The sequence below is a fragment of the Hyperolius riggenbachi genome, chromosome 1 (assembly GCF_040937935.1).
Source record: "Hyperolius riggenbachi isolate aHypRig1 chromosome 1, aHypRig1.pri, whole genome shotgun sequence".
In the NCBI taxonomy this organism is placed as follows: Eukaryota; Metazoa; Chordata; class Amphibia; order Anura; family Hyperoliidae; genus Hyperolius; species Hyperolius riggenbachi.
Window position 1 is genome coordinate 104,145,429 of NC_090646.1, and position 72,089 is coordinate 104,217,517.

Genomic DNA, 72,089 nt, shown 5'->3' on the forward strand with positions numbered 1-72,089 from the left:
TTTACGTTGGAGCGATATGTCAGGTTCGCTTACTATCCTGTCAATCCGTGTGTACTGTCCCTGTGGAATACCCAATTTGGTGTTAGTAGGGTGAAAGCTATCAAAATGTAACACCGAATTGCGGTCCGTAGGTTTAGTATGCCGATCCTTAATCAGTTTATTATCCATCTTAGTAACAAGTACATCCAAAAAAAGGGACACTACCGGGGTCAATATGAACCGTAAGGCAGATGTATGGACACTGCTCATGCACCTGCGATATGAATTCAAGTAGGCTCTCATATGGCCCCCTCCATATGCAAAATACGTCGTCGATAAATCTCCACCAGCACAAAGAGTGTCGGCGGAATATGGGAATGAGATACACAATCAAGTCTACATCCTATTAATGTTTCTCCTGAGTTTCCTCCAAGGAGATATTTTCAAACCTTATCAATAAATATCTTTAAAGCTCCCTCCAAATTTCCTGCTGCCTTTTTTAAATGCAGTTGATATTGGGGGTCCTCCTACCGGTATGGCTGCTGGCTGATATCAGGATTTATGTATGACTGCTGGTCCGATACTGGGATCTATCTATCACTGCTGGCCGATATTGGGGGCCATCTTTAACTGCTGGATGAAATTGGGGGCCAAATAGACAGCAGTCACAGGTGGTCCCCAGTCTGGATATTGTGATTGGGAGCCACCTATTTTCTGGCTGATATTGAGGGCCATCTATGAGAGTTTCCTATAGCTGCTGGCAGATACTGGGGAGTTACCTATGACTGCTGGCTAATATTGGGGGCCACCTATTACTGATGGCTAATACTGGGGACCACCTATGACTGCTGGCTAATACTGGGGGGTCACCTAGGACTGTTGGCTAATACTGGGGGTCACCTACGACTGTTGGCTAATACTGGGAGTCACCTATGACTGCTGGCTAATACTGGGGTCACCTATGACTGTTGGCTAATACTGGGGTCACCTATGTCTGCTGGATAATACTGGGGACCACCTATGACTGCTGGCTAATACTCGGGGTCACCTATGACTGCTGACTAATACGGGGGATCACCTGTGACTGCTGGCTAATGCTGGGGGTCACCTATGACTGCTGGCTAATACTGTGGTCACCTATGACTGCTGGATAATACTAGGGATCACCTATGACTGCTGGATAATACTGGGGGTTACCTATGACTGCTGGCTAATACTGGGGTCACCTATGACTGCTGGATAATACTGGGGGACACCTATGACTGCTGGCTAATACTGGGGTCACCTATGCTTGCTGGCTAATGCTGGGGGTCACCTATGACTGCTGGCTAATGCTGGGGGTCACCTATGACTGCTGGAGAATACTGGGGGTTACCTATGACTGCTGGCTAATACTGGGGTCACCTATGACTGCTGGATAATACTGAGGGACACCTATGACTGCTGAATAATACTGGGGGTCACCTATGACTGCTGGCTAATATTGGGGGTCACCTATGACTGCTGGCTAATACTGGGAGTCACTTATGACTGCTGGTCAATACTGGGGGTCACCTATGACTGCTGGCTAATGCTGGGGGTCACATATGACTGCTGGCTAATACTGGGAGTCACCTATGACTGCTGGCTAATACTGGGGTCACCTATGACTGCTGGATAATACTAGGGATCACCTATGACTGCTAGATAATACTGGAGGACACCTATGACTGCTGGCTAATACTGGGGTCACCTATAACTGCTGGCTAATGCTGGGGTTCACCTATGACTGCTGGCTAATACTGGGGGCCACCTACGACTGCTGGATAATACTAGGGATCACCTATGACTGCTGGATAATACTGGGGGTTACATATGACTGCTGGCTAATACTGGGGTCACCTATGACTGCTGGATAATACTGGGGGACACCTATGACTGCTGGCTAATACTGGGGCCACCTATGACTGCTGGCTAATACTGGAGGTCAGCTATGACTGCTGGCTAATACTGGAAGTCACCTATGACTGCTGGCTTATACTGGGAGTCACCTATGACTGCTGGCTAATACTGGGAGTCACCTATGACTGCTAGCTAATACTGGGGTCACCTATGACTGCTGACTAATAGTCAGAAGTCTGTACATGTTTTTAATCTCTTTTTAATCTGTCATGGGGACTGAAAGCACAGACAACCAGTGCCCTCCATTATTATTCCTTCCTATATGTGAGGATGTCTCCTGGTACCTCTGAGATGTCTGTTTTGCTTTCAACTGTAATTTGAACAGTGTTTCTGATTTGGAAATGAAACAAAAAAATGTTTCCCACACATGTCCTTCCTTTAAAAACAAGCACAAATGCATCCCACACATGAGGCCCTGAACTGTGGTTTTATTTTTAACATAGGAAAAGTCATTCTAGGGTAATTGAAGACTGGAGTCCAATCTTCATCCTTTCCCCAATATCACATGATTCAAGATGGTGATTGACAGCTAATGAGAGCAGCCTACCGAGGCAGGAAGGGGCAGACACAATGTATGCCAAGGCCCAGGGGTGCAACTACACCTCCCAAGCCCCCAGCAAAGATCTCATGGCCAGGACCCCCATCTTCCAGCAATCCAGAACCCCCTTCCGCGAGGGTAAGGAGGCCCGCTTCTGTCAGTAAATGCAGAGCAGGTGCAGCAATACCTGCTACAGCTGGCGGGACAGGTTTTCTTCACTACCCTCTCCTGTGTAGCTCCGTACTATGCAGCCAATCACTATGCTGCACCTGTCATGTGACAGGCATTGTGAGCCGCATGGTCATTGCCTGCCAGGGGTGCAGCTACACAGCAAAAAAGGGAAGAGGACCTGTCCTGCCAATGGAATCAGGTAATGTATCACTCTGTTGCTGCTGCTCTTTATTTGCTGACAGCAACAGGCCCCCTTAGTCCCAAGATGGCGGGAGTCCCAGGGTCTACTGTTACACCCTATATCCCTCTCTCTTCCTTTGTCCTTAACCTGCCTGGCGTTCTATTAAGATCGCCAGGCAGGCTGCGGGAGGGGTTTTTTTTAATAAAAAAAAAACTATTTCATGCAGCCAACTGAAAGTTGGCTGCATGAAAGCCCACTAGAGGGCGCTCCGGAGGCGTTCTTCCGATCGCCTCCGGCGCCCAGAATAAACAAGGAAGGCCGCAATGAGCAGCCTTCCTTGTTTTGCTTACATCGTCGCCATAGCGACGAGCGGAGTGACGTCAGCCGACGTCCTGACGTCAGCCGCCTCCGATCCAGCCCTTAGCGCTGGCCGGAACTTTTTGTTCCGGCTACGCTGGGCTCAGGCGGCTGGGGGGACCCTCTTTCGCCGCTACTCGCGGCGATCAGGCAGCACACGCGGCTGGCAAAGTGCCGGCTGCGTGTGCTGCTTTTTATTTGAGCCAGATCGGCCCAGCAGGGCCCGAGCGGCAGGCTACGGCGGTACTGGACGAGCTGAGCTCGTCCAGACCGCCCAGCAGGTTAAAAGGACAACTGAAATGAGAAGAAAATGGAGGCTGCCATATTTATTTCCTTTTAAGCAACACCAGTTGCCTGCCAACCCTGCTGGTCTCTTTGGCCGATGTAATGTCTCATTCACATCAGAAACAAGCATGCAGCTAATCTTGCCGGATCTTACATTAATGTTTGAAACACCTGATCTGCTGCATGCTTGTTCAGGGTCTATGGCTAAATGTATTAGAGGCAGAGGATCAGCAGGATAGCCAGGCATATCTCTCTCCCGTCAATTGTCCTTTAAGGTGGTGGAAACGTATCAAAGATCCATGCAGACACCGTGGGAGGCATTTTAGGTGACTCTTTTATTTAACACAAAACGTTCAATGCTTAGCAAAACATTTGACAAATGCCACATAGCACAGATTACCACTGGAATCTATGTCATCCATGCTGTGTGAATGAGTCCATACTGAATGTATTTTAGGAGATCTCCCCATACTCATAATAAAACGCAGTATGTATAGATCCTTTGCATAATAACAGCTGGAGTCACGCTTAATATGAAGCTAGCTACAACAACTAAAAGTGAGCTGAAAAATCAGATGAACTAAACATTAAAAAAAGGAGAAAGCAGTACCTATAGCTTTTTAACGACACGTTCAGCTGTTGGACTATTCACAGAAATGAACAAGATTTGTCTTGTTACCCTCCTGTGAGATCACTCTGGGTCATTAAATATTGCTTTGAGCTATACATTACAGGCACATTCTTGCCGTGGACAAGCTTCACTCTTTATCTCCTTGAAAACATTAGACTTTTTTGACACAGCTATCAGTGTACATCTATCTCTCCAGCTAAGCACAGCTGCTCAAGCTTAGCACTGCTTCACCATCACCATACAAATAGGAGCAAGACAATTCCACCCAAGTTAATGACCATGACGTTTGGGACAATTCTCATCACCCTCGCGGTTTTCTGGGCAGGAACCTTGGCACAGAAACCTGGCTCTGAAGTAAAACTTCCTTTCCAGTCCAAAAACAGGGATGCTTGTGTTATGACCACCAGTGGCCAAACTGAGATGAGACTAAGAATTGAATGTAAAAATCAAGGGAAAAGCTACTTGTGTGAGTTTGCCAGTAAACCCTCCTTCTGCCGGGCATACAACCAAGGTCCTAGAGCATTCTGGGAACAGCTCAGCCAGGACCTTAAGAAGACTGCCAATCCGTGTGACCCTCAGGTTTTCAGGCACAGTAAGTGTCCGAGGGCACCTGCTGCTTCTCAGTTTAGGCAAGTCAGCCCAAGTGCCAACCAGCAGGCGGACACATCCAAACCTGAGAAGAAGCCTCAAACAACGAAGAAGCCCACCACTAAAAAACCTGCCGCCACCAAGAAGCCAGAACCTTCAAAACCCAAAGAAGAACCCAACCCCAAAGCCCAGAAGATTGCAAACGAGCATTGTAGCTGGTTCTTCCAGACGTTCTGCTCCTACGTTATAGAGATTTTCCTATAACTGACAGGTAAATTTAGAGTAACACATTTTATAATTTTATTTCATTGAACAAATGTACAAAAAAATGACAGTACTGGCTCTGATTCTGTAAACTTAGTTAACATGATTTTCCACCATTGCTTAATATGTTGGGGGTTGCAATTTAATGTTATTAAAATAACCCTTATATTTCAGTCTGCAGCCAGGTGTGAGCTTACAAAACTGACAGTAAGCCCAAGTTTCTTTACTTTTTTAGTCTGAAATCTGTACTCTGTTGCATTCATTTTTAGTGCAGACATTCCAGAGGCTAGGAGCATACATATTTGAATAACATGTTTTTGCCACACAGAGAAAAATGCAAGCAACATCGTATGCAATGTAAATCTATGGGCTGCACAAAAGTTGCATTACTGTTTGATTGGTAATATGATTTAATGTGTAAATCATGTGAATTTTAAATTTGTACAACAACTTCCTCTTCCCCTGCCTATTCTATGAGATTTGCATGCAATGCTTTCCTATGCCTTACAAAAGTGATCTGACAATACAACTGCAGGAAAAATGCACATGACATAAAACTCATGGTTTTCTGCACAGACAAGTGTGCTACAGCCAGATAGATTTCTCTTCCTGCATGAGCAATTAAGTTGCACAGAGTAGAAGTAATTTCTACTTGTATTCCACATTTATCTAAACTGAGAGGCTTGTAGCAGCTTTTATTACCATATTTATTTAGTTTTTATATAGCACCAACATCTTCCGCAGTGCTGTACACAGTATAGTGTCTTGTCACTAACTGTCCCTCAGCAGGGCTCACAATCTAATCCTACCAGAGTCCTATGTCTATGTATGTATAGTGTACTGTATGTATCGTAGACTAGGGCCAATTTAGAGGGAAGCCAATTAACTTATCTGTATGTCTTTGGGATGTGGGAGGAAACCCCACGCAGACATGAGAACATAACAGCTGCTAGGCGAGAGTGCTAACCACTACGCCACTTTGCTGCCCAGCAGCTACAAATGTTCCAGTCTGTTAGTACGGTGTAGAGGACCTGAGTGTGTTTTATACAAAATAAGCAATATCGAATAATAACATATGTCATTCATTAATCTTAACAATATGTAGAGCTGAACTGAAGGGATTGCTCATGAGTCTACAAAAGTGAAATTTAATCTGGGTACATTACAGAATGAGTTGTTTGATTCAAAAAGTGTAAAAAAAAAAAAAAAAAACGTTTAAAGGGCAGGACAAAAATACCATCACCACAATGCAGGGGGGAAACTTAATTAAGTTAGAAACGAATGAAATCTGTGCCCTGCTTGACCAACAATCCACAACAGTCTAGGTAATCTTATACAGGCATGCAATATCACTGCGCCATCTATAGGCCAAGTGTATAAGCACCACCACATAAACTAATATATGGTTTTAACCATTTCCCTACTAAGTGGTTTTCCCCTTCCGTCACAGAGCAAATTTCACCTTTCAGCGCTCCTCCCATTCATTTGCCAATAACTTTATAACTAATTATCAAATCAAAATGATTTATATCTTGTTTTTTGCCACCAATTAGGCTTTCTTTGCATGGTACATTTTGCTAAGAATTATTTTATTCTAAATGCATTTTAACAATATGAATAAAAATTGAAAAAAAAAACATTATTTCTCAATGTTCAACCATTATTCTACTGTGGATAAAACCCATACATTTTATTTGCCCATTTGTCCAGGTTATTGCAACTTTTAAAATATTACCCTAGTACAATGTATGGCAACAATATTTTATTTGGAAATAAATGTGTATTTTTGGGGGGGTACATCACTAATTAAAATCCCATAATTGTAAAAATAACAGTAATATACCACGACATACAAATTAAAAAAAATTCAGTCCCTAAGGTAACTATATATATATATATATATATATATATATATATATATATATATATATATATATATATACATATGCAATTTTTTATTTGGTCAACTATGGGAGAGTGAAAGGGGGTTAGGGGTTGATTTTAATAAAAAAAAGTGTCTTTTTATAAAAAAAAAAAAAAATATATATATATATATATATATATATATGTGTGTGTGTGTGTGTGTGTAATTTTACTATTTGGCCACAAGACGTCCTCATGCAATTTCTTCCTGCCGTGTACTAATAGTATGTGAACAGGAAGTAATGAGTGCAAGCGTAACTTAGTTCGTTACACTGACCGCAGGCATCTCATTAATGTTGAAGATCATTGACACCGGTACTTAGATTGACATTCACTGATCTCCATGCTAACGGGCAATAGACGTATATCTACGCCCCTGTGCGGGAACTAAAGTACTGCGGGGCGTAGATATACTGCCACAAATGGCATAAGTGGTTAAGGGTGTAATCTGCGGGAAGTCTGGTAGAAAATAGCTCATGGCAAGTGGACCTATACAAGAAGATGATCAAATCTGCCATTCCTGGTTTTGTTCTAAGTATTGTTGGTTGTCTTTCTTCAGTGATGAATATCTGTCTTACTCCTGGCCAAAATGTTTACTTATAAATGCTCAATTGCCTGTTGGGTTCCATAAAACAATTACAACTGAGCAAAAGCTAGCCAATAATGTAATAACGATTGATTGTGATGCTTTTGATCAAATACAATCATTGTACTGAATGGGAGAGTGGGAAAAAATAGACTTTCTGTTTTGTGGAGTTGTTTGAGAATGTGAGTTTGCAAAAAGGTTCTTCATTCATCTCACCTTGCAGCTTTTCTTTTCACCTATTAAGTTGCACAGGTTAGCCAAGGGTATAGGTCTGCTGTGGAGCACTCTGCTTAGCAGCAAGTCCAAGCTCCTCCCACTCAGGAAGTTACTTGCCCAGGCACCAATCAGAGCTGCATATTTATCAGGTGACCTTTATTCAATTCTGTACCAGCAGCAGGAAAAAAGTGCACTGCTATATATCACTTCCTGCCTTCTATACACAGTATGAAGTTTATACTTGTAAAGTAATACTGAGAATGTATAAATACTGTATGTGATTCATTGCTTCTTGATGAACAGGCTCCATAGGGTTTTTGCCTAATCTGATTATAAAAGGTCAGATCAAGCAACAATTATTTGAGGCATGTACAAAACTTAAAGGTAACCTTAAGTGAAAGGAATACGGAGGCTGCCACCTTCATTTCCTAATAAACAATTCCAGTTGCCTGACTTCCTTGGTGATTCTCTGCCAGCACCTGCGCACTACTGACGGACCTTGCCGACCTGGAAGTAACTCTAAGGTAACTGCATCGGGACTATTTGCCAATGAAGAGTTTGTGACATCCCTATTGAAGTCACTGGCCCAGACTGAGCATGTAAATCCGATACTTTGACTCTGGTCTGACTCCGCTGGCTGCATGCCTGTTGGAGATGTGGGGCTCGAAAACAACTAATGCCAAAAGCTCAACATGACAGCCAGGCAACTGGCATGGTATATAAGGGAATGAAGACGTCAGTCTCCATATTACTTTCACTTCAGGTTCCCATTAAATTCAGATGTGTTTAATAGTTACAGTAAACATAGATATAAATAAAAAAGGCATAAGACATGAAAACAAAAAAAATACATGATTGAACAATGAATTCCTTGTGTACACTACTCCCTTATACTGTATCACACGCCAGATGTACACATAGTTGGAATTCATAGTTATGTAACTAAAATGACAAATGTTTGGCTTTAAGCCACAATTTAATAATTTTCATTGTAAGTATAACGCAACTTAGTTTTCCAGTGAGGTAACTTTTTAAATCTCTTTTCCATTCAGTTATTAAAGGTGGATTTTCAGGAAATATAAAAAAAAATTTTGAAGGAAAAAATGCCTACTAGGAGAAACCATTAAACTTCCCTCTCCAGTAGGATTTCTGATTGTCCCCAGTCTTCCTCTTTACTCTGTAGGGATCTTCTTTCAAGTGTCTCCTCCCAACTCACTGAAGTCATGGTAACAGTGGGAGCATACTAGCCCTGTCAATCAAAGCAACTTGCCTTACCTACCCTTAGTACTTGTCCTTGGAAGGGCTATTCTCCATCTTGGAAGATATGCCTGGAAGCTGTTCAGCACTGTTATAGCATCAGGGGAGAAGATAGAAGAGGACTGGGAAAGAAGAGGACTGGGGATCAATGGAAGTTACCCTGTGGAGGTCAGCTCATGGTTTTTTCCCCACATATGTTTTTCATTTTGTATTTTCCGATTGGAGTTCTACTAGACATGAACCTGTGAGGGCTACTAATATGAAAATTAGCCACTGTCCTAAGCCAGATACCTTGATTAATTAGTTCTTTGTGCCTGCCCTGCTTCAGACAAAACCTGTCTAAAGACTAAAAAAGGAAACATCCCAGCATTTAGAAATGTGGCAGTACTAGTAACAACGTTTTGAAAAGCAGGAGTGTGGCAACAGCCATGGGGCCCAGGAGCAGGAGGGAGCCATGCAGTCTTTGACGTGCTGATTGTTCAGCCTGAGGGAAGACTGCTTTGCCTGAAATAGCAGGGTTGTAGCTGAGAAACGACCCCTTCTGTCTCCTATATCCATTTTTAAGATGTTTAAATGAAGAGCTATATTTTACTTGAAAGAGCTACATGGCAGTGCCGACCCAATATTTTTGCATCTTTCATGTTTTCAATGCAGCATTAAATGTTTGTGTTTCCCCAATCTGCGACCTCCAGGTACTTATATTTATATCAAGTGGTGGAGTCCAGGAAAGGAAGTGTGGGATGTGTGCAGTGTGGGGACTGGGGAAATGACTGGGTACTCACAGAAGCAAAGCCTGTAGGTTAGGACTGAGGAGCATCATACATCGATTTGACCAAGAACCTTCACTAATATCTACAGGGTTTCATTTCTCAGGTATTGCTAAATCTGACCTACCAAAATCTTGCTCTAGGCCCCATGATTTGTAGTTACACAGTTTAAAACGATATAATTTAGCAATACAGTACCTGCAACTGAACATTTCTGATAATCTGCTGACTACTCCTACACATTATCTCACAAGAACTATCAGCTTCAGATCATTCCACAACATTTCTAATACCTTTGGGGGCTGTTCTGTATCCCACTGTCTATATGCCTCCATCTTCTCTGCCCCTATACCATACCTTGAAGTACCTGCAGGGATTTCGCACATCCCAGGCCACTGCAATGGATGCCAGGAGATGTAGTTCATCAATGTGATTACATTTCCCAGTCTGCGGTTCTGCAGCAAAGGGACAGAGACGATGGAGGCCTGCATACAGAGAAAGGGCTACAAGCAGCCCCCCGAAGGGTAGAAAATGCTTGCTGCCCTGCCAAACGCTCACACCATTTACGAACCTGCCTTAAGGGGAGGTTCGTTTAGAAGTATAAAAAAAAAATTGTGAAAAGTTCCCTTTAACTTCATGGAAGAACACCCTAACAGTTTGCTGTGGGATTTGTTGGTATAATTCTTATTCCATTGACTACTGATGGCAGGTAGGGATGGCAATGCTAAGGATTGTCCTGGTCAGACAAGAAAGGCCTGAACCTCTTTTGTAAAATATAATGCTTTTCATTCAAGCCAACACATTCTCATTTCATCTCATCATCTCATAGAGCCAAAACATACTCCTACAATATCTTTCTGTTTTGTTGACATGGTATTCAGCAAATTGTAGATTTAAGCAATGTTCTTTTTTTACATAGTGGCTTTCTCACTACAACCCTGCCATGCATATCATTGTTCATTGTTCTTGATGGTGGCCTCATGAACACTAACACCTGCTAGTCTAATGCTGGGCATACAGGGTTCGTTTATGCGCACGAATCGAGACGCTGGCTCGATTCCATCACGACCCCGCTCGTCCCCGCGGGCGCCTGCATTGAATCCCGCTCGTCCCCGTGGGCGCTTCTTATCTTCGGCTCGTTTTCTCCCATTGTTCCGCCCGCAGGTATCGAGCGTGGAATCGATCCAGGCGCTGATCGGACACGTCAGATTTTATCAATCGAGCCATCAGCGGCTTGACTGATAAACAAAAACGAACCGTGTATAAGACAGGTCTTTAGCTTCTTAGACTTTGTCCTTGGGTTCATTAGCTTCTTATTCTTTAACCTTGAGTTCTTTAGCTTCTTAGACTTTAACCTTGGGTTCTTTAGCTTCTTAGACTTTAACCTTGGGTTCTTTAGCTTCTTAGACTTTAACCTTTGGTTCTTTAGCTTCTTAGACTTTAACCTTGGGTTCTTTAGCTTCTTAGACTTTAACCTTGGGTTCTTTAGCTTCTTAGACTTTAACCTTGGGTTCTTTAGCTTCTTAGACTTTAACCTTGGGTTCTTTAGCTTCTTAGACTTTAACCTTTGGTTCTTTAGCTTCTTAGACTTTAACCTTTGGTTCTTTAGCTTCTTAGACTTTAGCCTTGGGTTGTTTGAGAACTCACAGTTCTTAAAACTTAACTGTGCACTAGTATTGTCCCCAAAAGTTACTGGGCTCCTCTTGCAATCTGCCAAGAGGTTGGTTCACCCATTTTGGTTTATTTAAAAGTTTCTAAGGAAGTTTCCATAGCGTGGTGCGGCTCTCTCAAGAGTGCAGTATATGCATCTTCGCCCCGAACTGAGCAGAATTTCTGTGCTGTGATTGATTCAAAACTGGCTGCTTCCTGAAACAATAAAACAGATCATTTCTGACTACAAACTGTAAAGTGTGTTCAAGTGAATGGAGCCAACTAATTCAGATAAAACATCAGTGCTCTACTGGTACAGTGTATCTTGTTTTGCTGCATACAATGGGCCCTATTTAATTCATAAACTCTCCAGTAGTGCTGAAGGACAGCTCCACCACACAGATGCCTTGCTCCACAACCCTCAGCACACAGGAGCATCGCTCGAGTTTATACCTAGTATTGACTTGAGTTATGCTCTTAACGCTCCAACATTGCTCAAGTGAAACTGCCAATTGAATTTGTTGTGAAATTCCCAGCGTTTTGATAAGAAGCTCACACGTTTTGAGCTTCTTTTCACCTCAAATTGCATATGGCGCAATGTGTCATTCGAGAGGTGATTAACTATATCTGACCATCGACAACAATTGGCTTTCCATTGTGAGAGCCACCTCTCCTGCCAGGAAAGCAGTGAGACTTCAGGGAAACACCACTGGGACAGAAAGAGCAGTTGCTTCCTGCACCAAGGTGAACAGTCAGGCAGGGTACACACTTATTAAAAATCATGTGTGAATTGCGAATTTGCAAAAATATATTCACTGCACATACAATGAAAGTCAATGGGGGAATCGCACTCCTGTTTAAAAATTTGTACAATTGTGTTTGTCTTTTCGTATGTGCGAGCAAACTTTGCACATTGCATGCAAATTCTCATGGACTTTCATTAGCTACTCTGAAAAAAAAAAACGCAAGGGAAAAATTCCATCTAAAAAGTTCGGTTTTCCACACTGATAAGTGTGAACCCTGCCTCAGGCAAGTATATTTTTTAAAAGGAATAAAGCAATGGCACCCTCTTTCACTTCAAATTAGTTTTGTTTAGTGTTTACCTGGACTGTGGATGGTGTTTTTTTTTTTAATGAAAGCTATTTGAATCTTTTCCATGGAAACAGAATTATATACCTATCTTTATGTAGGTCATTCTAGTCATGAAATATTCTGTCATTCTGCCATTATGAGTCTCTCTCAGTTGATAGCTGTAATAGGCTCTCTGCATTGCTTCAGGTTTGTTTTAACCACTTCAGAACAACAGGCTTTACCCCCCCCCCACACCCAAGACCAGGCCATTTTTTGTAAAATAGGCCACTGCAGCTTTAGGCTGGTTTCACAGTGGGACGTTACAGGCGCACGTTAGAGCAGCCTGTAACGCACCCCACCGCACAACAATGAAAAATCAATGGGCTGTTCACAGTGCCCACGTTGCGTTACTTAGTAACGCTGCGCCATAAGACAACGTACTGCATGCAGTACTTTATAAGCGGCAGAGCTGCGTTAGACTGCTTGCACATGCTCAGTAACGTTAGGGAGGAGTGGAGAGCGGCCAGGCACATGGCTAATTAATATTCACTGCACTCAGTGACGTGCAGTGTTTACTTCCTGGAGCGGCCGCTCTGTGCGGCGATTGCCCGGGCGGGACCACGTGATGCCGCATGCGTCCAAGAGTACGCATCACGGCATCACGGACGCCAGAGTGAGCTGCACAACGTGGCTCACTCTGACGTCGACAGCAGAGAGCACCAGGCGTTGTGTTAGGGGCACGTTATGCGACCATAACGTCCCCTAAAGCGCAACGTCCTGGTGTGAAACTAGCCTTAAGGTCAAGCTGCAGGGCCACACAACACAGCGCACAAGTTATTCCCCCTCCCTTTTCTCCCCACCAACTGAGCTCTCTGTTGGTGAGGTCTGATGATCGCTCCCCCAGTGTTTATTTTTTTTCCATAAATATTTATTTGTTTTATTTTGTAATATTTTTACTTATTTATTTTATTTATTTCATCCCATCCCCGCCCTCCCCCCTCCCGCCAGCCAATAACTGTGATCGGCTGTCATAGGCTTCAGCCTATGACAGCGAATCACCGCTAAGCCTCTGGAGGGGACAGCCATGTCACACGGCTGTCCCCAGTACAGCGCTGCTATAGATTGCAGCGATGTACACGGTAGATCGCCGCTGGGAGACTGAAGGCGGAGTGGAGCTCTGCCTACCAAGCAGGAGATGCGTGCGATCTCTTGCAAAAAGAAGCCCCAGGACTTTACGGCGATCTGTGTTAGGCGGTCCTGGGGCTGCCGCCGCAGCCACGCCCTTCGGCGTGACGCAGTCGGCAAGCAGTTAAAGCCCAAGAACATTTAAGAAAAAACAAGGTTAGGCTTTTTGTAAATGTGCTTACATTTTTTTGATTGGGGGGAAGAAAAAACGTTTATTTGGGAAGACATTTAAAGTGGTTTGAAACTCAAAATTTAATCTTTGCTCTAAAATAATAAACTAAGTATAAAAGCACTCTTAGGGCCCTTTTCCACCAGCGCGTTTGCGCTGGCTGAATCGCAAAGTCGCAAACCGCTAGCGATTTTACAATCGCTACGGTTTGCTTTTTAACATAGGAATTGCGGTAGGTCATTTCCACTACCGCGATTCCTTTTTTACCCGAACGCGAACGCACGGCGGAGCGATATTTGCCGCGATTTTGCTATGCAGTGCATAGCATAGCAAAATCGCGGCCGCAAAACGTCGGGGAATTGCCGGTTTTGCGATTCAGCAATCGCTAGCGTTCAACGTGAACGCTAGCGACTGCAGGTGGAAAAGGGCCCTTAGGGCTTGTTCACCTAGGGTGTTTTGCATTTTAATCTCCGGCGATTTAAAAAATTGCCCTAAAAGCGCTTGTGCAATGATTCCCTATGAGAGTGTTCACATCTGAGTGGTTAGTTTCAAATCCGCTCAGCAAAGCGATGCCTGTACTATTTTTAGCGTGATTTTTGCTGCAATGGAAGGTATAGGAAAAAATGAAAATGCTCACAAAATCGCTTTGTGCGGCGATTGTGTTCTCACTATTAAGAATAAATAAATACATTGTATTTATTCTTTTCCAGGTCAAAGAGTTCACTTCCTGACTTGCTTCAGGAACTGAAAAAAGAAATTGCTCTGCAAAAACTCTTTAAAAAGCGCTTTACACAAAATCGTAGTGCGCAGGTATATGCCAGGAGGGGGAAAAAAAATCACTCTCAAAATCGCAAAACTCGGCTGTCAGCGACTTTGATTTTAGATGTGAACAAAACCTTAAGCTAAGATTGCTGTTGCCTGTAGAAGATTATCAGATTGGGTTTTGTTACTATTTGCAGAACAAATTAAGCAGAGAAGCCTCTCTGCCTCCCTGCTGGATACAACAATCTGATCATTTTGTACTGGCAACAGCCATCATATTAATTAGCATCTGAATAAATTGGAACTTTTAGTTATTAACCCTTCCAATAATGTTAGCAGTATTTATAATTGATAACAATTTTATCTGATTTTTTTTTTTACTTTAGATCTTCTGTAAATATTAAGAAAAAACACAAAATACTGCACATTCACGTTAGAATTTAGAAGGAGCACCTTTGGCAGCTATTATAGCTTTATGTCTGTGTGGATAAGTAGCAAACCTTCGCCACCGCAATAGACTTCAATGGGGATGCGAACTTTGAAAACTAGAAACACCTATGCTGGCCAGAAAAGTGATGGCAAAGATGTTTCAAGGGGTCTAACATCTGAGTTTTTGCATGGAGGAGTGGGATACACGCCAAAAGTCCCGGGGGAAAAATCTGGATTTGACGCAAAGCAGCGTTTTAAGGGCAGAAATCACATTGAATGCTAAATTGGGGGCCTAAAGTGCTTTAAAACATCTTGCATGGGTAAACATCAATCAGGGAGTGTAATCAGAGTACTGCTTCACATTGACAGACCAAACTCACTGTGTAATGCACCACAAACAGCTGTTTGTGTAGTGACGGCCGTGCTGGACTGGTGCGCACCATGGCGAGAGTGCAGGTGATGGCGGCTTTCAAGCTCATATGGTTGCTGGGCTGAGGTATCTCAATGACAGAACAACAGTGACTGTCCAGCTGATTGAATTCTGTCCACAGTGAAGCAACAAGCTTATTATCTTGGGTGTGCCCCCCCCCCCCCCCCCCCGAGACATTCATATAGCCATCAGTCATTGCTTTATTGTGATACGCAAGCCCCTTCACCGTGGCAAGGTAACGATCAGGAAGGGGAATTGACACATGTGCATGCCTTTTGTTTTGTTATTATAGCGGCCACTGCTAGCAGGAATCCACTTGGAGTCCTGGACCCTGTTGGGCAGTCAAGTGGCCTGCAGGCAGAGATGCTGTGTGGGGACCGACTTAGTCTTGGGGCAGGCAGTCGCATGGCGTGCAGGCAGAGATGCTGTGTGTGGGGACTGACTTAGTCTTCGGGCAGGCCTGAGCGTGCTTTGCAGACCAGGCATCCGTGGTTAGATGGACCCTTGACCCAACGCTGTGTGCCAGAGATGTCACCACTTGCCTTTCAACATCACGGTACAGTTTAGGTATCGCCTTTTTTGAGAAGTAATTGCGGCCTGGTATCTTCCACTGCGGTGTGTGGCTTTGCTTTTGTGTGCTGTTTTTCCTCAGGTGGCCATCCCATTGCAGTTTGTGCTTTGTAATCATGTGCCTTCGTAAGGTAGTTGTCCCTACGCTTGTCTTGGTCTTTCCATGGCTCAATTTTCAGTGGCAGAGAGTACAGATGGCATTGCTCTCATGTGAGGCAGACACACAAAAGAATTTCCACACCGCTGAGCCCTGTGATGATGGCACTTTGGTGATGGCTGCCGACGGAGTGTTAAGTGGGGTGCCATAATCAGAGCAGAAGGAGGAAGATATGTCACACTTCCGTGCGGAAGCTGAGGAAGATGAAGTGTTTTGTGTTAAATAGTCAACTACGTCCTGACAATATTGGGGGTTGATGGCACGTGCCTTCTTCTGAACACTGTACTTTGGTTGAGGGCCGCACAAAATCACGACAGCGCGACCTCGAACAGACCTGCGAGGTGGTCTGCCTCTGGCTCTGCCTCTTGTTTTGTCCATATTGGGGGGATGAAGTGAAAGGTATGCACTGACTTGACTAATACAATGTACGGTTACACAGGTGCAGTGAACAGGTTGCAGTGACTGCTGGTACAACAATGTGCGGTTACTCAGGTGCAGTGAACAGGTTGCAGTGACTGCTGGTACAACAATGTGCAGTTACACAGGTGCAGTTAACAGGTATGCGCGAACTGGTATATAAAACAGCGTGTGGTCACACAGGTGCAGTGAAAAGGTATGCAGTGACTGGTATTACAAATGTGCAGCTGTCACATGCACACAGGTACAGTGAACAGGTTCAGTGACACTGCGTGGGTCATGTAGGTAGGTAGGTGCACTGAACAACAGGTGGGTATGCAGTGATTGGTATTACAAATGTGCACCTGTCACGCACACACACAGGTACCATGAACAGGTGCAGTGACACTGCGTGCGGTCACGTAGGTAGGTGCACTGAACAACAGGTTTGTATGCAGTGATTGGTATTACAAATGTGCACCTGTCACACACACACAGGTACCGTGAACAGGTGCAGTGACACTGCATCCGGTCACGTATGTAGGTAGGTGCACTGAACAACAACAGGCGGGTATGCAGTGATTGGTATTACAAATGTGCACCTGTGTCACACACACACACAGGTACCGTGAACAGGTGCAGTGACACTGCGTGCGGTCATGTAGGTAGGTAGGTGTACTGAACAACAGGTGGGTATGCAGTGATTGGTATTACAAATGTGCACCTGTGTCACACACACACACACACAGGTACCGTGAACAGGTGTAGTGACACTGTGTGCGCTCACGTAGGAAGGTAGGTGCACTAAACAACAGGTGGGTATGCAGTGATTGGTATTACAAATGTGCACCTGTGTCACACACACACACACAGGTACCGTGAACAGGTGCAGTGACACTGCGTGCGGTCATGTAGGTAGGTAGGTGTACTGAACAACAGGTGGGTATGCAGTGATTGATATTACAAATGTGCACCTGTGTCACACACACACACACACACACACACACACACACAGGTACAGGTACAGTGACACTGTGTGCGCTCACGTAGGAAGGTAGGTGCACTAAACAGGTGGGTATGCAGTAATTGGTATTACAAATGTGCAGCTGCCTGTCACACACACAAGTCGTCACTTAATGTGCTGGGCCTGGCAGTGGCACAGTAGGAATTACCAAGGCTGTATATGCAACACAAGTGTCTGTGACACACACACAAAAAAAAAAATAGATCACAAGAACAACATTAGCTCTCAAAAGAGTTGTTGAGCATGAGGAGTTCTTTTTAGCAATTAGATCAGCAAGAAGGAACAACCTAAAAAGCCTAACACAAGAGCCTAACTAAGCTTTCCCTATGTCGGAAGCAAGGTTCTCTCCCTTCTCTAATTACTGCAGCCACACTGAGTGAAATGGCTGACACTGCCTGCGTTTTATAAGGGGGGGGGGGGGCTCCAGGAGGGAGTGTAGCCTGATTGGCTACCCTATGCTTGCTGACTGTGATGTAGAAAGTCAAAGTTGACCCTAATGATGTAGTATAGGGGTTGGGTCGAACTCGCATAAAGTTTGCATTCGAACGCGAACGCGAACCACCGAAGTTTGCGCGAATAAGTTCGCGTGCGAACCGTTCGAGCTATCTCTACTGTTAGTGAGAGCAGGGTCAGACTTGCTGCAGACAGGTAGGGGAAGTATTAGGCAAGCAGACAAAGATAGCAGGAAAGCTGGCACTGCTGCAAGTGTTCAATTTATTGTAGCAAAGATAAAGTGCAAACGTGCAGCATCTTGCAAAAAGTATAGCATGAAGAAACACATACCCTGGTGAGAAGAGGCGTGGAGGATGGTGGGTGCTGGGCACAGGATGCCTGACGGCCGTTTCGCGCTAAACAGCGCTTCTACGGAGGCTGCAACACTGTTGGGCAATGGCTGCTGGTTAAATACTATTCAGAGCCAGCGTCTAGCGTCACTTCCGGTGGCAGCGCCGCCCCTACTTCCGCGTCACGTGTTTGTACGCATTGACGCGTTGCGTCAACGTACGTCACATGCGTACGAAAATCCGCGTGGCGCCTACAACGTACGCATGCCAATTAGATACATGCGTACTGCATAATTATGCATGCGACGCACGCGTAAATAAGGTCGCATAGGGTGAGTGGGAACACTCCCCCCAGCGGCCAAACTTGAACAGGGCCCGACCCGGCCAGACTCACACCTTGGGTGGGGAGGGGAAAAAGTAGGAAAAATAGGGAGGGTGGAGTGGGGGGTAAGGGATACAAAAGATCAGGGGATCCTGAATGGAAAAGGTGTCATAGAACCCTAAGTGTCAGTGTGGCCAAATCGTGCTCCATCCGGGTGGAAAGTCCTAAGTACAAAGCACACAGTGCTATAATAGCTAAATATAGTGCTGCTGTAGGAAATAGGAGGGGAAGGAAGGTAGGGGGGCAAAAATGAAGGGAAGTAAAATAGCCCATATCCCGTGGTGAGATGTCACCAACTGGGATAGACTAAACATGGAAGATGAAAGAGGGAAGGTAGGCGGGTGGTTAATGTATGCTCCCACCATCTTCCAAAATAATGACAGTACAATAGATGACAAATTGCATACAAAGCATAAAGCATCAAGGCAAACAGAACACATAATAGCATGTCAATTGCAGGGGGGTGCAGGGAACAAGGGGACAGGAGGAGGGAAGAACAACGGACACACACAGAAAGGGAAGGGAGATTCAAGGATCGAGGAAGCAAGATAAATCTGTATGGTCGTTAAGACCTAAGGGTCCCATAGCTCCTGACTGTAGGATTAGCATAGCTTCCTCCCTTTTCAAATGCTTCTCCCTATCTCCGCCTCTAGACGGGGGTAGGACATGAATGATTCCTGCGAATTTCAATTTGTTGGGGTCATTCCCATGACTTTCTCGCATGTGTTGGATCATTCTTGGAGAACCCTTTCCAGATTTCAAGGAATTGTAGTGTTCCCTGAACCGTTCATTAATTGATCTCGTCGTCTCTCCTATATAGAACCTCCCACAGGGGCACCATATTGTGTAAACCACAAATCGCGTTTGACATGTAAAAAACGACCGCACATTTCGTCGAAGTGGGCCAATATGGAATTGGCAACCCACTCTTATCTGACTACACGATTTGCAATGCCCACACCTATGGTTACCCCAAGGGCCGCCTTCTCGTAGCCAGTCACTCCCACTTGCAGTTTTAAACTCGCTCCTGCTCACCAACGAGCCTATTGTGGGTGACCTCCTGAAAGAGAACAATGGTCCCTCCGTCACCAGGGGTTTCAAGATAGGATCCCTGGTCAGAATGTCCCAATTCCTTCTAATTACCCTCTTCACATGGTCTGCCATATTGGTGTAGCCAAAGGAAAAGGGAATCTTCCGTTGCATGCTAGAGTTCGTTTTTTCCTTCTCAAGAGGTCTGACCTCTTGATGTGATTACTTTTGTTAAAAGCCTCTTGTATATCCTGTTCCCTATACCCTTTGGCCAAAAGCCTCACTCCCAGTTCCTCAGACTGCTTGCGGAAATCCGCATCGTTGACGTTGTTGCGGCGCAACCTGAGGAACTGGGAGTAGGGAAAAGTGCGAGTAACGTGGGTGGGGTGAAAGCTCGACTTGTGTAGTAGGGCATTACTGGCTGTGGGTTTACGGTATCCCTGAGATATCAAGCTATTCTTATGGACTATCAACTCCAGGTCAAGGAATGCGATCCTCTCTGAATGAATATCAGCCGTAAAGGTCATATTTACAACATTACAGTTAATGTAAGATAAAAAGTTAAAAAAGGAGTCACGAGTCCCGGACCAAAATACCAAGATGTCGTCCACATACCTGGACCACATCCTGAGGCTCGCCCTGTATGGATTGTCCTCTGAATGTATAAAAAGTTCTTCCCACCATGCTAGGAATATATTGGCATATGTACAGGAGACAGCTGTCCCCATTGCGGTGCCTGCCACCTGCCAATACCATCTCCTATCAAATAAAAAAGCATTGTGGGTTAATACGAACAGAAGGCAATCACAGATAAAGTCTTTACAAACCGTAGTTTTATCAGTTTTGTCTAAAAAGTGCCTGACGGCTATGATGCCCAAGGTATGAGGTATACGGCTGTAAAGACTTTCAACGTCAATGGTGGCCAAGAAATCGCCAGTATGCCATTTTAGACCCTCAAGGCCCCTAAGCACATCCATGGTGTCCCAGAGGTGAGAAGGTATTTCCTCCAATAGCGGCCTCAGGACCATGTTTCTTCATGCTATACTTTTTGCAAGATGCTGCACGTTTGCACTTTATCTTTGCTACAATAAATTGAACACTTGCAGCAGTGCCAGCTTTCCTGCTATCTTTGTCTGCTTGCTATTTGATGTTGTTGCTTGAGCACGCTGAAGAGGTTTAAAGAAGAGGTGTATGTGTAGTCCTCCTGTGCAAACTGCCTGTTGTCGCAGCTGATGTGTGCATGCCATTTCACTGTAGTGCCAACCATCTGCTTTTCTATGAATCTAGGGGAAGTATTAGCTAGGTCTGTGTTCTTGTTCCTTACTTGCTGTGAAAGCATGCCAAACAGCCCTTTCGAGGGCTAGCGCATCAGTCTCCTGTGTTTTTTGTGTGTGTGAGGGACGGATCTAGGGGGGAGGGGGGCAGGCGGGTATCTTGCCCCAGGCGCAGTTTGTTGAATTCTTAAAAAGGCGGCAAAATTTGGATGGGGAATGGCAGTTTAGGTGCCAAAACCTGATCTTTAGGCACCAAAACCTGACCTTTAGGTGCCAAAACTGGATGGGGAATGGCAGTTTAGGCGCCAAGACCTTACCTTTAGGCGACAAAACCTGACCTTGCCCCAGGCGCAACTTGGTCTAGATCCGTCCCTGCACTGTGTGACACTCTACAGCCCACTGACACCCAGTGTGCACACTACTGCTGTTGCCTCATTAAGTTGCAGGCACAGAACAACACCAATGCATTATTATTTCACTGTATTCTGATAGTATTCTGATAGTACTATTGTATCTCTCTGTGTGAGACACTCCACAGCCCACAGAAACCCATAGCTGTGCATAATATGATTTCTGCCCATTATGGTTCAAACCCAACTTTGCGTCAGCTCCGTAATTTTTGGTGAGACTTTTGGCATGGATCCCCCTCCAGCATGCCCCTATCCGGGTGTTAGACCCATTAAAACAACTTTTTCATTACTTTTGTGGCCAGAAACAGTCTTTGTAAGTTTTTAAATTTGCTTGCCCATTGAAGTTTATGGCGGTTCACCAGATTTGCCTGTTCGCGAACATTTTGCGGAAGTTCACATTCGCCATTCGCAAACAGAAAATTCTATGTTAATGATATTTCTATTGGTGGCATCTGATGCAATTGTTTTTTTTTTTTTTAGCTTTATTCTTTTGTTTTAAAAAAAAATAAATTTCATGATTTCCTTTTTATTTTGCTCCTTTCCCCCCGAGATCCTATCAGTGATCACTTACCAAACACACAATTGGAGAAACTCACTCCCAAACAGTTCTCTGCTGCTTTATAAAGCCTGCAGGCTGCTTATAAGCCAATGAGAAATGCACACATATAATACACCTAGCTTGCAGTGATTAATCAGCAGAAGCTGAGCAAGTCAGCCAGTCAGTTGGAGAGGGCTTCAGTTGCATATAGACAATGGCTATATGACCAGCAGGGGGCACCAGCGTGCAGGATATTCCCTCTCATCTGCCCCCCTCCTAACTAAACTGCATGGGATACTACAATAAAATTAAAAACAATGGTGCATGAGCCAGCCTGGGGCCCCGGGAACTCTCACTGCCCGGGGCCCCCTATCAGTGATCACCTCTCATAGGCATTAGCCTATGAGAGGGGATCACATTGTGAGCCGCTCCTGGGAACAGCTTTGTCACAAAGTTGTCCCCATACAGCAAAATTATGAAGGGGGGGGGGGGGTTATGCATCTCTAAAAACATGCTGCAATTGAATGGGTAATCGCTCAGGCATGCACCACCTCTATTAGGCTGAAAATGCATGCCCTGCATCCAAGACAAATGCTACATTTATTATACTATGGAGGAACTTTGGCTTCCACTATGGTTTGCATGCAAAGTATAATATACTGGACACTTGCGCCACGGTGAGGTAGCCCTTCGCTTCACAGTGAGGTAGCCCCCTCTTCTTCCCTTTTCATAATTTTGCTAGTATGTAACTACCAGGTTAGCTGCTCCCAGCCCATATTCCTGAGTTTCCCGTTTGCATGGTAAGTAACAGGGGCGCCTTTAGCGCATGGCACTACAAGCAGGTGCTTGGAGCGGCATGAAGGGGGAGGGGCGCACTGCTGCGGGAGGGAGACTGCGGCTGATTGCCGTTATTACCATCAGCGCCGGCTGCGCTTCTGTCCGATCGTGGTTTATTTACGCCACGTGCTCTGCCGCCTTTATATACGCCCCCCCGCCCAGGCCCAGCCAATAGACTGAAGGAAACTCACTAGAGTTCCGCCCACTCCATCTCCTACTAAGTGCCTGGTCCGCCTCTCTCCCCAGCAGCAGCACAGGTTTTTTACTGCGTGCGGTGCGGCGCCGCCTCTAACTCCGCCCCCCTGAAGGCAGCGTGACTCTCCCGGCCGGCGCCGGATGTCTGAGGGGAAACCACCATCACTGACTGTCTGCGTGCCCCCCTGCTGAGCCCACCTTAGCCAGCCCTGCGTGTGTTCCCCTCTCTCCCCGGCGGTGGCCCCCCAAACATTTGGCTGCAGCCTCCTGCATTAACTCAGAGACCAGTGCAGGCAGCCTAGGAGGTAAGCCCAGCCATACTAAAGTTGTAATCATGATGCTTGCTGGCTGCATATATAAAAAAAAAAAGTGGACCTGAACTCTAATATAGGACAGAAGGAAAACATGTGTCGTGATTTAGCCTGTTTTATTCCCCCTCATTTGTTACTAATCGCAAGTTGTAATTTGATCCTCCCCATGTCACCTGACTGCCATGCCACGGCAGATAAGCTCATTAGATAGCATAGGATCGTAACAATATGCTTCCACGAAAGCAGGAAGTAGAAAAAGTGCAGTTATTTAAGAGTTGTATCAGCTGTAACAAATAAATGTTTTTGTTTAAAGTGTACCAGAGACGAGCAGCGTGTTTGGTACAATACTTACCTGAGGCTTCCTTAAACACCTTTAGGGCTGCTCGTCCCTTACCATCTCCCTGGGTGACTCCAGTCACGCGTAATTGTCCCTGAAAGCCTGATCGATTCGGGCTCTGTCACACATGTGCGGCCCGCCCAGGCGTGTTCCTGTCCCTGGGAGCATTCTGCGCTTGTGCCGTACAAGTACAGGTACGGGAGCGCGCCTGGCCGAGCCTCTCTATTGCTATTCCAGCGTAACTCGGCCAGGCTTTCCGGGACAATGGCAGGTGACAGGAGGCACCCAGGGAGATGGCAAGAGACGAGCAGCCCTAACAGGGCTTGGGGGGGAGGGGGGGAGCCACAGGTTTTCTCGCCTAGAGTGACAAAATGGCTAGAGGCGCCCCTGGTAAGTAATAGTAGTTATGCATATGATTTGCATCTGAATTGAATGTGAAGTGTGCAGATAGCTTATTAGAGGTGCTGCACATGTGAGCTGTTGGTCATTTCAGATGCAGCCTTTGTGGTATGCGCTGGCCCTCTCCTCGCTGTTCCCATACAGCGTTGCGCATAGATTGCAGCGCTGTATAAACAAAATAAACTTTTTTTAGCTTCAAACAGCCTGCTAGCTGCGATCGCGGGCTAGCAGGCTAATCTCACTAGCGGGATCCCGCTAATCTCCTCCCCCAGTACTTGATGCCAATCAGTGTTAGGCAGGGGAGCCACTCTGCATCCGCCAATTGGTGTTAGGCGGTCGCAAAGTGCTTAAAAGTGGACCTGAACTCTTGCACAGGACAGAAGGAAAACAGAGATAAATGCACCCTGTATGTATTTAGAGTGTTTAGCCTGTCCAATCCCCCTAATCTGTGATAGATCACATCTGTAATTTGATCTCTCAGCTGTGTTAGCTGGCTGCCTTGACAGAGCAGCTAATTTATAAACAGGATGCTTACTCTATGTCTGCTTCCATGAAAGCAGGATGTAGACACATTGCAGATTTATTGCAGGATTTGTAACAAAGAACTGTTTTTTTTATTATGCTGTTGCTTTTCTTTTAGAGCAGAGAGGAAGTTCTTCTGTATTCAGGTCCGCTTTAAAGTTAGTAAAATCCACCATCATAATCCATGTTTTTTTTCCTTTCCCTCCTTTCTTCCTCTTTGTACTTTTGTTCCATGTACTATACATACATTATAAACTGGTTTATTTAAAAAGAGCAGAGGAAATTTAAAATTGAAATGTGGTCTTGGTGAATGAATCGTGAATTTAAATGTACTAAAGTGTCCTATAGCTCTAAAAAGAAGAACATTGCTTTTTTTGTTTTTAAATCATCTTTTGCAAAAAGAAAGACTATGATGATGAATTTGCAGAGTGGTACAGAGGCGCCAGTAGGATAAAAGTCACTAAAAAGTTTAAGCCGTTCGGGCTGCGGTGGTGGACCAGCCAAACCAAAACAGACACAGGTACTGTCGGATTAAAGTAGTAAACAATTTATTCATATACTCCCAAGACAAGTGTTTCAGTGGTTGCCTTTGAGGTAACCCTGGTTTGTAAGTATAATACTTACGTTTCACATTACTTGCCCCCTTTCCAATACATACTACACTATATTGGCAGGGAAGGACTGGCCAGGGGGGAAGGGGGGAGATTTCCCCCCAGGCTGCCTCTCATTTAATGATTTAGGGCTGGCTGATCCACCAATCGCTTCATAATTATTATCCAATCGGATGAAAATCTGTGCCACCACATGCATGCCCATATAACAATTTGACTTAATTTGGGTGGAAAGTAGTTGAATGTATCGATGTGCCGATGTGGTCATGAAGTGTGATAATAACAAACTATGAACACGATGGAAACCCCGGCCGTTGTCCCTCAAAGTGTATTATGTGCCCCACAGTGCCTGTGCATTGAAACTTTACCTGTCATGCTGTCCCTTGAGTATCCTTGCTGCATTGGCGACCAACATGACTACCGGTATAAAGTACTTGAGGCGTACGTGACGTCAATTGGGCTGGGGTTGCTGTGAAACCGGGCCTCTAGTTTGTGTTTTCCCTCCAGGCCAAAAGGTCCCAGTCCTCCCCTGTATATTGGGCTCTCGGTCTTCTACCTTATTTATGATAATGAATTATCTTCTTCAGTTTAGTAAAAATGAATTTACTAATTGCTAAGCCATTGGGAAGGATTTTTTTGTCATATGTATCAAATGTAAATAAAACATCAGCTTCTAAAAACACAGTTGGTGACTGTAGTCTCTTGCAGCCCATGGACACATGGTATCGTCGCTGATTACAGCTCCTCTTTAAACTTCAGATTGTGGTAGTACTTGTCGTAGGCCCATGGATGTTTGTATACGGTGTGCCTCTAAGGAAGCGGCTTTTGACCGTGTAACACGTGTCAGGCAGTCTTTTTATATGAATTGGAAGTCTGGTTTTGTACCTACATGCCTTGTCCGCAATTTGATGATACTGTGTGAATGAAGAATAAATAAGAGAATATTGGTTCAAAGAAAACCCCGCTTTTTGTCTGTCTGAAATTGTGGTGACTATAGTCTGATGAAAATATATTACCTTCCGGTGGGCTGCGGGCAAGTCCATGAAGCAACGGGGCTTAAATTCGGATTAAAAGCAAAATAAAAATCTAATTAAAATGAAAAAAGTGCCATTAAAATATAATCTATTTTACACTGTAAGTAACGCCTGATTTCAGCCTTACTTATTACTCTTCAATTCTCAAACTCCATTATAAACCCTAAGGGCCCATTCACACTTGCAAAATGCAAAACGCTGGCGCTTTTGCTAGCGGTTTGCTCTGCAGATTTTTGGCGATTAATGTGAAAAATAAATCGCCATTCACACTTGCCGATTTTTTCAAGGTCGTGATTAGCACTTCAATAGCACTAAACGCGATTGCTGGAAAATCGCCTGAAAATGGTGCAATATACAAATTTGCGTTTTCCGATTTGCGTTAATCACCGGCGATTAACACAAATCTTAAGTGAGAACGGGCCCATAGGGTATTATGGCACTAGAGCTTTAAAAATCGCCGGCAAAGCGCTCAGATGTGAACAGGGCCTAAGGAGAGAATGAGCCGCTGTGCATTCTGGAGCATTTTTTTCCCCTATGCCTGCAGCCCGATAGATGCTGAAGGCTCCGTGGCTTTCTCCTTGAGTTTTAATTTAGTATCTGCAGCTCTAGCTGTCTGTCTCTAGCGTCAATCAGATTAAAAACAAGGCACCAGCAAATCATAAATTCAATGGTCCCCCTATAGTTTTCCTGGTGGTCAGTGGCCTCCAAATAGCTCCCCTGGTGTTCAGTGGTCCCCATAGCTCTCCTGGTGGTCAGTACATGCATTACAACAGTATGGCTGTATTGTAAAAATAGAAAAAGTCTGAATGCTAAACGAAAATGCCAGTGGATCCTACCTGTCAGCCGCTGAAAACATTTGCCACATTTTAAAGAGCCCAGATTGTTGAGCAGCAAAAATCAAATAGTAGACAAATAGACAAATAGTAGAATTACACCTACATAAATGTATTTTAGTAGAAAGACCCACACATACATTTAAAATTAACACCTTACCTCCCACACTATTCTGTAATTACCCAAATAAAAATTTGGCAAGAAAAAAAATACCTTAGGGACTGAACTTTTTTGATATGTATGTCAAGAGGGTATATTACTGTTAATTTTGAAAATGTGGCTTTGTAAATAGCGATGGGCGCAAAACTGAAAAAAATTGCACCTTTATTTACAAATTAAATATATTGGCGCCATACATTGTACTAGGGAAATATTTTAAATGTTGCAATTACCGGGACAAATGGGCAAATAAATTGTGCGGGTTTTAATTGCGGTAGCATTAATTATTTTAAAACTAGAATTGCCAAAAACTGAGAAAAAATGTTTTTTTCAATTTTTTTCTTACTTTTCCCATTAAAATGCATTTAGAATAAAATAATTCTTAGCAAAATGTACCACCCAAAAAAAAACAAGATATAGATTGTTTTGTTGTGATCAGAAGTAATAAAGTTATAGTAGTAAAGTGGTTAAAGGAAATCAAAACTGACCTGTAAAAAACAAGTTTAGCTTACCTGGAGCTTCTACTGGCCCCCTGAAGCCGACCTGTGACCTTGCCGTTTCTGAGCCATCCTCCAGTTTTGATTCTAGTGACTCAGTTAGTCGGTGGGCCACTGCACCTGCGCGACCCTGGCCACACACGTCGAGGGATCACGCTGCTCGACACCGCGAGCATCCTGCACATGCACAGTAGAGATTTTCTCATACTGCACATGTGCAGGATGCTCCCGGCAATTGGGAGCACGATTGAGGATTCACACTGCCAGTGCTGCGCAGGTGCAGTGGCCATCAACTGGCTGAGTTGTCTGAAACGAAACTGAAGCACAGTGGGGATCATTCAGAGATGGCGCAGGCACAGGGCAGCTGCAGGGTGGCAGTAGAAGCCACAGGTAAGTGAAACTTGTTTTTTACAAGTCGGCTTAGGTTCCCTTTAAGTATGGTGTTGTTGACAAGTGAAAAGACAAATGCCTTCCAGCTGAGCATAAAGGAGCAGCTAACAGTGTTGAAACCAGCTACCCCCCATGCTGCCATCTCTGGGATTTAGAAGTGCAAGTTTTCTCTTATTTGTGTTTGTTGGTGACAAGTGAGTGGGGTATGCTGTACCACTCAAGGCCTGTAGCCTGGGAAATACTGAGAACATGTTTGCCACTTAAAGGAGTCATCAGGCAAACTAAGTCCCCCCTCCCCCCCACTCTACTTACCGTACTCAGGGCTTCCTCCAGCCCATTGCAGATGACACGTTTCACGGCGCAGCTCTGCTCTCAGCTGTTCGGCCCGGGGTCCCCGCTGGTGCAGAGGGCGACCTACTGCGCCTGCGCGAGCACCGCTGTCCATCAAGCCCACGTTGTCAGTGGTGTACTGCGCAGGGGCAGAACTACTGCGTCTGCACAGTACACCGCAGACAAAATGGACTTGATTGACAGCGTCGCTCACGCAGGCGCACTAGAGGAAGTCACCCTTTTCACTGGTGGGGACCCCTGGCCGAACGGCTGAGAGTGGAGCTGCGGGGTGGGACAGGTCATCTGCAATGGGCTGGAGGAAGCCCCGTGTAAGTAAAGCGGGGAAGGGACTTAGTTTTCCTGATGACTTCTTTGGGTGAATTATATTTTCATGATTTGATAACTTTTCTCCTTGCACTCTATGCATTAAAGGACAACTATTGATAAAAATGATTTAAACTGGGATGGAAATAGCTTGTACAGGTGTTCCTAGGTACAGTTGTATATCTTTCCCTGCTTATTTGTTTATCTCATGTTGTAACATTCCTTTCACAATTCACTGAGGGGGTAACAGGTGTCAGACCAGAGAATCATGGGGGGCGGGGGGGGATCCCTCTCCCTACATCTGCTAACCCTGTGTGTACTTTAGATATTGTGCACATTACAGGTCTCACTAGCTTAAACTGTAGCTGCTTGTTTTGACTCTCTGAATTAACTCAGATCCCCAGGCTTTCAGGCATGGCTGTCTGAGGAGTATAATGCATGTGCAGCGCTTGCTGAAGAAAATGTGTCCATTATCTGCAGCATAAGTAAACACTTTGCTAATTGTGTGTGAAACCTGATACAAAGACTGGATTTTTTTTACTACAGCTTTTTATTATTTATTTATTTTTTTGGCTGTCAAAGAATGACAGTACTCATACTCTTTTGAGAGATGCAGAGACCAGCCCTGGCTCTTCACATATTCACATTTCTCATGAAGCACAGATTCCTTTTTGCTAATGATCCTTCCAATGCAGCTACAACCTTCACACATTAAAGTACAGCTTTTGACTCTGATATTTAACATAAAAAGTATGAAAGTGCTTACACAGCTACTTAAACATAATTTGTACACTGTAATTTTAGAACTCTTGGTTATTGTTTAAAGTGGGATTATTCTCCCTAAATTAAAATTGTAGTAACTACTTAGTTACTGTACATAAAAGAACATTTGAAAGCATTCCCACACATTTTCTGTGTGTCAAAATGTATACGTTCACTGGCTGAAGCTCTTTTAGGCATGTGTCTTCAATCTGCCCCTTCCCTCCTTTTCTGCTGAAGTGACTCGGCTGTTGCCAGGGCGATATGTCTGTGCAGCAGAGGCAGGGGCTTAGGCGAAGAAGGAGATAGTGGAATGAAAACAGAGGAAGAGAGTGTCTTCTGCCTTTTGAAATTTTAGTTTAGTTTAGTATCATCCCACTTTAAGTTCCCTTGGTAAAGGCACAAATCTAGACCAAAATGAAATCTAGACCAAAATGCGGGGCTCGTTTTTTTTGTGGCTTTAATAATGCAATATGTTGGTGCGAGAGTTTGCCAACAGTAAGGGCTTATTTCCACTGGGAGCCGTGAGCATTTCCTATTCGGCTGCATCTCCCGTTTTGCTGAGTTGCCGCAGCTGGAATCGCTAAGCTGTGCTATGCACGGCTATAATGATTTAGCTGTGTGCTGCAGTAATCTGCAGCATGCCATCTAGATTTGCACCAAAGTGCAATCTGGGTGGCAAGGCACCAGAAAGATAGGCAGCGTTTCTCCATGCAGCTTGCAAGCAATGCAGATTTGTCTTTAGTGTAAATTGTGCAGCAAACTCAAAATAGACAGGTCTGAGGCCCCATACACACATCAGACTATAGTCTTTGGAAAATGAAAGATCACAGACCAATCTTACCACCCTTCATGTAGTATGAGAGCCATACTCTACACAGTCTATTCTATGGAGCTGAACTCCCCATCAGAAAAAAATCTTTGCAAGATGCTGCACACACAGATTCTGTACAGACACAAAAGATCAGTATCTGCAAAAGATCTGTTCCTGCCAAAAAAACATTCCTGCAAATTGCAATGATAGTCTATGAGATCTGCAGATCATCATACACACATGATTTAACTGACATTCATCTGCAGATCAGATCCACCAGGATGGATTTTCAGATCTGCAGATGATTGCTTGATCTGCAGATGAATGTCAGTTAAATCATGTGTGTATGATGATCTGCAGATCTCATAGACTATAATTGCAATTTGCAGGAATGGATTTTTGGCAGGAACAGATCTTTTGCAGATACTGATCTTTTGTGTCTGTACAGCAGCTGTGTGTGCAGCATCTTGCAAAGATTTTTTTCTGATGTGGAGTTCAGCTCCATAGAAAAGACTGTGTAGAGTATGGTTCTCATACTACATGAAGGGTGGTAAGATTGGTCTGTGATCTTTCAGTTTCCAAAGACTATAGTCTGATGTGTGTATGAGCCTTGAGACTGCAATGATCTTCTATGTGTCAGTTCCCATTTCTATTTAAACTTTTAGCTTGTCTCTACTTCTTTGTGAGAGAGAATGCTTTACTTTTAGTCTCTGTAATGGGATGTACTTCTTATGAACGATATTTCCATTGTAGCTTAATGACAATTAAGTTTGAGGCTTGTCTAAAAAGTAATGCCTGTTAGCTTTTATCTGCCATGCAAGGTATTCTTCCTGTGAAATTTAACTTGCATCTATCAGGTTAATCTCCTCTCTCCCTGCACTGCTTGTCACATGACTGCAGAATGCCAGTGACTGTTTGTTCAGCAGCCTTATCATGAAGCCAATTCCATCCCCAATCCCTCCAACCCAGGGTGGGTACTTCCATAAGGGCAAACCGAGCAGTCAGTGGCGTAGCTACAAACCTCTGGGCCCCGATGCGGAATCTGGATGTGGGCCCCCCCCCCCCACGGCAACAACAGCCCCCCCTCCCCCGGCAACACCCGACGCACACACATATCCGAATCCCTATAGCCAGCTATAGGTCCCCCCAGTATAGGTAGCCAGGCATAGGTACGCCAGTATAGTTGCCCCCGGTATAGGTTAGCCAGGTAGGTGCCTCCAGCATAGGTAGCCAGTATAGTTGCCCCCAGTATAGGTTAGATAGGCAGGCGCCGCCAGTACAGGTTAGCTAGGTGGGTGCCTCTAATATAGGTAGCCAGAATAGTTGCCCCCAGCATAGGTTAGATAGGTAGGTGCCCCCAGTATAGGTTAGTTAGGTAGGTGCCTCCAATATAGGTAGCCAGTATAGTTGCCACCTGTATAGGCTAGCTAGGTGCCCCGAATACAGGTTAGGTGCAACTGTAGTAAGGTCGAAAAAGGGGCGGGAGGAAGAACCAGGAGCCCGATCTAGTGCAATATTGTGAGTCTTAAATGACTTTTTCAAAAAAAGTTCTTATATAGTTATACTCACAAAATTGGGTTGCGAAACAAGCAACCACTTAATGTGCATGCAGGGAAGTACCGTCCCTGCTCGGCCTTGTCCTTGGAAGGTCGCTGCTCCTTCAAAAAATCCACTTGCCAAAGTGGTGACCCCAGGTTGGGGTGTAACGTCAGATAGAGTAAAGTCGGAGGCGCCCGTGACAAGTAACTGGTGTGTTGTGCAATTCGATCGATAGATAGTGGCTAGCAGCCACGCTGGTGGTAATATACAATATATATATAAAAAAAGGATGGTCCTACCTTAATTGAAGTAGTCCAACCAGTGAATAGTATAATGAAAATTAAGCTTTATTGGGCACTTTAACAGTGACAACGCGTTTCGCGGAACAACCGCTTCCTCAGGTCGAGTGATGTGCCCTCCAGGTAGAAGGGTAACTATCTCGGGCGCCTGTCTGCCCCCCCAGGATAGGTTAGGTAGCTGCCCCCCCAGGATAGCTTAGGTAGGTAGCTGCCCCCCAGGATAGGTTAGGTAGGTAGCTGGCCCCCCAGGATAGGTTAGGTAGGTAGCTGGCCCCCCAGGATAGGTTAGGTAGGTAGCTGGCCCCCCAGGATAGATTAGGTAGGTAGCTGGCCCCCCAGGATAGGTTAGGTAGGTAGCTGGCCCCCCAGGATAGGTTAGGTAGGTAGCTGGCCCCCAGGATAGGTTAGGTAGGTAGCTGGCCCCCAGGATAGGTTAGGTAGGTAGCTGGCCCCCCAGGATAGGTTAGGTAGGTAGTTGTCCCCCCAGGATAGGTTAGGTAGGTAGCTGGCCCCCCAGGATAGGTTAGGTAGGTAGCTGGCCCCCCAGGATAGGTTAGGTAGGTAGCTGCCCCCCAGGATAGGTTAGGTAGGTAGCTGGCCCCCCAGGATAGGTTAGGTAGGTAGCTGGCCCCCCAGGATAGGTTAGGTAGGTAGCTGGCCCCCCAGGATAGGTTAGGTAGGTAGCTGGCCCCCCAGGATAGGTTAGGTAGGTAGCTGGCCCCCCAGGGTAGGTTAGGTAGGTAGCTGGCCCCCCAGGATAGGTTAGGTAGGTAGCTGGCCCCCCAGGGTAGGTTAGGTAGGTAGCTGCCCCCCAGGATAGGTTAGGTAGGTAGCTGGCCCCCCAGGGTAGGTTAGGTAGGTAGGTAGGTTGCTAGCTGCCCTCTCCCTCCCTTCCTCTCCCCCTCAGATGCAGAGTGCGCAGCGCACGGAAGCGCTGTAGGCGGAACTCACCTCCGTCCCTGCGCCGCTGGTCTCCTCCCGCTCTGTATAGATGTTGTTACACACTGCTTCCTGTTTAGCCGGAAGCAGTGTGTAACAGCAGATCTATGCAGAGCGGGAGGAGACCAGCGGCGCTTGGAACGCAGGCAGGTGAGTTCTGCCTACAGCGCTTCCGTGCGCTGCGCACTCTGCATCTGAGGGGGGGGCCGGGGAGAGGTCGGGCTGCCCTCCGCACGGCTGCAGCTCCCCCCTCCCAATAACGCACGCAGGGATCTCCGAGTCCAAACGGACATGGGCCCCCCGGGCCCCTCCCCCGCCTCTTCAGGAGCCGGGCCCGGTCGCCGAGGCGACCGTTGCGACCACAGGCCCTACGCCCCTGCGAGCAGTTGCCCCAGGGCCTCCAAGCTCTGCCCACAGGTCTTCTTCCCAACATTATTTTGGTCACCGTGACCCCTGCAGAGTGTTCTGCAGCGTAGCGGCTCACCTGTCCCTCATCATCTCCACAGGTCAAATCTTCTCTCGTGGGCCCTGGGGGTGGAATTTGTAAACAATAAAGGGCTCCTAAAACTGCTAACAGGTTAATTTTGGACAGGGGCCCCATTGAAACTAGGACAGACCCTGCCCCAACACGTGAGGAATGTGATGGTACTTCAACAAAGGGATTGAAACCCTTATAAAATACATATGATAAAATGCTTAACCAAAGAAGGTGATTACGGTATGTGGAGAAATATCAGAGGATACAGTGAGCCATGTGCAATTTACTTTTTCTCTCATGTTTTTTCTTAGGTGATATTTCACACGTAATCAATAAAATACCTTTTAAGCTGACAGCAAGCAAGAAAATACTCAGCATAACTTTGACAGTACCTTTTCACCTACTTATTAGTACTTTTTCAATTAGAGAGTACTATAAGGTTACTTTAAACCAGGGGTCAGGAACCTTTTTGGCTGAGAGAGCCATACACACCACATATTTTAAAATGTAATTCCGTGAGAGCCATACAATATGTTTCAAACTGGGAAAGTAAGGCTCACGTCCCTGTTTCCTTGGTGATGTGTATACAGTTGATGTGCCGGGCAGCAGAAGTGTCAGACACGTCTTCAGCTTCTCTTGGGTTTCAGCAACATCAGCAATTTCCCCGAGAGCCAGACAGGAGAAATAGCGACTAACAGCTTGTAAAATTAGCTAGCTGACTTGGGGGTTGATTCACTTTGTAGGACAAGATCCCCGCACTTTGGCCAAACAGGCTGCCTGTCAAGTGACAGGCAGCCTATTGGGCTAATCAAAGTGCGGGGATCTCGTTCTACAAAGTCACTGGACCTGACATGGTCCAGAGTGGGACAATTGGAGCAGCCGTTTTGGGGTAGCACTAGTAAGTTAGAAGTACATGCTACAGCAGTAGCGTGCCTACTTTGAAAATGTTACTTGCTGTAATGGATTGCGGAGACACCGCCGCGCGGTCTCTAGTGTTGGGCGAGCATCTAGATGTTCGGGTTCGGGCCGAACAGGCCGAACATGGCCGCGATGTTCGGGTGTTCGACCCGAACTCCGAACATAATGGAAGTCAATGGGGACCCGAACTTTTGTGCTTTGTAAAGCCTCCTTACATGCTACATACCCCAAATTTACAGGGTATGTGCACCTTGGGAGTGGGTACAAGAGGAAAAAAATTTTTAGCAAAAAGAGCTTATAGTTTTTGAGAAAATCGATTTTAAAGTTTCAAAGGGAAAACTGTCTTTTAAATGCGGGAAATGTCTGTTTTCTTTGCACAGGTAACATGCTTTTTGTCGGCATGCAGTCATAAATGTAATACATATAAGAGGTTCCAGGAAAAGGGACCGGTAACGCTAACCCAGCAGCAGCACACGTGATGGAACAGGAGGAGGGTGGCGCAGGAGGAGAAGGCCACGCTTTGAGACACAACAACCCAGGCCTTGCATGAGGACAAGAAGCGTGCGGATAGCAATTTGCATTTTGTCGCCATGCAGTCATAAATGTAATACAGATGAGAGGTTCAATAAGCAGGGACCGGAAACGCTAACCCATCACAGATGTTCATTGTTCATGTTACTTGGTTGGGGTCCGGGAGTGTTGCGTAGTCGTTTCCAATCCAGGATTGATTCATTTTAATTTGAGTCAGACGGTCTGCATTTTCTGTGGAGAGGCGGATACGCCGCCGATCTGTGACGATGCCTCCGGCAGCACTGAAACAGCGTTCCGACATAACGCTGGCTGCCGGGCAAGCCAGCACCTCTATTGCGTACATTGCCAGTTTGTGCCAGGTGTCTAGCTTCGATACCCAATAGTTGAAGGGTGCAGATGGATTGTTCAACACAGCTACGCCATCTGACATGTAGTCCTTGACCATCTTCTCCAGGCGATCGGTGTTGGAGGTGGATCTGCACGCTTGCTGTTCTGTGTGCTGCTGCATGGGTGTCAGAAAATTTTCCCACTCCAAGGACACTGCCGATACCATTCCCTTTTGGGCACTAGCTGCGGCTTGTGTTGTTTGCTGCCCTCCTGGTCGTCCTGGGTTTGCGGAAGTCAGTCTGTCGGCGTACAACTGGCTAGAGGAGGGGGAGGATGTCAATCTCCTCTCTAAAGTCTCCACAAGGGCCTGCTGGTATTCTTCCATTTTGACCTGTCTGGCTCTTTCTTCAAGCAGTTTTGGAACATTGTGTTTGTACCGTGGATCCAGAAGGGTATAAACCCAGTAATTGGTGTTGTCCAGAATGCGCACAATGCGTGGGTCGCGTTCAATGCAGTCCTAGGCCGAAGAGGTCATAGCCTAGGGTCACAAAACCTGTTTATTTGGGCAATTTCAATGGTGGCGAGTCTGACGTACATAAATCGCAGCAATGGCCGTTAGCAACGTCTGAATCTCACGAAATGTCTCATGCAGGTAGAAGACATATTGTTAGACTTGGGCTCCAAAGATGGGTTCCCTACATCTCTGCAAACCAGAGTTACAGGGCTCCAAATTTGGTAAAATCACCCATAGGCTTTCATTGGGCCTCCTATTTACAGTTCCAAAATCTCACATCTTTTCAAAGGGCAATTACTCAGCAGTACCAAATTTTCTAGCATTGTAGGGACCCTTAGGGGGAACATGACTGGTGAGTTTCGGGCCCCTAGGCCAAAGAGGTCATAGCCTAGGGTCACAAAAACCTGTTCATTTGGGCTATTTCAATGGTAGTGATGGTGACGTACATAAATCGCAGCAATGGCCGTTAGCAAAGTCTGAATCTCACGAAATGTCTCATGCAGGTAGAAGACATATTGTTAGACTTGGATTCCAAAGATGGGGTCCCTACATCTCTGCAAACCAGAGTTACAGGGGTCCAAAATTGGTAAAATCCCCCATAGGATTTCATTGCCTCCCTATTTCACTTTCCAAAATCTCACATCTTTTCAAAGGGCAATGGCTCAGCAGTGCCAAATTTTCTAGCATTGTAGGGACCCTTAGGGGGAACATGACTGGTGAGTTTCGGGCCCCTAGGCCGAAGAGGTCATAGCCTAGGGTCACAAAAACCTGTTTATTTGGGCTATTTCAATGGTAGTGATGGTGGCGTACATAAATCTCAGCAATGGCCGTTAGCAAAGTCTGAATCTCACGAAATGTCTCATGCAGGTAGAAGACATATTGTTAGACTTGGATTCCAAAGATGGGGTCCCTACATCTCTGCAAACCAGAGTTACAGGGGTCCAAAATTGGTAAAATCCCCCATAGGATTTCATTGCCTCCCTATTTCACTTTCCAAAATCTCACATCTTTTCAAAGGGCAATGGCTCAGCAGTACCAAATTTTCTAGCATTGTAGGGACCCTTAGGGGGAACATGACTGGTGAGTTTCGGGCCCCTAGGCCGAAGAGGTCATAGCCTAGGGTCACAAAAAACCTGTTTATTTGGGCAATTTCAATGGTAGTGATGGTGGCGTACATAAATCTCAGCCATGGCCGTTAGCAACGTCTGAATCTCACGAAATGTCTCATGCAGGTAGAAGACATATTGTTAGACTTGGATTCCAAAGATGGGGTCCCTACATCTCTGCAAACCAGAGTTACAGGGGTCCAAAATTGGTAAAATCCCCCATAGGCTTTCATTGGGCCTCCTATTTACCGTTCCAAAATCTCACACCATTTCAAAGGGCAATGGCTCAGCAGTGGCAAAACTCACCAGTCATGATCCCTCTAAGGGTCCCTACAATGCTAGAAAATTTGGTGCTGCTGAGCCATTGCCCTTTGAAAAGATGTGAGATTTTGGAAAGTGAAATAGGGAGGCAATGAAATCCTATGGGGGATTTTACCAATTTTGGACCCCTGTAACTCTGGTTTGCAGAGATGTAGGGACCCCATCTTTGGAATCCAAGTCTAACAATATGTCTTCTACCTGCATGAGACATTTCGTGAGATTCAGACTTTGCTAACGGCCATTGCTGTGATTTATGTACGTCACCATCACTACCATTGAAATAGCCCAAATGAACAGGTTTTTGTGACCCTAGGCTATGACCTCTTCGGCCTAGGGGCCCGAAACTCACCAGTCATGTTCCCCCTAAGGGTCCCTACAATGCTAGAAAATTTGGTACTGCTGAGCCATTGCCCTTTGAAAAGATGTGAGATTTTGGAAAGTGAAATAGGCAGGCAATGAAATCCTATGGGGGATTTTACCAATTTTGGACCCCTGTAACTCTGGTTTGCAGAGATGTAGGGACCCCATCTTTGGAATCCAAGTCTAACAATATGTCTTCTACCTGCATGAGACATTTCGTGAGATTCAGACTTTGCTAACGGCCATTGCTGCGATTTATGTACGCCACCATCACTACCATTGAAATAGCCCAAATAAACAGGTTTTTGTGACCCCAGGCTATGACCTCTTCGGCCTAGGGGCCCGAAACTCACCAGTCATGTTCCCCCTAAGGGTCCCTACAATGCTAGAAAATTTGGTACTGCTGAGCCATTGCCCTTTGAAAAGATGTGAGATTTTGGAAAGTGAAATAGGGAGGCAATGAAATCCTATGGGGGATTTTACCAATTTTGGACCCCTGTAACTCTGGTTTGCAGAGATGTAGGGACCCCATCTTTGGAATCCAAGTCTAACAATATGTCTTCTACCTGCATGAGACATTTCGTGAGATTCAGACTTTGCTAACGGCCATTGCTGCGATTTATGTACGTCACCATCACTACCATTGAAATAGCCCAAATGAACAGGTTTTTGTGACCCTAGGCTATGACCTCTTTGGCCTAGGGGCCCGAAACTCACCAGTCATGTTCCCCCTAAGGGTCCCTACAATGCTAGAAAATTTGGTACTGCTGAGTAATTGCCCTTTGAAAAGATGTGAGATTTTGGAACTGTAAATAGGAGGCCCAATGAAAGCCTATGGGTGATTTTACCAAATTTGGAGCCCTGTAACTCTGGTTTGCAGAGATGTAGGGAACCCATCTTTGGAGCCCAAGTCTAACAATATGTCTTCTACCTGCATGAGACATTTCGTGAGATTCAGACGTTGCTAACGGCCATTGCTGCGATTTATGTACGTCAGACTCGCCACCATTGAAATTGCCCAAATAAACAGGTTTTGTGACCCTAGGCTATGACCTCTTCGGCCTAGGACTGCATTGAACGCGACCCACGCATTGTGCGCATTCTGGACAACACCAATTACTGGGTTTATACCCTTCTGGATCCACGGTACAAACACAATGTTCCAAAACTGCTTGAAGAAAGAGCCAGACAGGTCAAAATGGAAGAATACCAGCAGGCCCTTGTGGAGACTTTAGAGAGGAGATTGACATCCTCCCCCTCCTCTAGCCAGTTGTACGCCGACAGACTGACTTCCGCAAACCCAGGACGACCAGGAGGGCAGCAAACAACACAAGCCGCAGCTAGTGCCCAAAAGGGAATGGTATCGGCAGTGTCCTTGGAGTGGGAAAATTTTCTGACACCCATGCAGCAGCACACAGAACAGCAAGCGTGCAGATCCACCTCCAACACCGATCGCCTGGAGAAGATGGTCAAGGACTACATGTCAGATGGCATAGCTGTGTTGAACAATCCATCTGCACCCTTCAACTATTGGGTATCGAAGCTAGACACCTGGCACAAACTGGCAATGTACGCAATAGAGGTGCTGGCTTGCCCGGCAGCCAGCGTTATGTCGGAACGCTGTTTCAGTGCTGCCGGAGGCATCGTCACAGATCGGCGGCGTATCCGCCTCTCCACAGAAAATGCAGACCGTCTGACTCAAATTAAAATGAATCAATCCTGGATTGGAAACGACTACGCAACACTCCCGGACCCCAACCAAGTAACATGAACAATGAACATCTGTGATGAGTTAGCGTTTCCGGTCCCTGTTTATTGAACCTCTCATCTGTATTACATTTATGACTGCATGGCGACAAAATGCAAATTGCTATCCGCACGCTTCTTGTCCTCATGCAAGGCCTGGGTTGTTGTGTCTCAAAGCGTGGCCTTCTCCTCCTGCGCCACCCTCCTCCTGTTCCATCACGTGTGCTGCTGCTGGGTTAGCGTTACCGGTCCCTTTTCCTGGAACCTCTTATATGTATTACATTTATGACTGCATGCCGACAAAAAGCATGTTACCTGTGCAAAGAAAACAGACATTTCCCGCATTTAAAAGACAGTTTTCCCTTTGAAACTTTAAAATCGATTTTCTCAAAAACTATAAGATCTTTTTGCTAAATTTTTTTTCCTCTTGTACCCACTCCCAAGGTGCACATACCCTGTAAATTTGGGGTATGTAGCATATAAGGAGGCTTTACAAAGCACGAAAGTTCGGGTCCCCATTGACTTCCATTATGTTCGGAGTTCGGCCATGTTCGGCCCGAACCCGAACATCTAGATGTTCGCCCAACACTACACGTGACCCGTTCGGCCAATCACAGCGCTAGCCGAACGTTCGGGTAACGTTCGGCCATGCGCTCTTAGTTCAGCCATATGGCCGAACAGTTTGGCCGAACACCATCAGGTGTTCGGCCGAACCCGAACATCACCCGAACAGGGTGATGTTCTGCAGAACCCGAACAGTGGCGAACACTGTTCGCCCAACACTAGGTCTGACAGCGAGGCGGCTGGTTCCGCGTTCAGACCGGCGGTTTCTACGCAGCAGCATGCGTCTGGTTTGTCTGAGCCTAGTAGTGCACACAGATGAAGAGCTACGCGCGCACGCGCGCTAACAGGCAGGCCCTTTATGCCAATAGGAGAGGGATCAGCTGATCAGGACGATCAGCTGATCCCAGCGCAGTAGGTGATTGGCTGAATAGGACTGGGCGGCGCTGAGGAGCGCTCTGCTATATATACTTCTTGCCTGTCAGTTGCTGGTTGTCTGCCATTGCGAATGCTTATGTGTTAGCACTCAGACCATAGTCAGATCCCTCAGTGTGTTAGAACCAGGTGGACCTGGGAATTCACACTTAGCCAGATTACTGTGTTATTACTGTGTTATTACTGTGTTATACTTTAGACCAGTTCCAGGGTGTTGAGACCACGGACCTCACACCCAAGATTAGGGATACTGTGTCATTGCTGTGTTATTCTTTAGACCAGTTCCAGGGTGTTGAGACCACGGACCTCACACCCAAGATTAGGGATACTGTGTCATTGCTGTGTTATTCTTTAGACCAGTTCCTGAGTGTTGAGACCACGGACCTCACACTCTAGACTAGGCCTCTGCTTGATATCTGTTATGACCTATTGCTCTCTTGACCCTTCTCCTGCTCTCTGATTCGGTACCTTCGCATATCTAATTACCTGTTGCCAACCCTGCCTGTCCCTGGTTACCGAATCAGCCTTCTGTCTCTGTATCTTATCTGCTCGTGTGTTGCTGACCCGGCCTGGTCGACCCTTCTACCTGTGACACCCCCCCTGTGACACCCCCCGGTGGGGTGTCCAGTAGCTGCAGGGACTCCCTGTCCCTCAGAGGGACCTCTCTGCAATCCAGTCAGGGACTCTATCTCATAGGAGTCCTTTGACTGCAGTAGAGTCTGACTCCCAGCAGTTCAGGGAATCACTGGCTCTCTGGTTATCTCCAACCTACTAGGAGATTATACGGTCTAGGGTCACCTGCTCCTCATGTGGTCCAGGCTCATATACTGTTGCACCAAACACTTACACTTTATCAGGTGTCCAGAGGTTAGTTATACTTGTATTATTGGTGATTCTGCAGATCATCAATAATCAGGTATATATCTGTATTCTTGGTGATACTGCAGATCACCAATAATCAGATTCTCTCTGTGTGCTGACACTGATCGTTACACTTGCGCTGCCCACTAAGCTGGCTGCTTGGGCGGTGTATAATGTTAGTGAATCAACCCCTACTGATTTGACAGTGAGCCAGATGCAGCCATCAAAAGAGCCACATCTGGCTCCCGAGCCATAGGTTCCCTACCCCTGCTTTAAACAGAAGATGAAACATTTTCTCCTAGGAGAAAACTTAGGAGAAAAGGTTAATTGAAAAAGGGCCAGTGGCCCATATGCAATTAACTTTTTCTCCTAGGCGATTACCTTATCATTTTAGTAAAGATAAATGGTCTTATGTGTATATTTAAAATGTATGAAAGTTTATTTAATAGGTTATCAAATATAAAATACTGGGATATTGTGGGGTAGATGGGATGGGGAAGAAACCAAATAAAAACAATGAACACACTGCGGGGCTACATACATCACTTTGCTGGCCAGCTTAAATGAATCGTAAACCATACAGATGCACACTCGCCACATTCAACCTAGATTGTTATTATATCTATGCAGTGGTACCACTTATATAGTCCCTTGTTACTGCGCAGTATGAACGTGGATAAAGTTAATAGGCAGTCTTTAGCAGAAGTAAGCCATTAGCAGATATGTGCTGCTTTATCTGTCTATATGACAGAAGTCAATGGATTAGTAGTGCTAGGCAGCTATTAGTACATGAGAATCTGTATTGTTAAAATCGCACAAAAGTAAACATACCAGTGCGTTAGGGGACATCTCCTATTACCCTCTGTCACAATTTCGCCGCTCCTCGCCGCATTAAAAGTGGTTAAAAACAGTTTTAAAAAGTTTGTTTGTAAACAAACAAAATGGCCACCAAAACAGGAAGTAGGTTGATGTACAGTATGTCCACACATAGAAAATACATCCATACATAAGCAGGCTGTATACAGCATTCCTTTTGAATCTCAAGAGATCATTTGTGTGTTTCTTTCCCCCATGCACTGAAGTTTCAGGCTGCTCTTTTCTTCTTGCAAACAGCTTTGCCCTTGTTTGTAATTCCTCAGTATGTGAAAGCCCAGCCAGCTCAGAGGACACTTTATCCAGCTGATTAGAGCAGCTTCTCTCTTCTCTCTTATCTAAATAACACACAGGCAGTGTGCATAGAGGGGCCAGAAAGGGTGAGTTCATAGCAGAACCACAACACTGAAGAACTTGGCAGCCTTCCAGACACAGGCCGACAAGTCTGACAGGGGAAAGATGCATTGATTTATTACAGAGACTGTGATAGTACAAAGTGCTGCAGTAAGCCAGAACACATTAGAATAGCTTTTGGAACATGTAGGATGATAAAAAACAGGATGCAATTTTTGTTACGGAGTCTCTTTAAAGCAAGAAGGCAAGCAAGCAGTCTCTCAGCTCCATGCAGATAGACATTAGCAGTTGTATTTATCCTGTATTATATTCAATCAGCAGGGCACATTGATATCTCACCGCCTTTTGGTGTGGTAGAGCGGTTTGCACTGAGCGGTTTGCACATATAGACAGATAAAGCAGCACATATCTGCTAATGGCTTACTTCTGCTAAAGACTGCCTATTAACTTTATCCACGTTCATACTGCGCAGTAACAAGGGACTATATAAGTGGTACCACTGCATAGATATAATAACAATCTAGGTTGAATGTGGCGAGTGTGCGTCTGTATGGTTTACTATTCATTTAAAGAGAACCCGAGGTGTGTTTAAAGAATGTTATCTGCATACAGAGGCTGGATCTGCCTATACAGCCCAGCCTCTGTTGCTATCCCAAACCCCACTAAGGTCCCCCTGCACTCTGCAATGCCTCATAAATCACAGCCATGCTGTGAGGCTGTGTTTACATCTGTAGTGTCAGTCTTAGCTGCTCCCCCGCCTCCTGCATAGCTCCGGTCCCTGCCCCCGTCCCTTCCCTCCAATCAGCAGGGAGGGAAGGGATGCAGGCGGGGACTGGAGTTCTGCAGGAGGCGGGGAGAGCAGCAGACTGACACTATAGAGATAAACACAGCCAACTCTGACAAGCTGTTTGTCAGCAGCGTGGCTGTGATTTATGAGGGATTGCAGAGTGCAGGGGGACCTTAGGGGGGTTTGGGATAGCAACAGAGGCTGGGCTGTATAGGCAGATCCAGCCTCTGTATGCAGATAATATTCTTCAAACCCACCTCGGGTTCTCTTTAAGCTGGCCAGCAAAGTGATATATGTAGCCCCGCAGTGTGTTCATTGTTTTTATTTGGTTTCTTCCCCATCCCATCCCATCTACCCCACAATATCCCAGTATTTTATATTTGATAACCTATTAAATAAACTTTCATACATTCTAAATATACACATAAGACCATTTATCTTTACTAAATTGATTTAGACTGGTTGTGTATTGAAGTGCAGCGCTGGTACACTGCGTACAATACTAGTGGAACTTTATCCACAGGAAATAGACGCCACAGCGTGCACTGCGGTGCAGATCCAGGAGGTTTAGTCACCTCAAATATTAGGATTACCTTATCATCTATGAAATAACATTTAAGTAGTTTACAATTGAAAAAGTGCCCAAAAGTAGGTGAAAAAGTACTATTAAAATTATTTTGAGTATTATATTGCTTGCTGGTGGTTTAAAAGGCATTTTTTATGATGTGAAAATATCACCTAGAAGAAAACTCAGGAGAAAAAGTGAATTGCATAGGTACCAGTGTGTCTAAAATAAATGTAATACGATGTTTCCTTGATTGTAAATGACTGTTACTATCCAGACAACCTTCATGTATTGCTTTCATTGCATGCGAGTTTGCAGCAAACATTGAGTGGCTTGCTTTTTGGACTCTGCAGAGATTGCCGAGTTCTGTGTTCTGGACCTCAGAAGAAATGCTTGGATAGATTACAGTGCAGGACCATAAGACGCTGTCTGGGGTGGCCACCTTTCCTATATGACAAAAACATACCTCCCAACTTTTTGAGGGACACTTTTTACGACATGCCCCTGCCACACCTCTAACCACGCCCCCACCACACCCTTCACCATGCAGATCACAAAATATTCAGAATCAAATGATGTAGGTTAATCATTCAAACCACACTGGTCCTTTCTATAACCAGTAGTTTTTCTTCATTTTAACATATAAAAATAAGAAATCTATCCATTTAAATGATGAATACATGTTAGAGTCAGTAAGATACATTTTTCAGTAGAAAAATACATTTATTAACACAGATCTGTACATCATTCCTGAAAGAGCAATGAGGAAGAAAGAGGGTCAGAGGGACAGTTGGGAGTCCTGCAAAAAGCAGGGGGTGGAAACAGTATGATCAAACTCTCTGGATTTCTGCTTTCAAGCCCAGCTTTAGAAAAAGAGTGATGTTACAAGATTCAGATGAGTTTATGGGCTGTGTTCCTCTCACTGATATGACTAATCTCTAGTTAATGGATACGTTATGGTCTTAGTGATGTCACTGGGTACTAGGGAATGGATAAGCTATGGTCCCATTGATGTCACTGGTTTTTAGTGCTTTGCTTAGATAAGCTATAAGTCTCAGTGATGTCACTGGTCTCACGTAAATGCAAAGGCTGTATTCTGAGTGAAATTGTTGGTCTCTAGTGGATGGATAAAATGTAGTCTCAGTGATGTCACTGGTGTCTTGTGATTGGATAAGCTATAGGTCTCAATGATATCACTGGTCTCTAGTGAATGGATAGTCTCAGTGATGTCACTAGACTCTAGTGAATGTATAGTATAGCTTTAGTGATGGTACTGGACTCTAGTGAATGGAAAGGCTGCTTTCTCAGTGATGTGCCTGGTCTCTAGTGGATGGATAAGCTATAGTCTCAGTGATGTCACTGGTCTCTAGTGAATAGCTAGGCTATAGTCTCAGTCATGTCATTGGTCTCTTGTGAATAGTTAGACTGCCGTCTCTGTGATGTCACTGGCATCTAGTGAATAGTTAGACTGCAGTGTCAGTGATGTCATTGGTCTCTAATGAATAGCTAGGTTCATGGGGACGGCACCAGGGGGGTGCTTTGGGGTGCTGAAGCAACCCCTAAAATTGTCCAACCCCCCTCTGAGCACCCGCAGCAGCAGCCGCTCGCTGCCCCCCTCTCTCTCTCCCTTCTGTAGTGATACAAGAAAATGGCCGCTGATGTCCACAAATGCAGACATTGGTGGCCATTTTCTTGTAGTAGTACAGAGGGAGAGGAGGCGGGGAGAAGCACAGAATATGAGGTGGAGGAAACAGGCATAGAGGTAGAGGCCACCAGCTCAAAAGAATGCACGAGCGGTGTACGAGGGAGCGGAGGGGGGAGCAGGCTGGAGCAGCAATACTACCTACACTGGTGCAGCTATACTACCTACACTTGGACAGCTGTACTACCTACACTGGGGCAGCTGTACTACCTACACTGGGACTGCCTACACTGGGACAGCTGTACTACCTACGCTGGGGCAGCTGCACTACCTACGCTGGGACTGCCTACACTGGGACAGCTGTACTACCTACGCTGGGGCAGCTGTACTACCTACGCTGGGGCAGCTGTACTGCCTACGCTGGGGCAGCTGTACTGCCTACGCTGGGGCAGCTGTACTGCCTACTCTGGGGCAGCTGTACTACCTATACTAAGGCAGCTGTACTGCCTACACTGGGGCAGCTGTACTACCTATGCAGGGGCAGCTGTACTACCTATACTGGAGCAGCTGTACTACCTACACTGGGACTACCTACACTGGGACAGCTGTACTACCTACATTGGGACAGCTGTACTACCTATGCTGGGGCAGCTGTACTACCTATGCCGGGGCAGCTGTACTACTTACTGCGGGCAGCTGTACTACTTACTGCAGGGCAGCTGTACTACCTACGCCAGGGCAGCTAGACTACCTACGCTGGGGCAGCTATACTACCCAAGCTGGGGCAGCTATACTACCCACTCTGGGGCAGCTATACTACCCACTCTGGGGCAGCTATACTACCCACACTGGGGCAGCTATACTGCCCACGCTGGGGCAGCTCTACTACCCATACTGGGGCAGCTATACTACCCATACTGGGGCAGCTATACTACCCATACTGGGGCAGCTATATTACCCATGCTGGGGCAACTATACTACCTATGCTGGGGCAGCTATACTACCTATGCTGGGGCAGCTATACTACCTATGCTGGGGCAGCTATCCTACCTATACTGGAGCAGCTATACTACCTATACTGGGGCAGCTATACTACTTATACTGGGGAACTATACTACCTATACCGGGGCAACTTTATTACCTATACACGCCCACTTTCCAGTGCATATACATGCCCTTTTTGACCACGCCCCTGGTTTTGGCCACGCCCCCTGATCTTATCGCCAGTGCGCCGCAAGTTCACAGCTACCCCTAGAAAAGATCCAGCACCTGCATAGCACCCCTAAAAAATTTCCTGAAGCCGCCGCTGGCTAGGTTATAGTCTCAGTGATGTCATTGGTCTATTGTGAATAGTTGGATTGCCATCTCAGTGATATCACTGGCATCTAGTGAATAGATAGACTGCAGTGTCAGTGATGTCATTGGTCTCTAGTGAATGGATAAGTTATAGTCTCAATGATGACATTGGTGTCTCGTAAATAGTCAGGCTCAGGGCCGGTTCTAGCTACAATGGGGCCCCGGGGCAAAAGTAACTTGGGGGCCCCCCTCCCAGGACCCATCCCACCATACTCCCAGCCACACACAGTCATTAGGTGTTTATCATATGTCCTCAAAAGCATTGTTGGGGACTCCATTATCTCCCTCCTCCTTTCCCTTACAAATCCAGAGTGTTCACACATTGGGGTCCAATCCAGGCAGGACACAGGAGGCAGCACCGTGCTCTATGTTCCAGACTTGGGGGCCCCTACAGGATCTTGGGTCCTGGGGCAATTGCCCCCTTTGCCTCTATGGAAGTGCCGGCCCTGGTCAGGCTGTCATCTCAGTGACTGGTCTCTTGTGAATAGTTGAATAGGCTGTGCATAAAGTACTATCACTGCATTGTCAGGAAATACATTTTTTAAAGGGGAACTGAAGTGAGAGTAATATGGAAGCTGACATATGTATTTCCTTTTAACTAATACCAGTTGCCTGGCACCCTTGTTGGTCTATTAGGCTACAGCAGTGTCTGAATCACACCAGAAATAAACATGCAGCTAATCTTGTCAGATCTGACAATAATGTCAGAAACACTTGATCTGCTGCATGCTTGTTCACGGGCTGTTGCTAAGTATTAGAGGCAGAGGATCAGCAGGGCTGCCAGGCAACTGGTATTGCTTTAAAGGAAATAAACATGGCAGCCTCCACATCCCTCTCACTTCAGTTGAAACTGAAAATCAAAAATCAAAATCACCATACACAGGTCATACTTACCTCCTGTGTAGTCTACTTCTCAACCTCTTTCTCCTCTCCTGCATCTCCTGCATCCCATTTGTCCACTGTGATCAAAGGAATTCTCCGTCCTCCATTTAAAAAATGGCCATTACCCCATAGCAGCTTCCTGGTCAGCACACTGTTAAAGAGAAACTCCGACCAAGAATTGAACTTTGTCCCAATCAGTAGCTGATACCCCTTTTACATGAGAAATCTCTTCCTTTTCGCAAACAGACCATCAGGGGGCTCTGTATGGCTAATATTGTGGTGAAACCCCTCCCACAAGAAACTCTGAGTAAGTACTCCTGGCAGTTTCCTGTCTGTGAACCTTGCTGCATTGTAAGAAATAGCTGTTTACAGCTGTTTCCAACTGCCAAAAAAGCAAGCAGCGGCTACATCACCTGCCAGCAGTAAAAATGTCACCATGTAATAAATGTCAGAATGTAAATCAGGGATTTAAAATATTTTACAATGGGCAAACACTGACTAAATCATTTATACATAATTATTGCAAAAATGAAGCACTTTTTTTATTACATTATTTTCACTGGAGTTCCTCTTTAAACTGTAATATCGCCCACTTGAGCCATAGGGAAACAAAGACATTACCTTGCACATTCAGTTGTAACTGACAGCGACGATATATAACTGACAGCAACTGGTATATTTCAGTTCTGACAAAATCTTGTCAGAACTGGAAGGGATCACTGTAAGAAGAAAATGACTGACAGTGAGGTAAGTATGTAATATTCATTTGCAGCTACATCGTGTGTTTATTTTAAATAATTTTACTTGCTTCAGGTTTCATTTGACTGAAAATGAAACACAGGAATAATATTTGATGCATTATGTAAACTAATATACAGTATATATATATATATATATATTTTATATATATATATATATATATATATATATATATATATATATATATATATATATATATATATATATATATATATATATATATATATATATATATATATATATATATATATATATATATATATATATATAGTATTTCAAAGAGTATATGAAATTTCAAGAGGAGTAATGTAAAAAAAATACACTTGTGATCCCCACACCAGAATATCAATATACTGTATAAACACAAAGGTATGTATAATATTGCTTCATTTGAGCATCAAAAAGAGATTTTCATTGCAAAACATGCAAACAGATGCCCATGTAGTGGACTGTTAGTGCTAGGTATTACATCTGTAAGGTTTCATGATATGAGGGCATGTTGCAACGCCACCAGCACATTTTGGTCCCCAGCAGGACCTTTAAAAAAAAAAAAAGTAGTAATCATGGCAGCTGGTTAATCATGGCAGAGAACAAAACATGGCACCGCAGGACTTCACAGTACGCCTCCCGTGTGGTGTCACTGAATATTCACTGTACTATCTGCTTTATTGCATCAACCTCTTTGGTTGAAAAAGGTCAGGAACGGGCTGGTGTCATCGGGGGTGCTACTAGAATGTATGCGGGTGCCCTGCATTGCTGGGCTCCCTTACGTCATATGCTAGGATGGATCACATCAGCCAATGTCATGTATTTCATGTGGAAACAAGCATCACAGCCCCGCACTCTCTACTGCCATCCTCTGGCGATCAGCAGACAGTGTGTGGCTGTGATGCATGGAGGAGACTGGCAGCCCTGGATCAGGTAAATATTACACTGCTCTATGCTCTACTCTGCATGTGGGTAAGGAGAGGAAGGAGGAGCTGGCCCTCACAGCCCCCAGGCCCCTCTGCAATTGTGGGGGTCATGGGGGATATTGTTATAGACACAACATCCCTTTGTAATTTGTATCATGAAACTTTGCAGATGCAAAACTCCGACGGCTGCCGGCGAGATATGTAGAGAGCGCACTTCCTCTTGCGCAGACTGGCCGAGACTGGAGGAAGTTACGGGACCCAGTACCGGAGCTGCAGGCAGCGGAGGACGGCAGTGTTGGAGCGATCCGTGCGCATGGGGCTGGAGGAAGCCCCAGGTATGTATAAAACTTTTTTTTTCTTGTCTCTGGTTTCCTTTAAATGAAGTAGTACTATACATTATTGTGAATATATATGTTTTCAAAGATTATAAAGACCAAAACATCTGAACTATCTGTACCCCTATCTTTAATCCTTATCCCAATTTCAGACTTCAGCTACACATACTTAGATCTTCCTCAGTCAATAGGCATGTTCCTGATCATTTTGGCCAGAAGTGTGAAGCGTGTAGAGGTGTCTCTGACATTGCTGGGTTCCCTTCTGTGATATGCCAGGAGGGATCCTCTCAACCAATGTCATTTATTTCATGTGGTAACTCCAAAAGAAGAGCCAGCCTGTAATGACTGGGTTGGTGTAATGTCTATGGACATGTTTACAAATGCCAATTGCCAAATGATTAAAAAGGATCTTTAAACTTCTTAAAACAATTTTACTTTTTGACTTTTGCAGATTCCAAGCAGAAGATGGAGGAGTTCCACACAGAGATTTTCCAATGGACTGTCCTTGTACATAGATGTTATATAGAAATCCACTGAGCTCGCCCTTTACAAAATGGCTTCTTTTGAGCCACATGTGCGGAATGCACGGGACGCATGGAGCATGGACTGTATTATGTGGAGTCTAACGTTTGCCAAGAACAAACATGCATTGTATATATAATATGTATGACATATTTTAATGTACTCTCAGTTCTGTCTTTTTTTTACTTTTATTTTTACATCATATTAATAAATAACTATGTTTACAATGTACTTGTAAATTCTCCATAGGCTAGTCTCTTTAAGTTGTGTCTGGAATCAGTTAAATATTCTGGTAGGCTGTTGGATGGAGGGTGCCAGTCAAATACGAAGAGGACTGGGGACAGATGGGACCCCAAAGATAGTAAGCAGTATGAGGAGTATATTGTCTTGTCAGTAACTGTCCCTCAGAGGGGCTCGCAATCTAGTCCCTACCATAGTCATATGTCTATGTATGTACTGTGTAGTGTATGTATCATAGTCTAGGGCCACTTTTGGGGGAAACCAATTAACTTATCTGTATGTTTTTGGGATTTGGGAGGAAACCCACACAGACACGGGGAGAACATACAAACTCCTTGCAGATGTTGACCTGGCTGGGATTCGAACCAGAGACCCAGCGCTGCAAGGCGAGAGCACTAGCCACAATGCCACCATGCCGCCCTAGAGTCAACTTTTTTTCTTGATTCAAGGGTACTTAACGGATTTAATCCTAAAGCTAAGGATTGTGTGAAGTAAATAATGAAAATATCTGTTAAGGTGGTCACACACCATACAATTTTTTAAATATCTGTTCAATTTAAGAAATGCAATCAATTTTTCTGACTGATTGTAACATTTCAAAAATATGACCAATATACCACACACCTATGTTCAATTTTTCCCCAATTATGATAAAAATGATTGGAAACTCTGAGAAAATTGCTAGGGTGTGTATATTTATGAATTAAAGGGACACTTAAGTCAAACAAAAAAAATGAGTTTTACTCACCTAGGGCTTCCAATAGCCCCCTGCAGCTGTCCGATGCCCTCGCCGTCTCCCTCCGATCCTCCTGGCCCCGCCGGCAGCCACTTCCTGTTTCTGTGACAGGAGCTGACAGGCTGGGGACGTGAGTGATACTTCGCATTCCCAGACACATTAGCACCCTCTATGCTGCTATATGGTATATGATATATGCTATAGCAGCATAGATGGCGCTATTGTGGCCAGGAACGCGAAGAATGACTTGTGTCCCCAGCCTGTCAGCTCCTGTCACCGAAACAGGAAGTGGCTGCCGGCGGGGCCAGGAGGATCGGAGGGAGACGGCGAGGGCACCGGACAGCTGCAGCGGGCTATTGGAAGCCCCAGGTGAGTAAAACTCATTTTTTTTTTTTACTTAAGTGTCCCTTTAACAATATAACACACACCATACAATCTTTAGAAAAATTGAAAACAAATTTCCAGCATTCCAGATTGATAAAAATCGAAATAAATGGGAAATCCGATCTGATTTTTTAGTCGAATGAAAATAAAAAGCTTTCGACTTTTTCGGGTGATCCGATATTAGTTGAATTTCCATGAAATCTGATCATTTTGTTGTATCGTGTGTGGCCACCTTTAGAAAGATTAGTGAATACTAATTGATCTATCTGCAAGTTACAAGAAAAATGACTGACATTCCTTACAGACTGGGGCTGAAACAGAACTTTACCTTCTTAAAATAGAAGGAATTTGCGATTATTCAGGTTGGTGTGAGCACTGAGGTGTCCCACAATGCATCACTGCTGAATATGCAATCATCTCTTTGTTGTCCCTGATAGCTAAACACACCTCCAGTAAACCCTGGAATGCAACGATGCATCAGCTTGTTAATGTATTGCTTAACAAAGATGGGAAAAACATTAGTCAATGCTACTGTCTCCTTATAAACAAATCCTTCATAGGAAGAAAACATTTATCTCTTAAAGTGGACCTGAACTCTTGCACAGGACAGAAGGAAAACCTAGAGAAGTGCACCCTTTATGTATTTAGAGCAGGGGTCTCAAACTCGCGGCCCGTGGGCCATTTGCGGCCCTCGATACAATATTTTGTGGCCCGCGCCAGCAAAAGCAAAAGAGACACGGAAGCGAACTATTTTTGTCGATTTTACCTTATAGTTCGCTTCGGTGCTCCCAAGTAATCCGCCGCTAAAAGAGGGCTGCAGAGCCCCCAAATCCCCCGAGCAAACATTCACGACTGCGCTGAGGGGCAGAGCTTCCAGCTGTAGCTCTGCCCCTCCTGACATCAATCGCTGCACGGATCGCCGCCTCTCCTCGCCCCTCTCTGTGAAGGAAGAGTGAGAGGGGCGGGCAGAGGCGGCGATCCGCCGCGACTGACATCAGGAGGGGCAGAGCTGAAGCTGAAAGCTCTGCCCCTTCCAGGAAATGCCGGCTGATTGCCCCCGGGCGATTTGGGGGCTTTGCAGCCCTCGTTTTGCGGCGGGGACACGTGAAATCCCTTATGCGGCCCAGCCTCATCCTGACTTTACCTCCTGCGGCCCCCAGGTAAATTGAGTTTGAGACCCCTGATTTAGAGCATTTAGCCTGTCTAATTCCCCCTCATTTGTGTTTAATCACAAGTTGTAATTTGATCTCTCCCATGTCACATGACTGCCAAGGCCGAGATGGCAGATAAGCTCATTTGAAAGCATTGGATGTTAACAATATGTCTGCTTCCATTAATCAAGAAGTAGATACAGTGCCGATTTAGTGCAGGATTTGTATCAGCTGTAACAAAGAAATGTTTTTTGTTTAAAGAGAATTTGTACTGTCCGATTTGTACAATAAAAAAACATACCAATCGAGTCACTGTGATCTCCTGGATCCCTCTTTGCTGTTTCCGCCTCTCTCCGCCGCGATCCTGGCTTTTGATCGCCAGTTTTAGGCAGTGTTTACAAACAAAATACATGGCCGCTAGCCAGGAAGTGATGTCTGTATATATATATATATATATATATATATATATATATATATATATATATATATATATATATATATACATACATACACAATTAATACACACACACATACACTAATATGTGTATAAGTACTGTTACAGTATACTACAAGTTTTTATTACATAGTGAATTATCTGCACTCCAGTCTGGGATTCGCACAGTTTCTTAGCATGTGACAGGCAGTTCCCTCCTGCCTCAGCCTCACAAACTGCATCAGTCTAGTCTGAGATAAGAGAGTGAGGTGTAAGCAAAAGCACACAGAGCCTGCAGGGGGCATGCATAACTATTCATTACAACAGAGGCTGCCCATTCCTCCCTGGGTCGACAAAGCTTGACAAAGAAAAGAAGATTAGATATATTACAGCGACAGTGCAACTAGAAAAGGCTGCAGTAATCCAGACTACATTAGAGCAGGTATAGGAATTTATAGGATAGAAGAAATAAGGCTGAAAATGTTGTTACAGAGTCTCTTTAAAGGTTATAATGATGTTGCGTATCTTTTAGAGCAGAGAGGATTTTCTGACTTCAGGTCTGCTTTAATATAACCTTTCCAGATAGAAACCAGATGGGGAACATCCAAGAACATCAGTTCCTGAAGCTAAAACACACTTTGGATTTGATGACAACCCTGCTCTTTCTCTCACCTCTATATCCTTCTAGTGATGCTGGGGGCAGGTAAACTGCTGTCTGGGCTCCCAGCTTTTCCCAGTAAGGATTTTCCCTACTGGTTAATGTATGTTTGTCCTGGTCCATGATGCATAATAACCTCTTCACTGGGCAACTTATTCACCATTGATGTGTGAGAGGATTAAAGGCTAGCCCATTTGGTTTTATCCCACAAAAGAGCTATTGTAGTACAAATCGCTGAAAAAAAAAAGTTTTAAATCAGGATATTATATATTCCACAGCAGCAGAGGAATGTGTGCATCACGATCAAACACCAAGTTATATCTGGCTTTGCAAATTTGGCGTAATTGGCTTAATCACGAGGCATTGCTCATGCAAATTAGCACTATCCAGGGGCACCACGGGGAGGCCCCCCATGCCCCCATCAACCGGGGAGCCGCAGAGCTGCAAGCCCTCTCACTGCTCGCAAACCGTGTAACAGCACCCCGGAGGGGGAGGCTAGGAAGTGCAGGTGACCCCTACAAGCGTGGCCTGCGCCAGCACCTTCCAAAACACAGACACCTACCTTGCAACAACCATTACGTTCTGCCATATGAGCACGACTTGGGAGCAACGCATGAGAAGGGAGTGAAGCATCGGCCACCCCAAGCTTGTGGGGCTCAGGGGTGGCTCCCACCCATCACACTCCAAGGGGGGGGAGGACAGGCGCAGACAGGAGGGGGCCTCCACGTGGTTCCCCTGGATAGTGCTAAATGTTGCTCCAACTAATCCCTGCATGGCAACCATTTTTGCGGTAAATTAGTTTTAGACCCGCATATTATGGCATGCGAAAGCAAATGCAAATTTACATGAGCAATGCCTCATGATTAAGCCAATTAGGCCACATTGGCAAAGCCAGAGATATCAGGTTTTAACTTAGTGTTTGATGCACAAATTCCTCTGCTGCTGTGTCATATTATTTATTGCCTAACTTTAAAAAAAAGTAAGCTTTTTGCTATTCCAATTTCATCATAAGGTGGAATAGCCCTCTACTGATGTAGGCGGAATAGCCGAAAGCTTACTCTTATTTTTTTAAGTTAGCCAGTAAATGGTATCATGCTGATTCAAAGTGTCTTGCTTTTACTGATGGTTAACAGGGTACTGTACTGCTACTACTATGCAAAAACATTATATTCTAATAATGGTTGTGATACAAGAGTGACTATATACACAAATGAATTGCAGCTTGCTGCAGAAAAGCAGAATGTCCATGCTGACACCATATACAGTAGGATAAAAACACTGACAAATGGGCCATAATAACATTCTAGTTGGTCTGGTCCATAGTGCATTGGAAGAAGGTGGCCTACTGGCCTGGTCTTACTAATAATAATTTCTTTGACTACCAAGTTCAACAAATCTCAATCTGATCAAACATCTGTGGCAGTGGCGTAGCTAAGGAGTTGTGGGCCCCGATGCAAGTTTTACAATGGGGCCCCCCCAAGCACTCTATACATAACAATTGGTAACCTGCCAATGGCAACTACAGTGTCTGAGGTGCAAGAAGGGGATGGGGAACAGTTTGTTAATAATAACCACTATTCAAAGTATCTATAGTAGTGATTATTATGAGCACAGGACCAATAGAGAGCTAATACTGTAGGTGAGGGAAGGCCCTTCGGGGCCCCTCTGGTCCAAGGGCCCCAATGCGGTGGCTACCTCTGCAACCCCTATTGCTACGCCCCTGATCTGTGGGATGTGCTGTTAAAACAATTCCAATCCATGGATGGCGCAACATGGAGGAGCAACTTCTGATCATTCTTAATAATGGTGGACAATATCTTGACTGTGTATGGTATTTATCCAGAAAAACCTGTGTTGAGGTGTAATATACAGCCTTGTTACCGCTACAAATGATACAAGAGGAATTCTCCTATTACATGTAATGCTAGGTACACATGATATCATTTTCTGCTCGATTTACCTGCCAGATTGATTTTTTCCAACATGTCCGATCTTAATTCTGATCGATTTTCTGATCGATTTTCCAATAGATTTCCGTTCACTTCTATGGAAATCGATCGGAAAATCTATCGGAAAATCAATCAAAATGAAGATCGGACATGTTGGAAAAAAATTGATCTGGCAGGTAAATCCAACAGAAAATGGTGTCGTGTTATTCTGCTTACCTCAGTTAAGTGACTATAACCCATAGTGCCACCTAGGCAAGGTAAGGCATTGGAAGGCAACTCTTGTGAGGTTGTTAAAAAAAATATCTGGCACCAATTAAACTACCTGTACTGCCTTTGTTGTGGGTCTTGACTCAAATTTTGAGTATTATTAGTAAGGATGGCCAGAAAAGTTGATTACCGATTCCGCAGATTTCTGATTTCCATTTTTTTGAGTATTATTAGTAAGGATGGCCAGAAAAGTTGATTACCAATTCTGCAGATTTCTGATTTCCATTTTCTGATTTCTTTTTTCCAATTTCGTATAAGTAGTGTTTTTTTTTTGTTTTTTTTTTGCAGGTGGGGTCGGTAATTTTTTGCATTCTCTGAATGGCCAAATACTTCCAAGTTGACTCTGCATTCTCTGATTGTTCTTATTATTATTATTTTATAATTTTTTATTGTATTTATAAAGCGCCAACATATTACGCAGCTCTGGACACTAGTTTAGGTTACAGACAATAATTAGGGGTAACATAAAGCAATATGACGATACAGGAATACAAATGAGCAACAAGCTCACCACCAGAGTCCGTTCACCAGCACAGCCGTCTTGCACAGGGCCCACTCCAGGTAACCAGAATACTTCGGCACTAGACGCCGGACTTCACGCACTTCCACGGATTTCCCAGCACATCATCGCCGGATAGGTAGGAGGTCAGTGGGCTGGATGGCAGCAGCGAATCACCTACTAGTTTTGCTTGGCGTCACTAAGCTTCATCAGGGCCAACGGATGTCTGTACTGCGCACATGCGCAGTACAAAAAAGCTTCGGACCGACGGACAGACAGGGAAAGTGGATGACGCAGGGATATTTAGGTTTTATTGTATAGGATATGGCACCTTTCAGTTATGTAAGCCATGGTTATTATACAGTGCTGGCAGTTGTACTGTCTGCAGCTGACTTTTTAAATGATTTAAAGAGGAACTGTAACCAAGGATTAAAGAGGAACTCCAGTGCAAATAATGTAATAAACAAAAGTGCTTAATATTTACAATAAATATGTATAAATGAGTTAGTCAAAGTTTGCCCATTGTAAAATCTTTCCTCTCCCTGACTTACTTTCTGACATTTATCACATGGTGACATTATTACTGCTGGCAGGTGATGTCAGTGTCAGTGGAAGCAGCTGCTGCCTGCTTTTTTGGCAGTTGGAAACAGCTGTTATTTTCCACAATGCAACAAGGCTATCACAGTGTGATGTCAGCACCATGGTCCTGAAATCACACTGTGGAAGGGATTTCAACACAATATCAGCCATACAGAGCCCCTTGATGATCCGTTTTAGAACAGGGAAAGATTTCTTATGGGAAAGGGGGTATCGGCAACTGATTGGGATGACGTTCAATCCTTGGTCACGGTTTCTCTTTAAACTTCATCCCAATTAGTAGCTGATTCCCCTTTTCCCATGAGAAATCTTTACCTTTACTCAAAAAGATCATAGAAATGGTCGATTAGATATGAATAATCCTGGCATGCATCCAAAGTTGCTGTAAATTGTAAGTGGCTTGGAATTGATTCATAAGCAAGTCAAAATTGTTAGCATCTCACTGATTGTGTACTGGTTTCTCTGCAGTCTGAATGCAGCTCAGTTTATTCTGACAGCAAAGTAGAGTTCCATAGGTCATCATTATTCTGTATGGGCACGGAATAAATATAAAAAAGCAGCAGAACCGCCCCCTTTGTGCACCAGTGTCATTTCACAATTACATGGCGCAGCATGGTGCTGGAGGTGGTTAAAGTGTTGAATGCCGTGCCAGACTGGATCCGGCAATGGCAACCTTAGTGATTAGCCAAAATGCACCCACAGAATATTGAAATCAAGTGGCGCAGTCAAAGTGTACCTGATGTGTTGTAAAAGGAAGAAATTATACATACATGGGGCTTCCTCCAGCCCTCTCCAGACTGTTCTGTCCCTCGCAATCCTTCTGGGACAGCTGGATTGTCCACAGGGAGCACTGACCTGACACACTCCCATGGCGAAGGCATAGAATGCTGCTGGCTACAGGAGTATGACTGGGGCACATGTGTGGCCAGACCGTGCATGCGCAATATGCCCCCCGGACCAAGGAGCAGAAAGACAGCGAGGCACCGATCAGCTTGGAGGAAGCCCCAGGTATGTATAATTTCTTACTTTTATACCCGCTCAGGTTTAAATTAAGGATGGGGCTGGCAGCGATCAAAGTGTCAGACTACTTTGATTTGCATAGGCTGACACTGAGCTGAATTTTATACGACAACAGGATCACCTAGCGGCAGCCATTTTTCTTATGTCTGAGTATAGCCAACATTGGACCTATGCAGGAAAATGCCAATGTTGAATATAGTCCATCACAGAATTAGAAAGGGTTAATACACTTTCAATTGGTCACCAGTAAAGGAAGTTTACAGCAGTATAAAAACGACAGAGGTTCTGCTGCTTCAATCTTCTCTATGTCTTTGTTACAAAGATATACAGAACTTCCTGTCAGGGTAGGAAGTGAATAAAATTCCGAAAGAGGTTTTAGGTCTTCTCTGCAAGCTAAGCCAAACTTGAATGTCCCTTGCACACTGTGGGGAACATTTATCAAGAGTGTTTGAGACAAAGTATTGGTAGGTTTTTAGAAACCCATGCAGAACTGTCTCAGGCATCTTAAGAAATCATTAGATAGTGCAGATTCCTTCTAAAACTGTTGTAAAATAGGAGGAGCTAGGAAGGTCTCTCAGACAGTGCAGTGTGTGAGGGGAATTAATGCAATAGTAACTCTGCGCTCAATGTAATAAGGGTACTTAGTAGTGGTCCGAGCTGCAAGCAGTGTCCTCTGTACAGGTAATCCAAACTTTATATGTCCAAAACTGCTGCGCTTGTACTCCTCATAAACATCCAATAATGTCACATGTGGGGAAAAAAAGGAGAAAAGCAAAACATACGGTGTAACGTATGTACTAGGTTCACCCTTAGTGCCACTTCACACAATTTCAGAAATAGTGAATAAGCCCACAGCCAGGATAGCCTCCACCGCTCCCTATAGAGTGGCCGCTTACCCTCAGTATACTTGTATACAAACACAACCTCTGGCAGCCATTGCCTTTATAATAAACTTCCTAAAGCCAATGTAAGAGTAAAACATAGCGTAATCTCGTTGCTAACAAATCTGCTTACAATGTAATCACTTGTGAAAGAGCATGTCACAGTGGTATACTGCACCAGAACATCAGCGCGTCCACTGGCCGGGTGTAGCTGTTATCCTCGCTCCTTACCAAGTATGCGTGCGTACGTCCAAGCTCCGCCCTACGCATTTTGTCACAGGGCGTGACTCATCAGGGGAAATTGTGAGGGGAATTGCTGTTGCTGAGGTAACCAATACATCTGCTGTATTGATAGCAGCAGGCTCTGAGGAGGAATTCGGGGGGGGGGGGGGAGCACCACACAAATCATGTCTAACCTGCACTCAGGGACGGATCTAGGGGGGGGGGGGCAGACGCGTCTCTTGCCCCAGGCACAGTTTGTTGAATTCTTAAAAAGGCGGCAAAATTTGGATGGGGAATGGCAGTTTAGGCGCCAAAACCTGATCTTTAGGCACCAAAACCTGACCATTAGGCGCCAAAACTGGATGGGGAATGGCAGTTTAGGTGCCAAAACCTGACCTTTAGGCGCCAAAACTGGATGGGGAATGGCAGTTTAGGCGCCAAAACCTGACCTTTAGGCGCCAAAACCTGACCTTGCCCCAGGCGCAACTTGGTCTAGATCCGTCCCTGCCTGCACTCTGAAATCATGTCCAGCCTGCAGTTCTACAGTACATCTGTAGAACTGCTATAAAGCACTTCTTAATCTGCACCAGTTTAGGAATGGATTTGCACTTTTCTTAACTGTAGTGCAGCTCTAGAAATCCACGCTAAACTTCCGCTATTAGGTAGAATTTGAGATGTTTCTTATTATCATGCAGAACTGTTCTCCCTGCTGATTAGAACAGATTAAGAAGAAAAAACTGTTGGTAATGCATTGATAAATCTCCCCCTGTGTCTCTGCTGTAGGGAAGGCTTCCTGACTACTGAAGCTCTGAGGAAGAAAGTCACATAATCATCTGAGCAGCCACTGGAAGCACTGACGCCGGAAGGGTTAGAACTTTTACCCCAGGAAACATAAAACGATTGGTTAGTCATTTTCAGGGATGACATGATAGACAAATTACTCGTTAACAAATATCTGAACACTGATAAGTGTAGTAACTTTAATGTATGTAATGACCCTTGCTTTGTTTTGATGAAGAATGAAGCAGGTTTACATAGGCATCAAGTCCAGAAACCGAGAGGTTCATTTATGAAGAAGCCTGAGAGTAGTGGTGCTCGGATACCCCCAATCACGAATTCAAGTAAATCCGATCACGGCAGTATCAAAATCCAGATACGTCGTGATCGTGATCCGGACTTGATGCCCAATTCCGAATTCAACTCGGCTTTTAATCGTGATTAAAAGTTATATCCGTGATCACGGCCGTGATCATGATTTGACTTTAATGGTTAATTGCAAAGCCCACTTACATGCTAGAAACACCAAATTTGCCAGATATGTTAAGAAGAAAAGTAGGAACAAGAGGAAAACATTTTTTTTTTTTTTACAAAAATACCTCGTAGTTTTTGAGAAAATCGATTTTAAAGTTTCAAAGGAAAAAAATAATTGCGGTAAATGACAGTTAAAGAGAATCTGTAACCTAAAAAACTTCATATAAATAAACAAACCAGCCTGTAGGTTTTCATCTCCTGTCCCCCTCTGTCACGTTTTCGCTGCTCCCCACCAGGATCCTGGCCCAAGAAAAACAGTTTCGTATATATGGCTGCCAAACAGGAAATTCATCATAATATTGCATGTTCCTGTAAACTGCATTACAGTTTCCATGAAAGGTTATATTGTTGAACAATAAATTCAGCCTTTAAAGTTTATTTCATACTTTAGAAGAAGTTTTACCTTGTAAAGAATGCTGCAATCTTTAGTAGTGATTACTGATAGCAGGTCCGTCTCTGCATTCTGCAATAGTCTATGAGCTATGTTTCTCACAATTATGAGCTTTTATCAGTAGATGATACTGAGAGCAGGGAATGTGTGAGCTCTGCTTTTCACAGTTTTCAGTGTGTGAAAGACTCAAAGAGACTCAGAGCAGGGCTATCAGTATAATCTCCTCCTGTATGTAAACAATACAGCCACTTCCTCTTTGGGCCCACAAGCCTGACAAAGGAGAGTAAATTTGATTTATTACAGCAATGGAGCAACTAAAAAAGGCTGCAGTAAGCCAGAGCACTTTAGAATAGATAGGATAGTAGGATAGTAGAGAAAAGGCTGAAAATTTTGTTACAGAGTCTCTTTAATGTATTTGCCGCATTAAAATGTATACTTTTTCCTTTGAAAATTTAAAATCGATTTTCTCAAAAACTATAAGGTCTTTTTGAAAAAAATGTTTTCCTCTTGTTCCCACTGTTCTTCTTAAACATATCTGGCAAATTTGGTGTTTCTAGCATGTAAGGGGGCTTTGCTATTAGCCGCTAAAGTCAGCAGGGGGTTTTTAATCATGAATACCGACTAGTGACTTCGAGTACGGTAACTCGTGATCACGAGTTGGGTAACGAGTGCAATCATGAGTGCCTTCATGATCGGCATTAGTGATCGAGAGCCAATCACTAATGCCGATTACGACCTCGTGATTGGCAAAAACGACTCGTGATCACCAGGTTGTGACGAGCACCACTGCCTGAGAGACAGTTGTGGTGCACTGGAAACCCCTCATTTCTGGAGTAAAAACAAAAAGGTACTATTTTCTGAATTATTATGGTTTTACATGACCAATGCCAGATTTATACTTTTTGTGCCCCTAGGCCAAGTATGTTGTGGTTCCCCTTTCGTGTGCACCAGCGCCCCTCCCATTCCATGTGCAGCTTCCTCTTCATTCATGTACTATAGCCCCTCTCTTTCATAAACACCTCCGTTGGCCATCAGTTTCCCTTTGTAATGTGTCCCCATTTTCATCCTCCTCTTTCATATGTAGCAACCTCTCTGTCATGCACAGGTGCCCCCTCAGGTTGCAACCACCCAAAGCCAGGACCTTTGGGGCCTTTCCAGAAATCCGGCCCTGTACATGCCAAATACGATTGGAGATGAAGTAGTAAGGTAAAAAAATATAAATGCTGCAAAATTCATCACCTGCAAGTGTTGTGTAGCACTAGACTGCCCTCTGGTGAGCACTAAAGTCATTAATAATAAAACAAAAAGAATATACTGACATGATGGCTCTTCTCTGCCCAAGAGTTCTTCTGCACCTTTACATATATTCCCCATAGATTTCATGTATCTATGGTCTTCCAGTGAGTCTGGAATAGATGCTGCAACTAATAATTTACAGAGGCTACAATTTACTGTTATTATGTAATGCACTTTCTCTTGTTCTTTTCAGTTGCCAGCCCCCTAGTCAGGGAAAATACCTATTTACTATAGTTTGACGGCTGCATGGCAGGAGCATGTATTGGCAGCACAGCATGTACTGATGGACCCTTTCACACTGAGCACATTGCGTGATAAAATGTGATAAAATCACCACATAACATAGCTGAACATTTGCACCGAGCAGTACTGCTGAAGTGCAACCATACACAGTGAGGCATAGAGTACAGTGAAAGTATGCCTAACTGCCAATGTAAACGTAGGCGTTAACCAGTTAATGCACAGCATGCTGTGTGCTACTATGTCGGAACCTGCTTCATCACACCGCAAGCAGCGTGGAAGCCCCATAGGAATATTATTATTATTATTTAGTATTTATATAGCGCCGACATCTACCCCATTGCTGTACAGAGTATATATGGTCTTGTCACTAACTGTCCCTCAAAGGAGCTCACAATCTATTCCCTACCATAGTTGTATGTCTATGTATGTATTGTGTAGTGCATGTATATTTTTTAGTCTTGGGCCAATTTAGGGGGAAGCCAATTAACTTATCTGTATGTTTTTGGGATGTGGGAGGAAACCAGAGTGCCCAGAGGAAACCCACGCAGACACGGGGAGAACATACAAACTCCTTGCAGATGTTGACCTGGCTGGGATTCCAACCGGAGACCCAGCACTGCAAGGCGAGAGTGCTAACCACTACGCCGCTTTGCAATGTGCTGATATTGACCATTGCAAGGCAATGTGGAAGTGCCCTAGCAATGGTATAGTTACCCCCATTAGTAAAATCTTGTCACTGGGCATCAAAGTGGGCTCAGAACAACCAATCAGAGGCTGCACAACACCACGCTGTACAACACAGGAGTGATGTCTAAGGGCAGGACGATGCCCTTAGATATCAAAGCTGCTCCCACTTTGCAAAACCTGTCCCAGAAGCCATTTTCAATCTGTCACTACAAGTAGTGTCTTGGAGGCCATTGTGGACATGGACAGGGTGTAGGCAACACAATATGAAAGGATGTGATGGCGATTAAGTGCCGCAGACACCTCTAAGCCTCACTGGCCCTGGCTTTTGGTCAGGGGGATGTGGGGTTTGCATAGTGTGAGTGGAGACCTGGGGAGAAAGGGGAGAGTAGAACCATTCAGTGCTCTTTGTAACACCACACTATGGTTGTACCACCATACTGTGGCTCTGCCTCTGAAACAGGAGACCAGGGTTCGAAACTCGGCTCTGCCTGTTCAGTAAGCCAGCACCTATTCAGTAGGAGACTTTGGGCAAGTCTCCCTAACACTGCTATTGCCTATAGAGCGCGTCCTAGTGGCTGCAGCTCTGGTGCTTTGAGTCCACTGGAGAAAAGCACAATATAAATGTTCTGTGTTTGTGTTTAGTGTGAGTGGAGACCTGGGGAGGAAGGGGACAGTAGGGAAATGCATAGTGTGAGTAGAGTCATTGGGGTGAGATAAGGGTGTAGTAGAGGAAAGAACAATTTTAGTTGTTCCTGGTGGAGTGGAAGCAGGACCCTAGTGGTGGGATACACAATTTGAGTGGGGCCCAGCGTTAGAGGAGTAGCATCTTTAGCAGGAGTCTCAGTCAGGAGTAGTCTGCCTTATCAGAGTTAACATGTTTTATCAGAGCTAACGTGCCTTATCAGAGTTAACATGCCTTATCAGGGTAGCATAGTGAGCGCTACGAACTTATGCCTGCTAACTGGCAATGGCGAGAGCTCCACTCGTTCTGCCCTGAGCCAATGCGGGTCCAATCACTTTAAAGGACATTATCCCCGCACTTTGATTGTCCCAATAGGCTACCTGTCACTTGACAGGAAACTTGGGCCAATCAAAGTGCGGGGATAATGTCCTTTAAGTTGATTGGACCCACAGGGGCTCAGGGCAGGACTAGTGGAGCTCTCGTTATTGCCAATTAGCAGGCATAAGTTCGTAGCGCTCACTATGCATAAGATCGTATCACTCGCTATGCTACTCTGATAAGGCACGTTAAGGCTGATAAGACATGTTGACTCTGATAAGGCAAGCTAAGTGTGCAGTAAGGGGGGCAAAAGGAGATAGCGAGCGTTACAGGAGGTAACGCTCGCTATTTGTTATAGTGAATCAACCCCAATGTCATTTTAAAATGACTTTAATTTTAAATATGACTCAGATTTGCTTTATGCTTGGTAGTGCTGAACTAAAAATTCACACAATTGTAATTTTGCATTGAAATTTGCAAACTTTTTGGCAAATTCATAATTATTCTTGCACATAACCGTAATTACGTTTCATCATTTAAATGTGAAATTTGGTTCAGAGGGAACAAGATTTGTCTTCTTCAAAAAAAGAGACTTTGTTGTTTCTGGGAAAATCGATTTAAAAAAAAATCAAAATCAAAATGTTTAAACTCAGTAAAATTATATTTTACTGCGGTACACTATACTATGTACCGTGATCCGAATTCTGCATACACATTTTAAAGCAAACCTGTGATCCAGTACTGCAAACCCAAAGTTCGCAACTGTGCTCGAACTTTGGGCACTGCTCAATACCATGGAGTGAAACTTGGGCTCAGCTTTTCCCATGGAGCCCAGGCAGCTCCGTGCTACTGGAAAGGCATGAGGCGTCCTGCGATAGTGCAGTGCGGTTGCACTTGTTCATGAATGGTAGTGTGATAGAGCTCAGTATATATTAACAGAAAAAGGCAGATAAGCGCTCAAACAGTCCAGTCCAATAATGTGCAATGGGGACACCACTAGTATAGTCTCAGCTTGATCAGACAGGTATATTCTGAATGACATCCAGGGTTAAATACACGACATATCTCCCCCCAAAGTGTAACAACTCACCAGATGGTGCGGCCTGCAGGGCCCGTCTGCGCAGCAGGGGTATCGGCCACCCCTCAGCCTCTCTGGCAAATCTCTGCAGCTGATTCCTTAGGTGGATGAGCCTCCAAGAAAAATATAAGAGACGCTTCACATAGCGTAAAAGGGATTAATCCCGTATTTATTAAAAAGTAGCTTGTATTTAAAAGTGAGCAATGCTCGTTGTACACTAAAACAAGTGCGGTGTGGGGCTTGGGCTAAACATGCAGCCAATGCTCAGAGGCAACCGGAGAAGAAACTCCGCAGAGCAAAAGACCCCGCCGCCGGATCAAAAACAAAGATGGCGCCCGCCAGCCAATCACCGCGTCTGGTGACGTCAGACGCAACGCTGCTCCGTAGCTCCGCCCTACGCGTTTCGTCGCTATGGCGACTCCTCAGGGGCTACGGAGCCATTAGAGCAGCGTGTTTAAATAGCATGTATGGACATGCGCGCTAGTGGCTGCCTGCTAGCTCACTCCCACATCGCTTACATAGTCATAATTTACATACATAAAACTATATGCAATCCTATCCTCTCAATAACTCCTATGGCAGCATGAATCAGGATTAAGTATGTATAGGCTAAAACAAATATATCCTTACTATTCAGAAATCATATACGGATTCCGTATCTAGCCTTGCCATCAAACCTTCAATACAAGGGTGACCCCTGGAGGTCAGTTTAATGTCACATTACAAGGCAGGTTTTACTGGTCCACGTAGATACATATCTGCCAATTTGGCAGAAAATACATAAAAACAATACATTAAAGCACAAAAAACCCCGAACATTTCCCCCAACCTTCAAAGGTTAATTATTACTAATATGACAATTTAGATCAATGTCTATGTTCATTCTCCCTGGTTCCAGTACCCCCATTTTATAAATCCATTGTGTCTCGGTTTTAGAGACCTCCCTAGTGCGATTACATCCCCTCCAGTGTGCTTTGATCTTCTGAACCCCACACAACCTCAGGGTTTTGAAACAACGGCCATGATGAGTGGAGAAATGCCTGGGCACGCTATGTTGTTGGAACCCCTTTCCTATCTTATATATATGCTTCCCCCATCTTTTGTGTAGGACCCTTGTGGTTCTTCCAATGTATTGGAGGCCACACCCACACCATAATAAATATACAGCATAGGAAGTTTTACAGGTCATAAATTCTCTAATTTTGAACTCCCTTCCATTGGCAAAGGATCTAACTGAGTTGGTTCTAACAGTGAGGCCTTCTCGGCATGCCCGACAGTCCCTGCAGGGGAAAAACCCAGCTGTCTGCCAGGGGTTAGTCAGGCTGCGTGGAGGGTCCACACAACTCGGTGCAAGATGATCTTTAAGATTTTTTGCACGCCTATATATAAATTTAGGACGTTCAGGTAGATGTGACCTCAACACCGGGTCCTGCTGTAGGATTCCCCAGTGTCTACTTATCACAGCCTCTACCGCCCTGTATTGGCTATTAAACCCCATCATGAACGAAAAATCCATGCTCTGCCGGCTCTGGACCCTCGGTGCAAAAGTAAGGGCCCTATCCATATCCCCCACATCTGCCCTCTGCTGGTATATATATCAGCGGAACTATAACCCTTTTCAACAAACCTCTGTGCCAACACTCCAGACTGGCTAATATAGTCCTCTACCCGAGTGCAGTTCCTGCGTAGCCGCAGGAACTGTCCTCTTGGCACGCCCCTAAGCCAACTAGGGTGATGGCAACTCCCAATTGGGATATAGCCATTGCGATCAGTACTTTTAAAATGCGTTTTAGTCCATATGGTCTCCCGTTTTAATAATTTCTAAATCCAAAAATACAACAGATTGTGGGCTAATATTAGCCGTTAGCTCAATATTGAGATCATTACTGTTGAGCTCCCTAATAAAGGATTCAAATTCACCAGCTGACCCCTCCCACAGAATAAACAGGTCATCTATGTAACGGGCCCATTTAAGGACCGGGGACGAAATAGGTCTAAATTATTATGTGAAACTCTAAAGAAAAATGAGAAAGGTCTTATCATTGAAAAATAAAAAAAGTTCGCCAGAGACTGTGAAGTCTTTAAACACCATCTGGCATACAAATGGCAGGTGAGAAAACGGGATAGGGAGAATCCCCCTATAGTACCCCCTCCCCCCAATTTGGGCGGGAATGGTGTCCCTAAACCTGCCAAACTTGGTGCTCCATCTAACCCATGGCCACAAGGTCGGGGTAATCCGGCAGTACCCCCACAGCAACGACACACCCCTCAATGGAAAAGCAAGCAGAGAGGAAGGGGAACACCCACATACAATCCAGGGTACCTGCCACAAGGGGGTTATGACTACCAGTCTAGGCCTAGACCTCATAATCCTGCACAAAATAACTATCCAAATTATTATAAAGGCCCCCAACAGAGAACATACCCTAATATGCATCAATTAGATCGAGGACACCCACATGGTGACCCTCAATCACGTTATGCAGTGCCAACAAATAACAGATTCGATCCCCTCTTGCAGCACAATGAAATACCTCCTTTTCACTTGAACTATCCGAGGCCACGCTTTCGGGACGACCTGGAGGAGAGCCTTCTGGGAACTCCTCCAAGGACCACAAACAAACGGCGCGCAGAAGAGGGTGCAGAGGGGGGAGAAGAGAAAAAGCCAAGAAATTGATTGGCCAAGGTATTTTTAACATCAGTGGGTGCCCTCTCAATAAGAATGAGATGAAATTGATAGATAGGGGGCTAAAATATTCCCCGTCCTGCCAGCTCAATAAGTTTGACACATTCATTGACGTTCAGAAGTTTATACGCAAAATTAATATTAAGAAATATTTTCTTAAAAAGGAGGGACCCAGTACTAGGTACAATCCCCCTGAGACCTATATACACACTAATCTTAGAAATAAATCACTTTTCAACCCCCAGGACAACAGTACTAATAGCACCGTGGATACCTTTAAACAAATGGTGCTTCGTGACCTTGAGAGGGTAGAGACCTCTCATAATTCCACCAACCTGCAGGCAATAACTAGAAGCCTTTTGGAGGAGAAACAACTGGTAATTCGCCCGGCTGATAAGGGTGGGGGGGTTGTAATCCTCAATAGAGACCAGTACAATGGAGAGCTTAATAGGTTGGTTGGTGATGAAATAACATATATGAAGTTGCCTGGTGACCCCACTAGACGATACTCTGATGATCTAAGGGATCTTCTTAAGATGGGATTACGTGAAGGCTTCTTAAATGACAGGGAGTATAAACACCTGCTGCCTAGTGCGCCTTGTACCCCTGTCATTTACCAAACACCGAAAATTCATAAGAACTTGAATGAGCCCCCGGGTCGCCCGATTGTTAGCGGCCTAGGATCTATTACCCACCGGCTCGGGCAATATCTGGATGATATGCTACAGCCAGCTGTGGCCCTTATCCCTAATCTGTTGCGTGACACCAAGCATGCTCTGCAGGTCCTTCAGGGGGTGGTGGTGACAGGTGCGACTATGCTTGGCACAGCTGACGTGTCGTCCCTGTACACCATCATCCCACATGAGCACGGACTGCGGGCTGCTGGTGTCTATTTAGAGAGAACTGACATGAGGCCTAAACAGCGGGATTTTGTGTTAACTCTTCTGAGCTTTGCTTTGACACACAACTATTTTTGGCATGCTGGGGCGTACTATGTACAGAGGCGCGGTTGCGCGATGTGTGCAGGGTACGCCCCAAGCTTCGCAAATATTTTCATGGCTGTGTGGGAGGAGGAAGTCCTCAGTAGACCTATTTCGTCCCCGGTCCTTAAATGGGCCCGTTACATAGATGACCTGTTTATTCTGTGGGAGGGGTCAGCTGGTGAATTTGAATCCTTTATTAGGGAGCTCAACAGTAATGATCTCAATATTGAGCTAACGGCTAATATTAGCCCACAATCTGTTGTATTTTTGGATTTAGAAATTATTAAAACAGGGGAGACCCTATGGACTAAAACGCATTTTAAAAGTACTGATCGCAATGGCTATATCCCAATTGGGAGTTGCCATCACCCTAGTTGGCTTAGGGGCGTGCCAAGAGGACAGTTCCTGCGGCTACGCAGGAACTGCACTCGGGTAGAGGACTATATTAGCCAGTCTGGAGTGTTGGCACAGAGGTTTGTTGAAAAGGGTTATAGTTCCGCTGATATATACCAGCAGAGGGCAGATGTGGGGGATATGGATAGGGCCCTTACTTCTGCACCGAGGGTCCAGAGCCGTCAGAGCATGGATTTTTCGTTCATGATGGGGTTTAATAGCCAATACAGGGCGGTAGAGGCTGTGATAAGTAGACACTGGGGAATCCTATAGCAGGACCCGGTGTTGAGGTCACATCTACCTGAACGTCCTAAATTTATATATAGGCGTGCAAAAAATCTTAAAGATCATCTTGCACCGAGTTGTGTGGACCCTCCACGCAGCCTGACTAACCCCTGGCAGACAGCTGGGTTTTTCCCCTGCAGGGACTGTCGGGCATGCCGAGAAGGCCTCACTGTTAGAACCAACTCAGTTAGATCCTTTGCCAATGGAAGGGAGTTCAAAATTAGAGAATTTATGACCTGTAAAACTTCCTATGCTGTATATTTATTATGGTGTGGGTGTGGCCTCCAATACATTGGAAGAACCACAAGGGTCCTACACAAAAGATGGGGGAAGCATATATATAAGATAGGAAAGGGGTTCCAACAACATAGCGTGCCCAGGCATTTCTCCACTCATCATGGCCGTTGTTTCAAAACCCTGAGGTTGTGTGGGGTTCAGAAGATCAAAGCACACTGGAGGGGATGTAATCGCACTAGGGAGGTCTCTAAAACCGAGACACAATGGATTTATAAAATGGGGGTACTGGAACCAGGGGGAATGAACATAGACATTGATCTAAATTGTCATATTAGTAATAATTAACCTTTGAAGGTTGGGGGGAATGTTCGGGGGTTTTTGTGCTTTAATGTATTGTTTTTATGTATTTTCTGCCAAATTGGCAGATATGTATCTACGTGGACCAGTAAAATCTGCCTTGTAATGTGACATTAAACTGACCTCCAGGGGTCACCCTTGTATTGAAGGTTTGATGGCAAGGCTAGATACGGAATCCGTATATGATTTCTGAATAGTAAGGATATATTTGTTTTAGCCTATACATACTTAATCCTGATTCATGCTGCCATAGGAGTTATTGAGAGGATAGGATTGCATATAGTTTTATGTATGTAAATTATGACTATGTAAGCGATGTGGGAGTGAGCTAGCAGGCAGCCACTAGCGCGCATGTCCATACACGCTATTTAAACACGCTGCTCTAATGGCTCCGTAGCCCCTGAGGAGTCGCCATAGCGACGAAACGCGTAGGGCGGAGCTACGGAGCAGGGTTGCGTCTGACGTCACCGGACGCGGTGATTGGCTGGCGGGCGCCATCTTTGTTTTTGATCCGGCGGCGGGGTCTTTTGCTCTGCGGAGTTTCTTCTCCGGTTGCCTCTGAGCATTGGCTGCATGTTTAGCCCAAGCCCCACACCGCACTTGTTTTAGTGTACAACGAGCATTGCTCACTTTTAAATACAAGCTACTTTTTAATAAATACGGGATTAATCCCTTTTACGCTATGTGAAGCGTCTCTTATATTTTTCTTGGAGGCTCATCCACCTAAGGAATCAGCTGCAGAGATTTGCCAGAGAGGCTGAGGGGTGGCCGATACCCCTGCTGCGCAGACGGGCCCTGCAGGCCGCACCATCTGGTGAGTCGATACACTTTGGGGGGAGATATGTCGTGTATTTAACCCTGGATGTCATTCAGAATATACCTGTCTGATCAAGCTGAGACTATACTAGTGGTGTCCCCATTGCACATTATTGGACTGGACTGTTTGAGCGCTTATCTGCTTTTTTCTGTTCCAATTATTTACTGATAGCGCTCCACCTCAAACTATTTGGTGTCTTGTTTGGTCATTATATTTACTTTTGTAAAGCGCTTATATACTTGTATATTTTATCAGTATATATTAAAGCGTACAGCCCAGTGTTTTTTTAACATTTTTTCTATGATTTTTTTCAAATTCGTTATGTCAAAAACTACATATATATTGAAAAAATAAAATAAAATTGGGGGTTGTTATCACTTTTTTCTGGTTTGCAATTAGGGGAACAATCGTTGACCACGTTCATGATTTTGAAAAACACGTAAGACTTACAAATGGATTACGCAAAGTCAATTCAATTTCAAAATCATAATTACGTGTAATTGCAAAATTGTAGGCAAGATTTTGCATAAGCAAAATTAGCACAATATGATCATCACTAATACTTAGTGGCTTTATTTGTGTTTTTAAACTTATTACTGAAACCCTTCTGGTTTTCTGGGGTGAGAACCAACTTTTATTTCACTAAGAACTTTGTATTCTGATTACCATACAAAAAGTACTCACAAAATGCCCCTTGTACTAGTCTGAAATAAAAGGAGACCTATACCTGATAAATAAGACCAAACCAAAATAATCCAAATATCTTTATAACAGTTGTAACCTAGTCAACCAACCAACAAAATGCGCCTGTATCTTCTAGTCTGGTTGTGTCTATTGTAATACTGTAAGCAAGCACAATTTACTGAAAGATGGATAAGTGGTAACCAGGGTGGATAAGTAATTAGAACCTCCACCTTGCAATACCGAAGTCCCAAGTTCAAATAACAGAAGGACGTTATCTGCATGGACATGGTATGTTCTTCCACTTCCAGAGTTTGAAAAGGGCTCTTCCATTTTTAGAAATATATAGGGTAGGTTAATTGGCTGCCTCCAAGAAACTGGTCATAAA

At 44.8% G+C, this 72,089-nt stretch overlaps 1 protein-coding gene across 1 annotated transcript; it reads left to right on the forward strand.

Moving 5' to 3' along the window:
* The first annotated feature begins 4,211 nt into the window (after positions 1-4,211).
* FGFBP2 (fibroblast growth factor binding protein 2) lies at positions 4,212-51,162 on the forward strand. The gene is made up of 2 exons (XM_068267672.1): positions 4,212-4,942; positions 50,149-51,162. Exon 1 carries the CDS (start codon positions 4,357-4,359, stop codon positions 4,933-4,935), a length of 579 nt encoding a protein of 192 aa, XP_068123773.1. The 5' UTR covers positions 4,212-4,356; the 3' UTR covers positions 4,936-4,942; positions 50,149-51,162.
* Positions 51,163-72,089: the final 20,927 nt, after the last annotated feature.

Coding starts and splice junctions, on each gene's coding strand:
- FGFBP2 (XM_068267672.1), top strand. CDS start 4,357: ATGACCATGACGTTTGGGACAATTCTCATCACCCTCGCGGTTTTCTGG.